The sequence below is a fragment of the Pelodiscus sinensis genome, chromosome 1 (assembly GCF_052426305.1).
Source record: "Pelodiscus sinensis isolate ZL-2025 chromosome 1, ASM5242630v1, whole genome shotgun sequence".
Taxonomy (NCBI): Eukaryota; Metazoa; Chordata; order Testudines; family Trionychidae; genus Pelodiscus; species Pelodiscus sinensis.
The window spans coordinates 359,042,372-359,112,479 of NC_143052.1; the positions used below are offsets into that span (position 1 = coordinate 359,042,372).

Consider the following 70,108-nt stretch of genomic DNA (forward strand, 5'->3'; position numbering starts at 1 on the left):
CATGATCTCTGTGTCTCATACGGATTGTTTCCCAATGCAGAAGAAAAAATATTTCTTGAGCACATCTACATTTTTAACACTCAGTTTCCCTCTCTCCCTCTAGTAACTGGGCTAATCCTCTTCCATTATTTCCTTTGATCTTCACATCCTGAATTACCTTCCTTTTTATCTACTCCCCTGCCACGCATGGGTTTTCCATGCTGCTCTAAATATTCTTTATCAATTTTTAAAACTTCTCAATACACATTATGTGCTGTGACTGCTGTCTATTTTCCCTTGGCCATTTTTACATGTTCCTTTCTCCTCCCTTGCCCCGATTGCTACCCTCACATTACCACACAAGGTTTTGTCCAAAGTTATCTACTCTCTTTTCCATGTGACTTTGGATTTGTAGCTACATAATAGAGTCACCTAAAATCACGTCCAATGGTCCTTCCGAGGTTTCTGTCGAAATATTTCCACCCAATTAGGTTTGCTGACAATTTTCCTCAGCTTGAAGGGAGTAGCTATTTTGAAACACTTATGAACATTTCTCTGGGTGCCTATTGGACTGCAGCCGGGTCGACGCCTTAATTTGTTCTTCTCTTGCATGAACTTTGTCTCTTCTTCAAACCAAACTGCCCCAGACAAAGGTTTGGGTTTGTTCAGCTCTCAGCTGTGGAGCAGCCGGACGGAGGGGGAATTCCCGACAGCGCCAATGGGCTGGTTTGGCTTTCAGTGCATGATGGGACAGTGAAGACCAGGCAGGATCCACATGCCTCTTTCCTGCTGGTGGCTATTGAGCTTTCTCACTGGAAAGATGTTGGGAACACTGACTCATGGAGCCCTCTTGGATTGGGATTGGCAGGAGGAGGGTCGGTTGTTTATCATTTGTTTCTCTAACTAAGTACATTGTTATTTTTCAAGGTGTGTAAGGAATGATCATCAGCTCCACCCATCAGAACAGCCTCCGGTAGCGCAGGTGGCGTCTCATATTAAGATTCAGAGGTGGACACCCTCTCCCCTACCCCATGTCTGATTCCAACACAACCAACTTCACCAACCCCTCCACCTTCATCTTGCTCGGAATCCCTGGCCTAGAGGCCTCCCATGTCTGGATCTCCATCCTCTTCTGCACTGTCTATGCCATCGCCATCATGGGGAACTTCATTATCCTCTTCATTGTGAAGACGGAGCCGAGCCTCCAAGAGCCCATGTACTATTTCCTCTGCATGCTGGCCGTCACCGACCTGGTCCTGTCTACGTCCATCCTGCCCAAAACACTGAGCATCTTCTGGTTCAATTCCAGGGAGATCGGTTTCAGTGCCTGCCTCACCCAGATGTACTTCGTTCACTCTCTGTCAGTGATGGAGTCGGGGATATGGGTGGCCATGGCGTTTGATCGCTACGTGGCCATCTGCGATCCCCTGAGACATTTCACCATCCTGACAAACTCCATGGTAACCAAGATTGGCCTGGCCGTGGTGTTGCGCGGCATCATACTCACATTGCCCTATCCCCTCCTGGCGAATCAGTGGCCGTATTGCAGAACAAACATCATCCCCCACACGCACTGTGAGTACATGTCTGTGGTGAGCCTGGCCTGTGTCGACATCCATGTTGGTAGCTACTACGGCCTCTTTTTGGCATTGTTTGTGACTGGTCTGGATGTGTTTCTTATTGGTCTATCCTACACCCAGATCCTCAGGGCCATCTTCCACCTCCCCACCAAGGACGCCCGGCTCAAGACTTTTGGGACCTGCAGTGCCCACCTCTGTGTTATTTTAACCTTTCACATCCCAGGTCTCTTCTCCTTCCTCACACAGCGCTTTGGCCACAATATGCCCATCCAGGTCCACATTCTCATGGCCAACGTGTACCTCCTGGTGCCCCCCATGCTCAACCCCATCATCTATGGGTTGAGAACCAAGCAGATACGAGACACCTTGGTTCGGCACTTTACTCACAGAAGTAATTAAAAGTTTTCTCCTGGTGCTTTGGCTTTCACGCTGAGCTCTGTGCAGGACTGGCTAGTGATGCAGTTCTGGGCCTCTTTTCCGAGTTGCCTAGAAGGCAGGCCAAAGGATATTAAACCTTCCCTGTGCCATGTCACTGGGACAAGCTGGGGGAACAATTTACCAATTGGCAGCATTCTCACCTGGTAACTGGACTCCTGAGTCCCCACCACCTTCCCCCTCTTCTCTCAAGGCTTCTCCCCGTTCTCCAACTCTTCCCAAAGACCCACCTCTACTCTGTCTCTTTGTCTCTTTCCCCCTGAGCTTCCTGTTACTCTCTGCATCCTGCCACCCATGATTCTCAGGTTTATCTCCACCACCAGCTGGGTTCGTTCTGCTCTGGGGCTGGGACAGGAACTGCTGACTCCTGCCAAGGAGCCTTCATTCAGTGCAGGGAGGACACAGCATGGGGCCAACAGACCAATCAGAAGCACCAAGGGAAGCCATGGGGTTGGGAGCAGGGTGGTGAGGCAGGCAGGAGAGATTGTGCATCCTAGAGCTTGTTGTGGGTAGGGCAAAGGATCCTCTTTTTAAAGTAGAAGTTCAAAAGGAAGGAAGGAAGGAAGGAAGGAAGGAAGGAAGGAAGGAAGGAAGGAAAGGAAAGGAAAGGAAAGGAAAGGAAAGGAAAGGAAAGGAAGAAGCTGAGTTCATCATTATCAGGGAAGGTGGGATGCTGGGTAAAGACTGAGGTGGCTACAGTAGCCCCTAGGGAGAGAGATAAGTGGCCCCTCTCCTATTAGCCAGCTATTTACACAGACATGGTGTCTTTCCTGAAACTCCTGGGCATCCATTGCCCAGGGGCTGGAGCTGAGCTGTGAGAACCAAATGCCAATGGCTCCGGACATGCAGCACCAGGTACTGTGCATGCTAGTGTCACGCCAACAGGGCCATGTGCACTGCCCAGCATGAATGGGCACGAGGGGTGAGACTGACAGAATTTGGCAGGAATGGGGCAGATGTTGCAGAAACAGTCAGGCTGAGGAGGCTCTAGGCCCAGGCTGTGAGCACATTGCAGAGGGCTCGTAACAGAACACCTGGTGAAGAACCAACACCCCCCACAGGTTCAGGACCGGGTCTAAATGGACACCATGTTCGATAGTGATTGTACCCCCATGGACAAGAGAATGGGTGGATCTCGGGAACATCAGAGCGTGGTCGGGAATGCTGTGTCACTTGTTTGTACCTGTGTATAAAAGTGTGCTGCAAAGAACTGCAAAGTGTGTCTTTTTCTGGCCGAGGGGGAGGTGGGTGCGGACGTCCATAGCAGTGACTGAGCTAGTCCATTGTCATGGGTACGTATGCATAGTGGCTCAGCAGTGAGTCTATTCACCGACAACTGTTACTGAGCTTGATGGTCGACACATCTGGTCTGGTGCTTTCAATCCTCATGTGGTTCTGTGGTCTCGGGGGGCTCTCCCGGAGTCTCTCTGTTAACCCCATGCGCAAGGTTAGCAGGGAGATCGGAGAGCTAAGCTTGGAGCCAGACGTGTATCAGGGCTGGAGCAGGAGAGCTGCCAGGAACCCATCGGGAACGCCTGACCGAGGACAGCAGAGAGCAGCAGCGAAATGCAAATGGCACGAGGGTGGATGCTTAGTAACAGATGCCCCTGAGTGCTAGGGAGCGTGATGCCTAAACCCAAATCTGGAGCAGCAGGGGGAGCTGCAGGGGCAACCTCAGCCCCTGCTTCCCCCCCTCTGATTGGCTGATGTGGGAGAACCTCTAGGAGGGGTTGGGGCTGCCATACCGGTTGATGCAGTGACATCACTTCCTGCCATGTTACATCTCGGGGGGCTGCACCTGCACCAATGAGATACACATTCCAGGGGCTGCCGTGGGTCACTCACACACTCCAGGCCAGAGCCAGGTTTTACGAGCTGCCCTCCAGCCCCAGTTTGAGATGAGCAAAATTGGGGCCTTCAGGCCTTGGAAATGCCCCAGAATCCTTTGCACTGGCTGGAACAATGCCTCATTGGAGGCACCGGCTGCAGCTGGTGCAAGGATTTGTGGGGCGTGTCGGAGCCATACAGGCTATGGTGCCTGACTGCAGAGGCAGGGACACAGCGGGGAGCCGGGGGAGGGGGTAACTGGAGTACTGACTGACCCAGGCAGGCTGCAGAGGGGTCGGAAGCAGCAACGCACGGGGACAAGGGAGCCAACCTCTTCTGCAGCCTGGAGCATCAGGCCCCGGCACCCGAGCCAAACACTTAGAAGATTTCAGGACCCAGCTTGACAAAGTTCCGGCTGGTGGCTCCATGGGACTGAAGTCATCCCTGACCTCACTCCAAGCGCGTCACTCAATGGAGGATGGGCCGGGGGGGGGGGGGGTCCTGTTTCTATGCAGCCACGTCCTGGCGAGCGATGCGGGCATCAGGGCCAGGCTGCCCAGCAAGCGGCATTGTTGTGGGCTGACTCCCGTGGGGTTTGTGAGGGAGAAAGCAGGGCCCGGGTCTCTACTTGCCGTAGAGCAGTTTAATTTCATCTGGCTGAATTCTCTGTGCCTGGGAACAGGCTCAGGGATGCTCTAATTTCCACCCCCACACGCCCTCAGCATCTGTCACTCGCCTCCAGCCCCGCGAATGCTACTCCGGGCGCACAAAGGCCCAATGGCTCCTCTGGCCGCCTGAGCAGTCTCAGCATGCGGAGGGGGAGTCAGGCCTGGCGGGTCGTCTGGGCTACAAAGCAACCCACAGGGCAGAACCACAGGCCTGCAGGCCTCAAAGCACAGAGTCCTGTGCCCACCCTCCCCACACACGCTCACAAGCCAGCCACAAACAATGGCCCCCCAATCCCTGCACACCTTCATTGTTTTCCCTCCCCTCCACACTCACACTGGCCCACCCCACCCCCTATAGGCCTCAACCATTCAGGTCTCTATACCCCACGATTCATCACAAACACTAATGGCCAAAAAAGGTGCTCTGCCCACAGCACACAGGCATTGGAACACTCCGTGTGGTACCCTGACACCCCTCAACACATACAGTTCTCTGCCCGCCCCTGCCCAAACTGACCCCCTCATCTCTCAGAACTCACAGGGCTCTCTCCCCCAGCACAGAGACTCCCCAAAATGTAGATACCTCAAAGCACACAGGCCTCTGACCTTCCCCCCCCCCCAGCCAGACCACTCACCACACAGTCCCCTCTGCCCCCTTAAAACCCAGAGTCTGCGGCAGGGACAGAATGTTGCGGCGACTCGAAAGCATGTGGGCCCAGTGTGCGGGATGCCAGCATGGCCACCTGAGGCGCGTCCAGCCTTAGGAGCTTGAGGGAGGCAGTGACAGGAAACCTGGAACAGCTACACAGATGCAGCCGTTCACAGACAGGACGTGTTGGTGTCGGTTGACATGGGGCTTTCCTGAGGTCCCAGCCTGTTGAGAGTCTTTGGGTTAAGACTAGAGGCAAGGAAAACAAGGGTGATGTCGTAGTGGTCATGGGCTGTAGACCACTAGAGTAGCAGGAGGAGCGAGATGAAGCACTTTTTGGAGAAGGTATTACAGGGGGAAAGGGGAAGGTGTTCAGGAGAGCTGGCTGTATTTTAAAGAAGCCTTATTTGGGGCACAGAAACAAGCCATCCTGATGGACAGAAAAAAAGTAGACAATATGTTTAAGTGACAACCTTGGGCACCAAGAGGAAGCTGACAAGTGGTGGAATCTTGCACAGATGACGAGGGATGACTCAGCCATGCAGATGATGTGGGAAAAGCTGAAGGACTCAATGCATTTGTCTGCCTCTGTCTGTGAAGTCAGGGTCAATTTCCAGACTCCTGCTCTGGGCAGCACAATATGGGGTGGAGATGAGCAGCCGAGAACAGATTAAGGGGTATTTAGAATCAGTAGCCATGCACAAGTGCAGGGGGCTGGAGGAAATTCACTCAAGGGAGCCGATGGAATGGGCTGAGGTGATTCCAGAGCCATTGGTCATTATCTGTGATAACTTGTGGTAATCGGGGGAGGATGCGGATGATTAGAAAAAGACAAATGTAGTGCCCAGCTTTTAAAAAAGTGATGAAGGAGAATCCAGGGAACTACAGCCCGGTCAGCTTCACCTTCGTCTGTGGAAAAGTGATGGCGCAAGTCCTCACGGAATCCATTTTGTAGCACTTGAAGAACAGGAAGTTGACCTGGAACATTCAACATGGATGTTTCAGAACTAATCTTCTATGATTTGATGTAAAAATTTCTTCTGGTCCCAGATGATCACACACAGCACCTTCCAATTCACTGAATGTTTCAGCTCTTACCTAAACACCCAAATACAGATGATTCCTATTAACTAATGCATAGAACATCAGACTCTATGAAAACCCAGGCATTATCCCTAATTTCTTTCCCAATCATCCCTAATTTTCAAACATACACAAATGCACAGAGCAGTCAATTCTTCCCTGACTCAGCCCAGGGCCCAAGAGTTTCCTCGCCCTTTGGGAAGGGCCTTAATGGTTGTTTGCTCCTGAATCTGGAGGAAGAGCACAGAAGTGCAGACGTGGTATCTCTGGTCTCCAGACATTTGACATTCAGATGCATCTTCTCCCCCAGAGGCTCAGTGAACCCCCCTGGGGCTGCACAGAGCTGTGTTATAACCAGTGCACGGCCCTGTGCCGGCTCTCGGTGCGGGATGCTGCTGCAGACGCTGGGCTGAGAGAGATGCGGGACGCGGCTGCCTGACGGGGGATCCCGGGGAAGACACGTCCCTCTCAGCTCTCACAGGTACCAGCTCTGGCTGGGGGCTCTCCTGCTCCACAGCCCCAAGGCACTGTGGGGATGGTGTGGTAGGAACAGTCTGTGATTCTCTCTGCTCTGCAAAGCCACTGAACACCTAAGGTCCTTATCCTTCAGGCTGAGCGGTGCGAGTAGATGTGCAATCCCAGGCCACGTTCTGAGCCCATGGCCCATAGTTTGCTCGGGCCCTGCGGAGGCAAAACTTCTGCAGTAAGAACTGAGGAAAGAGCTCAGGAGCTGGCCGTGTGTTAACGCACGGACAGTGCCAGTCCTTCCTCTTGCATTTTATTGTCCTTGCTGTTAACAAAAGGGTGGTTAATTGACTTTTATCTGCTACTTCTAACACCACCCCCTTGATCCACAAGACTCATTATCCGAACAAAGAAAGCGATCGGGTTAGTTACGTGATTTGTTCTTTACAAATCCATGCTGGGTGTTATCTATCACCTTATTATCTTCCTGATGTTTGCAAATGAATTCCTTAATTACCTGCTCCATTATCTTCCCTGGCACAGTAGTTAAACTGACTGTCTGTCGGTTCTTAGGTTATTCTTATTTATAGATGGGCACTCGGAGTGCATGTAGACAGCACCCTGCTGTCGCAATAAGCTACTCAATTTGCACTACACAAACTGTGTAGCTTATTCCGAGTCTAGGTCAAAATAGCTTATTTTGAAATTTGGTGCTGTAAAGAAAGTGCCAAATTTCAAAATAAGGCACTATTCTGACAAATCTCTTAATCTTTGTGGAACGAGGATTATAGGGTATGTCTACACTACCCCGCTAGTTCAAACTAGCGGGGTAATGTAGGCATACCGCACTTGCAAATGAAGCCCGGGATTTGAATTTCCCAGGCTTCATTTGCATAAGCAGGGAGCCGTCATTTTTAAAATCCCGCTGGTTTGAACCCCGTGCAGCGCGGCTACATGGGGCATGAACTAGGTAATTCGAACTAGGCTTCCTAGTTCGAACTACCGTTACTCCTCGTGGAATGAAAAAGCATCCATGCCAATCTAGACGCTCTTTTGCTGAAATACTTTTAACGGAAAAACTTTTCTGTTAAAAGTATTTCTGCAAAATCATGCCAGTCTAGACGTAGTTCAAGAGTTTTTTGAGGGGGTCGACAAACAGGTAGACAAGGGGGATCCAGTTGATATGGTGTACTTAGATTTCCAGGAAGCCTTTAACAAGATCCCTCACCAGAGGCTCGTAAGTTGTCATGGGATAAGAGGGAAGGTCCTTTCTTGGACTGATAATTGGTTAAAAGACAGGAAACAAAGGGTAGGAATAAATGGTCAGTTTTCTGAGTGGAGAGAGGTAACTAGTAGGGTCCCCCAAGAGTACATCCTGGGACACATTCTATTCAACTTAATTATAAAGGATCTAGAAGAAGGGGTAAATAGTGCGGTGGCAACATTTTCAGATGATCCCAAACTGCTCAAGATAGTTAAGACGAAAGCAGACTGTGAAGAGCTTCAAAAAGATCTCACCAAACTAAGGTGTGTCTAGACTACAGGGTTTTGTCAACAAAAGTGGACTTTTGTAAACAAAACTATACCTGCATCTACACTGCCACTGAATTCTGTTGACATAACGTTGACATAACTCAGCAGTTTTGTCGACATATGTAAACCTCATTCTACGAGGAATCACGCCTTTTGTTGATAGAGTTCTGTCAACAGAAGGAGTTATTGCATCTACACTGTTCTTTGCGTCTACACTGTCATGTCGACAAAGTGGCTTGCTTTGTCTACAGAACTGGATGTAGTCTAGACGCTCTTTGTCAACAGAAGCTTTGTCAACAGTATCTGTCGACAAACCCTCTGTTGACAAAAGCCTGTAGTCTAGACGTACCCCAAATGATTCGGCAACAAAATGGCAAATGAAATGTAATGTTGATAAATGTAAAGTAATGCACGTTGGAAAAAATAATCCCAAATATACGTACAAGATGATGGGGACTAATTTGGCTACAAGTACTCAAGAGAGAAATCTTGAAGTCATTGCGGATAGTTCTCTGAAAACATCCACTCACTATGCAGTGGCAGTCAAAAAAGCAAACAGAATGTTAGGAGTCATTTCAAAAGGGATAGAGAATAAGACAGAAAATATCTTATTGACTCTATATAAATCCATGGTAGTTCCGCTTCTTGAATACTGTGTAAAGATGTGGTCACCTCATCTCAAAAAAGATATGTTGGCATTGAAAAAGGTTCAGAAAAGGACAATAAAAATGATGAGGGGTTTGGAATGGGTCCCATATGAAGACAGATTAAAAGACGGGGACTTTTTATCGTAGAAAAGAGGGGATTAAAGGGGGATATGATAGAGGTCTCTAAAATCCTGACCGGTGTAGAAAAAATGAATAAGGAAATGTAATTTACTTATTCCCATAACATAAGAACTAGGAGTCACCAAATGAAATGAATAGGCAGCAGGTTTAAAACAAACAAAAGGAAGTTTTTCTTCACTCAGCGCACACTCAACCTGTGGAACTCCTTGCCAGAGGATGTGGAGAAGGCTAGGACTTTAACAGGGTTCAAAAAAGAGCTAGACAGATTCATGGAGGTTAGGTCCATCAATGGCTATTAGCCAGGCTAGGTAGGAATGGTAGCCTCTGTTTGTCTGGAGGTGGGTGACAGGGGAGGGATTACGTGAGGATTACCTGTTGTGTCCCCTCCCTCTGGGACAACTGGCATTGGTCACTGTGGACAGACAGGACACGGGGCTAGATGGGCCATTGGTCTGACCCAGTCTGGCCGCTCTTATGTTCTTATTTACATTTTTAACATTCACAATTTTCGGCTTTCCCTCTAGTAACCAGCTTAATCCTTTCCCATCATTTCCTTTGTTCTTCACATCCTCAATTACATTCCTTCACCCTCATTGCTACCCTCACTTTACCACACGATGGGGCTTAGTACCAAGCTGTCTACTTTCTTCTTTCTTGGACTGTGGCTTTTTAGCTGTTAAATAAAATCTTTTAAAATAGACGCCAATGTTTCTTCCCATTTAATAGCTAAATATTTCCTGTCAATTACGTTTGGTGACAATTGTGCTCAGCTTGACGGGATTATCTGCTTTGAAACACTAATTATGAACCGACATTCGACATTGTTCTGGGGACCTATTGGAAAGTCGTCAATTCTACCCTTCTCCAGAATGACCTTTGTGTGTCTCTTCTCCTAACCAAACAGCTCCAAACGTTACAGCCTCATTCCTACGTCAGCCCCTCACGTTCTCAGACCCTAGTGTGGAGCTCCCCTTTGCATTGGTAATGTCTTTGGTGACCAAACTGCCCACTTCTCCACATCAGGTTGTTCTCCAACCCATTTCCTAGGCAGCCGAACTCTATGTCTGCCGACTGCTGCGACTGAGCTGGTCTCTACATGACCTACCAGCTCTGATACCCAGGTCTTTCCCTGAGGCCTGTTCCCATGCGGGTGTCCCCCTAGCAAAGGCCTTTGTGAAGATTTGGGTTTGTTCTGCTCTTGGCTGTGGAGCAGCTGGACGAACGGGGAATTCCTGACAGCGCCAACAGTCCAGTTTGGCTTTCAGCACATGATGGGACAGTAAAGGCCAGGAAGGATCCACACTCCTCTTTCCTGCTGGTGACTGTTGAGCTTTCTCACTGGGAAGATGTTGGCAACAATAACCCATGGACCCCCTCAGATTGGGACTGGCAGGAGGAGGGTCGGTTGTTTATCATTTATTTCTCTGTATAACAAAACTGTCATTTTTCAAGGTGTGTAAAGAACAATCATCAGTCTCAACCATCGGAACAGCCGCCGGTAGCACATGTGGTGTCTCTTAATGACCTTCAGAGTTAGACACCTTCTTCTCTGCTCCATGTCATATCCAAACAGAACTGATTTCTCTAACCCCTCCACTTTCATTCTCCTGGGGATTCCTGGCCTGGAGGTGGCCCATGTCTGGATCTCCATCCCCTACTGTGCTGTATACGCCATCGCCCTCTTGGGGAACTTCACCATCCTCTTCATTGTGAAGACAGAGCAGAGCCTCCATGAGCCCATGTACTATTTCCTTTGCATACTGGCCATCACCGACCTGGTCCTGGCCACATCCATTCTGCCAAAAACGCTGAGCATCTTTTGGTTCAATTCCAGGGAGATCGGTTTCAGTGCCTGTCTCGCCCAGCTGTACTTCGTTCACTCTCTGTCAGTGATAGAGTCGGGCATATGTGTGGCCATGGCTTTCGATCGCTATGTGGCCATCTGTGATCCCCTGAGACATTCTTCCTTGCTGACAAATTCCATTATAGCCAAGATCGGCCTGGCTGTGGTGCTCCGTGGCATCATGCTCATACTTCCCTATCCCCTCCTGGCCAGGCAGTGGCCATATTGCAGAACCAACATCATCCCCTCCACGCACTGCGAGCACATCACCGTGGTGAAGCTGGCCTGTGCCGACATTCGCATCAGTAGTTACTACGGCCTCTTTGTGTTATTCTTTGTGACTGGTGTGGATCTTTTTCTTATTGCTGTGTCCTACACCCAGATCCTCAGGGCCATCTTTAAGCTCCCCACCAAGGACGCCCGGCTCAAGACTTTTGGGACCTGTAGCTCCCACCTCTGTGTCATTTTATCCTTTCACATTCCAGGTCTCTTCTCCTTCCTCACACAGCGCTTTGGCCACAATGTGCCCCTGCAGGTCCACATTCTCATGGCCAACGTCTACCTCCTGGTGCCCCCCATGCTCAACCCCATCATCTATGGGGTGAGGACCAAACAGATACGAGACAGTTTGGTTCGGCACTTTACTCCTAGGAAGAACTAAGCGTTTTCTCCTGGTGCTCTGGCTTTCCCCCTGAGCTCTGTGCAGGACTGGCTGGTGACGCAGTGCTGGGCCTCTTCCCTGAGTCACCTACAGGACAGGCTAAGGGACATTAAACCTTCCCTGTGATGTGTCACTTGGACAAACCACTCACTGACTCCCAGCACTGTGACTTTTCTTATTGCTGGTAACTGGACCCCTGCCCGCCTCTTCTCTCAAGGCTTTTCCCCATTCTCCAGTTCTTCCCAAAGACCCACCCCTGGTCTGTTTCTCCCCCCAGAACTTCCTGCATCAAGACACACATGCCCCATGACTCTCTGGTTTATCTCCTCCTCCCTCCACCACCAGCTGGGATCCCTCTGCTCTGATGCTAGGACAGGAGCTGCTGAAGCCTGCTAAGGAACCTCCATGGAGTGCAGAGAGGACACAGCATGGGGCCAACCAGACAATCAGCAGCACTGAGGGGAGCCATGGGGTTGGGAGCAGCGTGGTGAAGCAGGCAGAAGAGATTGAGCATCCTAGAACTTGTGGGCCCCACAGCTCAGCTACAGAGTCCTGAGGCCAGAGAGCTTTGGGTGGCTCATTTCCGCAGCTGTCAGCTGGAGCTGAGCTATGAAGACTACATGCCAATGGCTCTGGACACGCAGCACCAGGCACTGCACACACTGTTCCCACTCCGACCGGGCCATGTACACTGCCCAGAACTAATGGGCAGAAGGGGTTAGACAAGCAGCCTCAGAAGGGTGTGGCAGGTGGAGTAAGATGAGGCCTAAAATGAATACGTATCACAGGCCATGTGTGAGGCCTGAGACCACAATGGCTGAGACTTTGCTCAAATAAAGCAGCATTAAGCTATGTGGAAGAGGCAGGCCCTGCCCACAGAAGTTGGCAGAAATGGGACAGATGTTGCAGAAACAGTCGGGCCGAAGAGGCTCTAGGCCCAGGCTGTGAGCACATTGCAGGGGGCTCGTAACAGAACACCTGATGAAGACCCACCTTGGTCCCAACGCCCCAGGCAGAGCCAACAGGAACATAAAGACCCAGGTTCAGGTGTGGGGCTAACTGGACACCATGTTCGACAGTGATTGTACCCCCATGGACAAGACTGTACCCACATGGAGTGGGTAGATCTAGGGAACATCAGAGCATGGTCGGGAATGCTGTGTGGCGAGTTTGTACCTGTGTATTAAAGTGTGCTGCAAAGAACTGTCTTTGTCTGGCCGAAGGGGAGCGCGGACGTCCATAGCAGTGACTGAGCTAGTCCATTGTCATGGCTACATACGTGTAGTGGCTCAGCGGCAAGTCTGTTTGCTGAGAACTGTTACTGACCTCGATGGTCGATACATCTGGTCTGGTGCTTTCAATCCTCATGTGGTTCTGTGGTCTCGGGGGGCTCTCCCGGAGTCTCTCTGTTAACCCCTTGCGCAAGGTTAGCAGGGAGATCGGAGAGCTAAGCTTGGAGCCAGACGTGTATCAGGGCTGGAGCAGGAGAGCTGCCTGGAACCCATCGGGAACGCCTGACTGAGGACAGCAGAGAGCAGCAGCAAGATGCAAATGTCGCAAGGGTGGGTAGTTAGCAACAGATGTCCCTAAGTGCTAGGGAGCATGATGCTAAAAGCCAAATCTGGAGCAGCAGGGGGCGTTGCCAGCCCAGAGGGAGGGGCACCGACTGTGCAGCATGTAGCTCCAAGCAGGAACAGCAGGGGGCACTACAGAGGCAGAGCTGGGGAAGGGGAAGCAGGCTCAGCCCTGCCTCCCCTGTGCTGATTGGCTGTTGTGGGAGAATTGCTAGCAGGGGATGGGGCTGCTCTGCTGCCCATCCCGGTGGATGCAGTGACATCACTTCCTGCCGTGTTACATCTCGGGGGGCTACACCTGTGCCAACCAGATGCATGTTCCAGTGGCTGCCGTGGGACTCCCTCAGACACGCCGGGCCAGAGCCAGGCTTTACCAGCCACCCTCCAGCCCCAGTTTGAGACGAGCAAAGTTGGGGCTGAGAGGCCTTGGCTAGACCCCAGACTCCTTTGCACTAGCTGCCTCTTGGGACACAAAGGTTTAGCTGGTGCAAGGGTTTATGAGACATTCCAGAGCCACACAGGCTACGGCACCTGACTGCAGAGGCAGGGACACAGCGGGGGGCTGGGGTAGGGGGTAACTGCAGTACTGACTGACCCAGGCAGGCTGCAGAGGGGTCAGAAGCAGCAACGCACGGGGACAAGGGAGCCAACATCTGCTGCAGCCTGGAGCATCCGGCCCCAGCACCTGAGCCAAACACTTAGAAACTGTCAGGGCCCAGCTGGCTGGGGTGAGTTAATTGATGTTGCTCCTCCTTGGAACAGGGGGTTGGCTTGAGGACCTCCTGAGATCTGTTCCAGCCACAATCATCTCTGATCCTATGAACACCCCATGGCCGTCCTGCCCCTCATCCCTTCAGGCCTCCCTCGCTGTCGGGACAAGGAAACGCACTGCAGTGTCTGTCTGTTCAGGGTATGTGGGGCAGCCCAGTGCCCAGGGGAGCCCTGAGCTCTGAACATGTCGGTTTTGTTAAGTAGAAATTCATGCAAAATCCCCCGGAGGAACTGGCAACCTGCTAATTGACCACATGTGTTTATGTCTGGGCCCAGCCTCGGTTCTCCCGGCCAGTGCTCATCAACCCTGCTGTGACCTGGTGCTGTGATCACTGTCCATCTCGTTAGCGTTAATTGGGATCATACGCAGAGCAGGACCCCTGGGAAGGGAGCTGGCTGGGAAAAAAAACCTTTGGATGCTTTTAACTTGAACTTGTTTGTGGTTTAGGCCAGAGAAATTAGCCTGAGGCCTATCGATATATTGGCAGGGCTCCCGTTCCTTTCATGCCAGGCCAACTGGAGCCAAATTCTACCAAGGGGCTGTGCGTGTCTCACCCATAGATGTCCCTGTTCTGGGCCCATCCTCAGCGAGAGGGTTTGACTCACTGGGGGTATGTCTACACTAGCCCCCTAGTTCGAACTAGGGGGGGTAATGTAGTCATACGGAGTTGCAAATGAAGCCCGGGATTTGAATTTCCCGGGCTTCATTTGCATGAAGCCGGCCTGCGCCATTTTTAAATGCCGGCTAGTTCGGACCCCGTGCCGTGCGGCTACACGCGGCATGGACTAGCTAGTTCAGATTAGGCTTCCTATTCCGAACTAGCTGTACACCTCGTTCCACGCGGCACAGAGTCCGAACTAGCCGGCATTTAAAAATGGCGACGGCCGGCTTCATGCAAATGAAGCCCGGGAAATTCAAATCCTGGGCTTCATTTGCAACTCCGTATGACTACATTACCCCCCCTAGTTCAAACTAGGGGGTAGTGTAGACATACCCTGGATGATTTCGTTGTGGAGAGGGTCTCCTGTTTACGACTCAGCCACATCCAGAAGTGGGTCTCCATGACGACAAAGAGGATATGAGTCATTAAGGTGCCCTTGTAGCCAGGAAGGCTAATGGCATATTAGGGTGTATTAGGAGAAGCATTGACAGCAGATCCAGAGAAGTGATTATTCCCCTTTATTCGGCTCTGGTGAGGCCACATCTGGAGTATTGTGTCCAGTTCTGGGGCCCCCACTATAGAAAGGATTTGGATACATTGGAGAGGGTCCAGTGGAGGGTGACCAAAATGATGAGGGGGCTGGAGCACATGACCTGCGAGGAGAGGCTGAGGGATTTGGGTCTGTTTCGTCTGCAGAAGAGAAGAGTGAGGGGGGATTTGAGAGCAGCCTGCAACTTCCTGCAGGATGCTCTAAAGAGGCTGGAGAGAGGCTGTTCTCAGTAGTGACAGATGCAGAACAAGGAGCAATGGTCTCAAGTTGCAGTGGGGGAGGTCTAGGTTGGATATTAGCAAAAATGATTTCCCTAGGAGGGTGGGGAAGCACTGGGATGGGTTCCCTAGGGAGGTGGTGGGATCTGCATCCCTAGAGGTCTGTGTCTACATTGGCAACCTTTTCCGGAAAAGGGATGCTAATGAGACCAGTCGGAATTGCAAATGCCACGCGGGATTTAAATATCCCCTGCGGTATTTGCATGAACATGGCTGTCGCTTTTTTCCGGCCCGGGGCTTTGCCGGAGAAAAGCTCCAGTCTAGATGGGATCTTTTGGAAAATAAAGCCTTTTCTGGAAGATCCCTTAGGGTATGTCTACACTACAACGTTAATTCGAACTAACTTAGTTCGAATTAGTTAATTCGAACTAAGTTAATTCGAACTAACGGATCCAGACTAAAAAACTAGTTCGAATTAGTGTTTTGCTAATTCGAACTAGCATGTCCACATTAAGTGGACCCTGAAGCGGGGTTAAGGATGGCTGGAAGCAGTGCCGGCAGGGCATCAGAGGAGGACTTAGAGCGTGGAGATGCTGTCTCAGGCTAGCCGAGGGCTGTGCTTAAAGGGACCCGACCCCCACCCCGGACAGACAGTTCTAAGGGGTGCCCCGCTTGCAAAGCAGTCCTGGCTCGGATTGCCCAGACTACCCACACTGGGCACATCACACCACTCGGCCATCAGCCCAGTTGCACTTGCCGCAGGATGCCATCTGGGGAGAGGGGACAATTGGGGGGCTGCAGGAGAGCTTCCACCCGCAGAAGCCCACAGAGCCTGCCCAGTCCTCCCCATCGGGGGCTCGTGCCCCATTCCTCCCTCACCTCCTTCCACTTACCCTTCCCTAGCCCCTCTTCTTGATGTACAAAATAAAGATAATGTGTCTTCCAAAATGGAATCTGTCTTTATTGAACAAAACTGGGGGAGACTGGGAAAAGGAGGTGGGAGAGGGGAAGAGAGAGGCTGGGAGAGGGGAGGGCAACTACAATGATCAGGGGTTGGGAACAGGTCCCAGATGAAGAGAGGCTAAAGAGACTGGGACTTTTCAGCTTAGAAAAGAGGAGACGGAGGGGGGACAGGATAGAGGTCTCTAAAAGCAGGAGTTGGGTGGAGAGGGTACATACAGAATAGTTCTTCATTAGTTCCCATAAAGAGGGTATGTCTACACTACCCCATTAGTTCGAACTAGCGGGGTAATGTATGCATTCCGAACTTGCTAATGAAGCCCGGGATTTGAATTTCCCAGGCTTCATTAGCATAAAGCCGGCGCCACCATTTTTAAAAGCTGGCTAGTGCGAACCCCGTGCCGCGCGGCTACACGTGACACGGGCTAGCTAGTTTGAACTAGCTAGCCATTCCGAACTATCTGTACGCCTCGTGGAACGAGGCGTACAGATAGTTCGGAATGGCTAGCTAGTTCGAACTATCTAGCCTGTGCCGCGTGTAGCCACGCGCACGGGGTTCGAACAAGCCGGCTTTTAAAAATGGCGGCGCCAGCTTTATGCTAATGAAGCCCGGGAAATTCAAATCCTGGGCTTCATTAGCAAGTTCGGTATGCATACATTACCCCGCTAGTTCGAACTAGCGGGGTAGTGTAGACATACCCAGAAGGACTAGAGGACACCAAAGCAAAGGAATGGGTAGCAGGCTTCAAAAGTAGTAACAGAAAGTTGTTCTTCACAAAGCAAAGAGTCAACCTGTGGAACTCCTTGCTGCAGGAGGCTGTGAAGGCTACAACTAGAACAGAGTTTAAAGGGAAGTGAGATCAAGTCATGGAGGTTGGGTCCATGGAGTGGTCTTAGCCAGGGGGTAGGAGTGGTGTCCCTGCCCAAGGTTTGTGGAAGTCTGGAGAGGGATGGCACGAGACAAATGGCTTGGTCACTGTCTTCGGTCCATCCCCTCCAGGGTCCCTAGGGTTGGCCGCTGTCGGCAGACAGGCTACTGGGCTAGATGGACCTTTGGTCTGACCCAGGACGGCCATTGTAAGCTCAGGGCTCAGGGTCGGGGGTCTCAGTGGACCCCCTTGATTCTCTTGCACACCTGCTCCTGGGTGGCCAGGCTAGCAGCTCTCCTGCCCTAGCTGGCCACTTTCCTGTGCCTAGTGCGGAGATTGTGGACGAGGTCCACAATGTCCACACTAGCACAGGCGGGTGCTCGTCTCTTGCGGTCCCGGGCAAGCTCCCGGGAGCCGCCAGCCTGGTCCCGGGAAGAGGGGGAGGGCTGGGGGGCATCGGGTGGGTGGCTCTATCCGTGTCAGGTGCAGGGTCTGCTGGCTGGGTGCTGGCAGGCTTGCACCTGGCACGGGCACTGTAGCCAGCCCGTGGCCCTTTAAGGGGTCCGGGACCGGGAGGTGGGCATACGAGTTTCCCTGGTGTTGGCCAGAGTGGCCACCAGGGAAACCTGGGGAGGGCTAGCCTCCCACTAGTTCGAATTAAGGGTTACACACCCCTTAATTCGAACTAGCTAGTTCGAACTAGGCTTAATCCTCATGGAATGAGGTTTTCCTAGTTCGAACTAAGCGCTCCGCTAGTTCGAATTAAATTCGAACTAACGGAGCGCTAGTGTAGCGCCTATGAAAGTTAGTTCGAACTAATGTCTGTTAGTTCGAATTAACTTTGTAGTGTAGACATACCCCAATTCCTCTTAAATTCAGGAATAAGGGATCTTCTGGAAAAGGCTTTATTTTCCGAAAGATCCCGTCTGGACTGGTGCTTTTCTCCGGCAAAGCCCCAAGCCGGAAAAAAGCGGCAGCCATATTCATGCAAATACCGCGGGGGATATTTAAATCCCCTGCGGCATTTGCAATTCCGACTGGTCTCATTAGCATCCCTTTTCCGGAAAACGGTGCCAATATAGACACAGCCGAGGTGTTTAAGTCCTGGCTGGACAAAGCCCTAGCTGGGATGATTGTGTCGGGGTTGGTCCTGCTTTGGGCAAGGGTGGTTGAACTCTGTTACCTTATTTTATCTAAAGACCAACCTAGATTTACACATACATTGCTTGTATTAAATGCCACTATTGAGTTAATTGGAAAAGGGGTTGAACCTGATATGCAAACCAACCAGCCCCGTCTTGCTTTTGCTTAAAGTTACTAGTTTGTTGCTCACATTTACTCACTCGCCAGGTGAGTTAAATGCGAGGGGGAGGAGCTTCTCTTGAACTGGGCTGAAGCCCCAATCTTGACAAGATGCGACACAGAGATTCATGCAAGATGCCCCATTTATAGGACTTTTCTCCCATTCAGGTCTATACATTCTGCTGTGCTAGTCCTTAATCAATCACCATTTTAGCATCTGTTTATCTGGAAGTCATTCGTCTTTGCTAACTGACAGCAAAGGTGTTGGTCAGGGGGCCGGGAGAACCAATCGAGACAGAGGGATGAAATTTGAACTGGGTAAGATTCCTTTGTATGCGAAAGTTAAACCAGGAGTGGAGAGACACAGAATGATTGAATCCCAGGCAGGACAGCCACGCCTCCAAAGAATTCTGACACTCCAAGAGCAGAAGATGGGGGCCCACAAAGCTCAAAAGGAAAAAACAAACACACTTTGTTTCTACAGACACTGGTTACAAAAAAACTTCTTCCCAGAATCACAATCACAGAATTGCTGCCACCATCAAGTGCTTTTTTGATCCCTAAAAAGCAGGGGTGAACACTTGAACCCACCCCCAGGGGTAACCCAAGCTGTTTTGCTCCAAAAGAGCTTGAAAAACTAAAGGAGAAAACCAAGCTGTGGTCTGTGGTAGCTGACCCCTCAGTCAGAGGCCTGCAGACACACAGGGTGGCTACGTCTACACTGGCACCCTTTTCCGGAAATGCTTAAAACGGAACAGTTTTCCGTTATAAGTATTTCCGGAAAAAGCGCATCTACATTGGCAGGATGCTTTTCCGGAAAAGCACTTTTTCCGGAAAAGCATCCATGGCCAATGTAGACGCGCTTTTTCAAAAAAAGCCCCAATCGTCATTTTCGTGATCGGGCCTTTTTTGCGGAAAAGACTACTGTGCTGTCTACACTGGCTCTTTTCCGGAACAGTTTTCCCAGAAAAGGACTTTTGCCCGAACGGGAGCAGAATAGTTTTTTCAGAAAAACACTGACAATTTTACAGTAGATCGTCAGTGCTTTTCCGGAAAAGCAAGCGGCCAGTGTAGATAGCTGGCAAGTTATTCCGGAAAAGCAGCTGCTTTTCCGGAATAAGTGGCCCAGTGTAGACACAGCCATATGTCTAGACTACATGCCTCTGTTGGCAGAGATATGTAAATGAGGCTGTCCGACATAGTCAATGAAGCGGGGGTTTAAATATTCCCCACTTCATTAAAATAAAAATGGCCGCTGCGCTGTGCCAGCCCAACTGATCGTTGGCACAACGTGGCAATCAAGACGCAGATCGGTCAACAAGGAAAGCCTTTGCCGACCAATCCTGTAAACCTCGTTTCATACCTTGATACTTCATGATTGGCTATGACCATTTTTATCATTCTTGCTACACTATTGTACAATTGCAGGAAACCGTGTACAAGGCATGTCCTGTCCAGTGTCAAAGGGAATGTTACAATTTACTAAGTATCGTGCATCTGTCATCGTTGTGTCTGAAGTTCTGATTACAGGTGACATACTGGTGTCTTCTCTAGTTGCATTCCTAGGCAACACCCCTCAGACAGAATTTACACTGAGGCCAGGCAGCACGGTGTTGATGGCTCTTCAAGGACACACAATGAGGCCAGGGAAGACACATGACTCTGCAGGACTATGAGCAGTGCCTGCACTTGTGAGTCATCAAAGCCGGTCAGGACATGGGTTGTGCTCATGGGACCTGGGCACCAGCCTGGGCCAGGAACCTTCCATGGGCAGAGGCTGTGGGCTTGGCTCGGGAGAGTAACACTCCATGCCCAGGGCAGAGGAGACAGAAGGTCCCAGAGACACCCCCAGCTTGTTGTCATTGCTCTGGGCTGGGGATTGGCAGCAGCGTGATTGTTGGAAGGGCTGAGCTGGGGATTAACCTGGCTGAGTGGCTGTTCTCTCGGGACAAGGAGGTCCCCGTGTTTGGTGAAATTGACTGCTCTGTCTGCAGGACGCTCTAGAGAGAGGATCTCCCCAGGTTTCAGGGAGGCTGATTCCATCACCAGAGGGATTGGCCCAAGCCATTTAACTGGAAGGAAAGTGACCAGGGAGCTGGGGGGAGAAAGGCCCAGCGCTGCCAGGGGTTCACTGCCCAAAAGCACATACCACCCCTGGCACTAGGAGCCCAGAAGTCCCAGGGATGGTGCTGGGTGCGTGTGTGAAAAGCCAGCTAAGGGAAGAGGGGCCATTTATCTCTCTCCCTGGGAGCTAGAGTAGCCACCCCGGTCTCTGCCCAGCACCCCACCTTCCTCAGTAATGAAGGGCTCAGCTCCTTCCTTCCTTCCTTCTGACCTCCGAGTTTCACACACGAGTTTCAAAGCTGATCTCTTCTCTGCCCTGGAGGCCATGCTCAGACAAAGCCCACATCCACCGCAGGGACCCAGCCTGATCCGAGCCCCAGCTGGCAGGAAGCAAAGGGAGCTGAAAGCTTCAGCAGTGAGCCACCCAAAGGTCTCTGGCCTCAGGACTCTGTAGCTGAGCTGTGGGGACCACAAGCTCTAGGAAGCACAAATTCTGCTGCCTGCCTCACCACCCTGCTCGCAACCCCATGGCTCCCCTCAGTGCTGCTGATTGGCTGGTTGGCCCCATGCTGTGTCCTCCCTGCACTTCATGGAGCCTCCTTGGCAGGCTTCAGCAGCTCCTGTCCCAGTGCCAGAGCAGAGGGAGCCCAGCTGGAGGAGGAGGGAGCAGGAGATAAACCAGAGAGCCTTGGCAGTGGGCGGGGGATGCAGGGAGTAACAGAAATCTCAGACAGGATGACACAAACCAGAGGTGGGTCTATGAGAAGAGCTGGAGAAGGGGGCAAAGTGTTGGGACAAGAGGGGGTCAGCGTTGGGGCTCAGAGGTCCAGTTACCAGCAATTACAAAGGTGAGGTTGCTGGGAGTCAGTGAGTGGTTTCTCCCAGTTACACGGCACAGGGAAGGTTTAATGTCCCTTAGACTACCCTGTAGGCGACTCAGGGAAGAGGCCCAGCACTGCGTCACCAGCCAGTCCTGCACCGAGCTCAGTGTGAAAGCCGGAGCACTAGGAGAAAATGTTTAGTTCTTCCTAGGAGTAAAGAGCCAAACCAAACTGTCTCGTATCTGCTTGGTCCTCACCCCGTAGATGATGGGGTTGAGCATGGGGGGCACCAGGAGATAGACGTTGGCCATGAGAATGTGGACATGGAGGGGCATATTGTGGCCAAAGCGCTGCGTGAGGAAGGTGAAGATAGCTGGGATATTAAAAGTTAAGATGGCGCAGAAGTGGGAGCTGCAAGTCCCAAAAGTCTTGAGCCGGGCGTCCTTGGTGGGGAGGCGGAAGATGGCCCTGAGGATCTGGGTGTAGGACACAGCGATAACAAACACATCCAGACACAACACAGAGATTGCCACAAAGAAGCTGTAGTAGTTACTGATGCGGATGTCGGCACAGGCCAGGCTCACCACAGACATTAGCTTGCAGTGTGTGGAGGGGATGATGTTGGTTCTGCAATACGGCCACCGCCTGGCCAGCAGCGGATAGGGCAGTATGAACATGATACTACGCCACATCACGGCCAGGCCGATCTTGGCTATCACGGCATTTGTCAGGATGGTGGAATGTCTAAGTGGATCACAGATGGCCACGTAGCGATCGAAAGCCATGGCCGCACAATACCCAGACTCCATCACTGACAGAGAGTGAATGAAGAACATCTGGGTGAGGCAGCCACTGAAACTGATCTCCCTGGAATTGAACCAGAAGATGCTCAGTGTTTTGGGCAGGGTGGACGTGGACAGGACCAGGTCAGTGACGGCCAGCATGCAGAGGAAATAGTACATGGGCCCATGGAGGCTCGGCTCCCTCTTCACAATGAACAGGATGGTGAAGTTCCCCAAAAGGGCTACAGCGTATATAGCGCAGAAGGGGATGGAGATCCAGACATGGGCAGACTCCAGGCCGGGGATGCCGAGCAGGATGAAGGTGGAGGGGTTGATGAAGTTGGTTCTGTTGGAATCTGACATGGAGCAGGCAAGAAGTTGTCCAACTCCGAATGTTACTATGAGACATCACATGCACTTCCGGAGGCTGTTCCAATGGTCGAAACTGATGATCGTTCTTTCCACACCTTGAAAAATGACAATTTAATTATGCAGAGAAATAAATGATAAACAACTGAGCTTAATCCTGCCAGTCCCAATCCGAGGGGGCCCATGGGTCAGTGTTTCCAACACCTTCCCTGTGAGAAAGCTCAACAGGTGCCAGCAGGAAAGAGGAGTGTGGATCCTGCCTGGCCTGTATTGTCCTGTTATGCGCTGAAAGTCTACCTGGCCCATCGGTGCTGTCAGGAATTCCCCGTTTGTCCAGCTGCTCCACAGCCGAGAGCAGATCGAACCTAAATCTTTGCCAAGGCTTTTGCTGGGGGGACATCGCCATTGGAACAGCCCTCAGGGAAAGTCTCGGGTGTCAGAGTTGGTAGGTCATACAGACACCAGCTCCGTCACAGCAGTCGGCAGACACAGACAGTGTCCGGAGCCTAGGGAATGGGCCAGAGAATGACCTGCTGTGGAGTGGTGGGCAGTTCAGTCCCCCAAGGCCAGTGTGATGGAAAGGGGAGTGGGGGCTGCCGTAAGAAGGAGACTATAAAGTTTGGGGCTGTTTGGTTTGTAGAAGAGACAAAGTTCATGCTGGAGAAGACCAAATGAATGAGCAGAACTGAAAACATTCCAAAGGGCAATGTCGAATGTCTGTTCATAATTAGTGTTTCGAAATGGCTAATCCCGTCGAGCTGAGGAAAATTGTTGCGAAACGTAACTGACAGGAAATATTTAGCCATTAAATGGGAAGAAACATTGGCGTCAATTTTAAATAACTTTATTTAATAGCTAAAAAGCCAAGGTCCAAGAAAAAAGAAAGAAGACAGCTTGGTACAAAGCCCAGTCCTGCGGTACAGTGAGGGTAGCAATGAGAGTGAAGGAGTAGGCAGGAACATATAATAAATGGTAAAAAGGAAAACAGATAGCATCGAATGTGCATTGGAAATTATGAGAATTGATAAGGAACATTTACAACATCAGGAAAAACCCAGGCTTGGCAGGAGAAAAGATGAAAAGGAAGGTAATTCAGGATGTGAAGAGCAAAGGAAGTAATGGGAAAGGGTTAGGCTGGTTACTAGAGGGAGACCCGAAAACTGTGAATGTTAAAATGTAAATGTGCTCAAGAACTATTTTTTCTTCTGTAAGCAAGCAGTATGAGACACACAGATCCTCTGAGGGGATGAGATATTTCCAGCCCATTAGCAGTCCAGGAGGGGGTTAATCATCCCCCACAGTGAACCTTACAGGAATGAAGACGATGCTTAGGAAGTCAGATACCCTTTGGAACCAGAACATTGAATGTCTGTTCATAATTAAATTTAAAAACCACCAAATGGTCTGGCAGCACTTTATAGACTAACAAAACATGTCGATGGGATCACGAGCCTTCGTGGGCACAGCCCACTTCTTCAGATGACTGGAGTGTTGAGTTTAGGATGTGCAGACCCAAAATCATTAGGGTAGAAGGGAGAGCAGGGGCCGTGGGGGGGGGGAAGAAAAACAGAAGGGGCAGGAAACAGGGAGCAGAGGGAATGAAAATATCAAAGGGGAAAACAAGCAGGCAGAGCTGGTGCCTATAAGCACCTGACGATTGGATAGTGAAAAAGAAGCAGCTAAGGATCAAAGGGAACTGACACAAGAATCCACATGGAGATCTGTTGGCACCTTCATTGAATAATGGACCAGCCAGCCATTGTCCCGATTGAGGAGATGGTGATCAGAGTGAGAACAGAATTTGTGGGTGACTTGTAATTCCTACACCTCCCTGTGTGTTTGTGACAAGACAGCCACCCGGAGATCTTTTAAAGAGAGCTAGGAAGTGCTACCAGACCTTGTTTGTTTTTTAAATTTATCCTGTACAGACTAACTCAGCTACCACTTGAAGCTTCTTTTCCTCAATAGTGCTTCAAAATGGCTACTTCCTTCAAGCTGAGGACAATTGTCTGCAAAGGTGATTGGGTGGAAACATTTCGACAGAACGGCGGAGGAATGTTGGGAGCTAGTTTAGAAGACATTATGAAATAGCTACAAATCCAAGGTCACGTGGAAAAGGAAGTAGACAGCTTTGGATAAAATCTTGCTAACTGAGGACAGCAGTGAAGGTGAAGGGAGGAGAAGGGAACATGTAAAAATGGCCCAAGCAAAAATAGATAGCACATAGGCTGCGTCTAGACTGGCAGGATTTTCCGCAAATGCTTTTAAAAGAAACGTTTTTCCGTTAAAAGCATTTGCGGAAAAGAGCATCTAGATTGGCACGGACGCTTTTCCGCAAAAAGTGCTTTTGCGGAAAAGCGTCCGTGCCAATCTAGATGTGGTTTTGCGCATGAAAGCCCCGATCGCCATTTTCGCCATTGGGGCTTTTTTGAGCAAAACAGTTTTCAAGTCTCTACACTGGCCCTTTTGCGCAAAAGCATTTCCGGAAAAGGGCTTTTGCCTGAACGGGAGCAGCATAGTATTTGTGCAAGAAGCACTGATTTCAGACAGTAGAAAGTCAGTGCTTTTGTGCAAAATCAAGCGGCCAGTCTAGACAGCTGGCAAGTTTTTCCGCAAAAGCACCTGCTTTTGCAGAAAAACTTGCCAGTCTAGACACAGCCATAATGTATATTGAGAAGTATGAAAATAGATAGGGAATCTTTAAAGCAGCATGGAAAATCCATGCTTGCCCGGGCTAAGGATGAAATTCAATACATGAAGGACAAAGGAAATAATGGGAAAGGATTAGCCCAATTTCTAGAGGGAGAGAGGGAAACTGAGTGTTAAAAGTGTAGATTTGCTCAAGAAATATTTTTTCTTCTGCATTGGGAAACAAGCTGTATAAGACACACAGATCATCTGAGGGGATGAGATACTGCCCAGCCCATTAGTTGCCAAGGAGAGGGTTAAACAGCGTCGACAATAGAACCTTAGAGGCATGAACACACTACTTCAGAAGTCACAGATTTCACCTGGAGCTGGAAGTGTGCAATCGAGCAGCAGAAGAGCTAAAAATAAGTGCAAATATAGGATAGGACTGTGTAAATGTTGACGGTGATTGCATGACTAACAGAGTGAATGCCAGAGGAAAGGGGATACAATTTAAAATCTAAAATAGTAAAAGAAACAAGTTAAAAATGACTTAGAGAATATAAATGTCTTCAAATCACCAGGGCCTGCTGCAATGCATCCTAGAATACTCAAGGAGCTGATAGAGGAGGTATCTGAGCCTTTAGCTATCATCTTTGAAAAGTCATGGAGGTCCGGATACATTCCTGTGACGGGGTGGAGCAACCCCGCCACTCGAGCGAGGCAGACGGGGCCGCCGCGGAGCCGGAAATCAGCGCGGCAGGCCCGAGCGGGGGCAGAGGGACACGTCATCACGCGGCGCCGGGGCGCGCCGGTGATGACGTCGGAAGAGCGACGCCAGGGACGGCAAGGGGAGGGGGGATAAAAGGAGCCGGGGAGGCCAGGGGAAGGGGGGTGGAACCGGCGGGACGGGCGGAACCGGCGGGACCAGCGGACCCGACTGGGCAGGAGCCAGCGGCGGCGGTGCAGGAGCCGGCGGCGGCGGAGCAGGAGCCAGCGGCGGCGGGGGTGAGACCTGCGGCAGCCGAGCCAGCCGGAGGAGGGGCCCGAGCGAGGGAGGAACGAGCCACGAGAGCCAGGCAAGGAGACAGTCAAGGCAGTGGGGAGCCCGCAGAGACAAGCGGGTACCCGGAGCAGTGAGGGTCGGCGGAGTGGAGCAAGACCCAGGGCGGGCCGTGTAACCCGAGAGCAGGGGCGTTTTGGGGTGTCGGCCCCCCCTGCTACCACTGAGAGGGCACCTCCCAGTGTCAGGGCCCTGGGTCGGGGTCCGGAGAGAGGGCGGGCCCGGACCCCCCACTCCGCCCGGTGACCCGGAGTCACGAGGTATACCGAGCGCGACCTAGGGGCCAACAGGAGAGGCGGCGGCCCGGGCGGGCGGCCTCTTGACACGTGGTGGAGAATGTGGGCACCGGCGGCCCTGTAACGGAGGGCACAGGAGGAGAGGGGCCTCGTTTTTCTGTCGGTTTTGGTCCCTTCCCCCTCTTCCATTTCCATTGCCACCCCGAATAGGTTGAGGCACCATGGATGGGGACAAAATCGTGGAGTGGCTGGTGGATAGCCAGCGTCAATTACAGAGGCAACAGACAGAGGCATTGCGGCAACTGACAGCCGAATTTAGGGAGCAGCAGAAACAGCTAGTTCGGGAGCTGAGGGATGGAACAAGGCCGGCGGGACCCACCGACGAGGGGGAGGAGGACCTGACGGGCCCAGTACGACTACCCATCAGGCTCGCCAAATTGGGGGAGGAGGACGATACCGAAGCGTTTCTAGTGACGTTCGAGCGGGTGGCCATAGCAGCCCGCTGGCCCCAGGAGCACTGGGCTACGATACTCGCCCCCTACCTGTCCGGCCCGGCGCAGCTTGCCTACCGAAGCTTATCGGACCGCGACGCGTTGTGCTATTACAAGGTCAAGGAGGCGATCCTCGACCAGATGGGCATTTCCCCAGAGACGTACAGGCAGCGGTTTCGAGCAGCAAAGTACGGAGCGGGGGAGCGCCCCCGAGCGGTCGCCCAGCGGATCCGGGAAGCCGGGCTGCGGTGGCTGGAGCCATCTAATAAGACAGCAGCCCAGGTGGCGGACCTGGTGGTACTTGAGCAGTACTTGCAGGTGCTTCCCGCAGAGGGCCAGCAATGGGTACGCCGACACCTGCCCGGGACTATGGAAGAAGCCGTGACGCTCATGGAGCACTTCATGGCGGCCGAGGCACCAGTAGGACACGGCAAGATAGGGTCCGTGACCAACCCGGCGGGTCGGGGAGACCCCAGCCCCAGAGGGAAGGAAGGGCGGGGCAACACAGGGCCCAGGGCCAGAAGCCCCCCAACCCGAGGGCCGGAACGGCGATTAGCCCCAGTATGGCGCGGGGCCGAGCACCGCGAGAGAGTGGAAACACGGACCGGGGCCGAAAGGGGCACGGAAGAAGCGCCGGGCCCCCAAGTAAAACCGACGTGCTTCCAGTGCGGCCAGGAGGGCCACTTCCGCCGGGAATGCCCCATGATGGACTGCACGTTCGGACAGCCCAAACCCCAGAGAGGGCCGCGAGCGGAGGTAAGCCGGGCCCGTATAACGGGGCAGGTACGCCTAAATGGGGAGGCAGTGGAAGCCGTACTGGACTCGGGGTGCGGGCAGACGCTAGTGCGGCGAGACGCGCTAGGGAAAGGGGTGCGCACCCGAACCCCGGTGTGGATTAAATGCGTGCATGGGGACACTAGGTCGTACCCCACGACCTGGGTGAAGATACACGACGGGCAACAGGGCGGGGATCTGCGAGTAGCAATAACACCCCGGCTACCCTGCCCCGTGTTACTGGGCAGAGACTGGCCCGGACTGCGGCGGCTCCTGGGGGAATGGGACCCCCGCGACCAGGGGGGCACGCACGAGGCATGGGCCACCCAGGAGGAGGACGCGGGGCCGCCGCCCCCGCCGGAACCGGGGAGGGGAGAGTCATTGGCAGCCCTAGAGATCGATAAGGGCGATTTCCTAGTCCTGCAGCGGGAAGACCCGACGCTACAGCACGCATGGGAGAACGCACTGAGCACCCCGGGGGAGGGCGAGGAGGCCGAGCAGAGGCCCGAGCAAGGCCCATATTTCAAGATCCAGGGGGATCGGCTGTATCGGGTCCCGGGGCTAGGAGATGGGGCAACCCAATTGGTCGTGCCGAAGGCGTATCGGTGGCGGGTGATGGAGATGGCCCATAACAACCATTGGGCAGGGCACCTGGGGACCGAGAAAACGCAGCAGCGGGTGCTCCAGAGGTTTTATTGGCCAGGGGTGTACCAGAACATTAAGGATTTCTGCCGGTCATGCCCGCAATGTCAACGGACCTCTGGGGCCCGGGTACCCCGAGCCGCCCTAGTGCCCATGCCGCTGGTATCGGAACCCTTCGAGAGAATAGGCATGGACCTGATAGGACCCCTGGAGCGCACCCGGAGGGGGCATCAGTACATTTTGGTTGTAGTCGATTACGCGACGCGCTACCCGGAGGCCGTGCCCCTACGCAAAACCACTGCAGCCGCGATAGCCGACGAGCTCGTAAAGATGTTTGCCCGTGTTGGACTCCCAAAGGAGATTTTGACCGACCAGGGCACGAATCTGGTGTCGCGGCTAATGAAGGAGCTATGCAACTGGCTGCAGGTAAAGAAGATCCGCACCGCGGCCTACCACCCCCAGACGGACGGCCTCGTCGAGCGATTTAATCAAACTTTGAAGGCGATGCTACGGCGACTGGTGGAGGATGATCCACACGATTGGGACAAGCTGCTTCCGCCCCTGCTCTTCGCGGTACGGGAGGTACCACAGTCATCGGTGGGGTTCTCGCCGTTTGAACTATTGTACGGCCGGCGGCCGCGAGGTATACTAGACTTAGTGCGGGAAGGGTGGGAGGAGCAGACGTCCTCCGCACTGGGGGCCGTCCAATACGTAATAAAGCTACGGGACCGTATGAGGACCATAGGGAGGTGGGCACGGGAAAACCTGGAGAAAGCTCAAGAAACCCAAGCCCGCCACTACGATAGGGGGACACGGCCGAGGACCCTCAGTCCGGGCGACCCGGTCTTGGTGCTGCTGCCAACAGGGGAGTCCAAGCTGTTAGCCAAGTGGCAAGGGCCGTACCGGGTCATTAAAAAGATCGGAGAGGTAGACTATGAAGTCCAAGTGGGGGGTAGGCACCGTCAAAGCCAGGTGTACCACATCAACCTATTAAAACGGTGGGTACCACGGGAAGAGCCCCTAGCAGAGGCCTTGAGTACAGAGATCGAGTTTGGGCCCTGGGGCGAGGAAGAAGTCACCTGGGCAGCTAGCCCTGTGGGGAAAGAGCTAAATCAGGTTCAGCAGGGCCAACTCCGGGCAGTGTTGCAACGGGCAGCGGCCAGCCTAACGAGCCGACCTGGGAGGACGACCCTAGTACAACACGAAATCACCACGGAGCCGGGAAAAAAGGTTCGAGACCCAGTGCGCCCCATCCCCCGGAAGTTGTGGGACACAGTCCAAAGGGAACTGCAGGACATGACACGGTGGGGAGTAGTGGAGAAATCGCGGAGTGAGTGGCGGAGCCCCATCGTGTTAGTGCCAAAAAAGGACGGAGCAACACGTTTCTGCATTGACTTCCGTAAGCTGAACGCCGTGTCTAAGTTTGACGCGTACCCCATGCCCAGAGTAGACGAGCTGCTGGAACGGTTGGGGCAGGCAGAATACTTGTCGACAATCGACCTCACAAAGGGGTATTGGCAAATACCCTTAGCACCGGCAGCCCGAGAGAAGACAGCGTTCGCTACCCCGTTTGGGCTTTTCCAATTCGTCACCATGCCATTCGGGCTGCACGGCGCGGCAGCTACATTCCAGCGGATGATGGACGAGATATTAGAAGACCACCGCGAATACGCCACGGCATATATAGACGACATTGTCGTCTTTAGTAGGACTTGGGAGGACCATCTGCAACAGCTGGAAGCTGTCCTGCGGGCGCTCCAACGAGCAGGACTCACGGCAAACCCCAAGAAGTGCCAATTCGGAAACAGGGAAGTATCGTACCTGGGATACACGGTGGGGAGGGGGCGGTTAAAACCATTGCTGGACAAGGTACAAGCCATTAGAGACTACCCTCGGCCCCACACCAAGCGACAAGTCCGACAGTTTTTAGGCCTCGCGGGGTATTACCGGCGGTTTATAAACCACTTTGCCTCACTGGCGGCCCCGCTAACAGACCTTACAAAGAAAGATCGCCCCCAAAGGGTGGTGTGGACGCCCCAAGGGGTGCGGGCCTTTGAGGCACTCCGCCAGTGCCTGATGTCAGGGCCAGTATTACGGCCACCTGATTTCGAAAAACCATTCATATTACAAACCGATGCCTCCGAAGTGGGGCTCGGAGCGGTTCTCGCGCAGGAGGAAGAGGGCACGGAGTACCCCGTAGCCTACCTGAGCCGCAAGCTGTTCCCTAGGGAAAAAAACTACGCAGTGATTGAAAAGGAAGCGTTAGCCGTCAAATGGGCCATAGACTCTCTGCGCTATTTCCTTACAGGCAATGCCTTCACGCTGGTGACGGACCACGAGCCCCTGAAGTGGATGCAGACCATGAAGGACAATAACGCGCGGATAATGCGGTGGTATTTAAGTTTACAACCTTTTCGTTTCGAAGTCAAACACAGACCCGGCAAGGACAATGGGAATGCAGACTGCCTCTCACGGTTGCCGGGTGACGAGCAACCGGGGGGTGTAGGAACTTTGCAAAGGGGGGAGGTGTGTGACGGGGTGGAGCAACCCCGCCACTCGAGCGAGGCAGACGGGGCCGCCGCGGAGCCGGAAATCAGCGCGGCAGGCCCGAGCGGGGGCAGAGGGACACGTCATCACGCGGCGCCGGGGCGCGCCGGTGATGACGTCGGAAGAGCGACGCCAGGGACGGCAAGGGGAGGGGGGATAAAAGGAGCCGGGGAGGCCAGGGGAAGGGGGGTGGAACCGGCGGGACGGGCGGAACCGGCGGGACCAGTGGACCCGACTGGGCAGGAGCCAGCGGCGGCGGTGCAGGAGCCGGCAGCGGCGGAGCAGGAGCCAGCGGCGGCGGGGGTGAGACCTGCGGCAGCCGAGCCAGCCGGAGGAGGGGCCCGAGCGAGGGAGGAACGAGCCACGGGAGCCAGGCAAGGAGACAGTCAAGGCAGTGGGGAGCCCGCAGAGACAAGCGGGTACCCGGAGCAGTGAGGGTCGGCGGAGTGGAGCAAGACCCAGGGCGGGCCGTGTAACCCGAGAGCAGGGGCGTTTTGGGGTGTCGGCCCCCCCTGCTACCACTGAGAGGGCACCTCCCAGTGTCAGGGCCCTGGGTCGGGGTCCGGAGAGAGGGCGGGCCCGGACCCCCCACTCCGCCCGGTGACCCGGAGTCACGGGGTATACCGAGCGCGACCTAGGGGCCAACAGGAGAGGCGGCGGCCCGGGCGGGCGGCCTCTTGACAATTCCACAAGAATGGAAAAGGGCAAATCAAGTGCCCACCTATAAAAGGGAGATAAAAACAACCCAGGAAACAACAGGCCAGGCAATTTAACTTCTGTGCCAGGAAAGATAATGGAGCAAGTAATTAAGGAATTCATCTACAGCCATCTGGAAGATGATAAGGTGATACGTAACAGCCAGCTTGGATTTGTAAAGAACGAATCATGCCAAACCAATCTGGTAGCTTGATAAGAAGCCTTGTGAGGAGGGAGAAGCAGTGACCATAGTATATCTAGACTTTAGTAAGACTTCCTACAATCTCGCATGACCTTCTTCTCAATAAACAAGGGAAATGCAATTTAGATAGGGCTACTTTCCGGTGGGAGCATAACTGGCAGGATAACTCAGAAAGTAGTTATTAATGGTTCACAAACCTGTTAGAAGGGCATAAAAAGTGGGCTTCTGCAGGGGTCTGTTTTGGGATCAGTTCTGTTCAATATCTTCATCAACGATTTAGATATCGGCATAAAGAGTACGCCTATTAAGTTTGCAGATGATACCAAGCTGAGAGGAGTTGCAAGTGCTATGGAGACTCATAATTCAGACTGAGCTGGAAAAACTAGAGAAATGGTCTGAGGTCAATAGAACAAAATTTAATAAGGACAAATGGAAAGTACTGCACATAGGAAGGAACAATCAGTTTCACACACACAGAATGGGAAGCGACTGTCCAGGAAGGAGTACGGTAGAAAGGGATCTAGGGGTTATAGTGGACCACAAGCTAAATATGAGTCAGCAGTGTGATGCTGCTGCAAAAAAAGCAAACATGACTCGGGGATGCATTAACAGGAATGCTGTGAAGAAGACACAAGAAGTCATTCTACCGCTCTACTCTGCGCTGGTTAGGCCTCAATTGGAGTATTGTGTCCAGTTCTGGGCACCGCGTTTCAAGAAAGACGTGGAGAGGTCCAGAGAGGAGCAACAAGAATGATGAAAGGTTAGAAAACATTGACCTGTGAGTGAAGACTAAAGTGGAGGGAATTTGTTCTCCCTTGCCCCAGGGCACAGGAGATGGGTCCATGGTTGAAACAGAAACATGGCGGTTAGGTGAAATTTCAGAAACAAACCCAACCAACCAACCAACCAACCAACCAAAACCTTCCTATCGGTAAGAACAGGAGGACGATGGGACACTCACCTAAATTGGTTGTGGAAGCTACATCCCTGGAGTTTTTCCAAAAGACTCTGGACATCTATCAACCTGGAAGGATTTAGACAGAACGAATCCTGCATCTTGGCAGGGAGTCACATTAGCCAACCCTTGTGGTCTTTGCTAGTCCAATGGCTCCATGATTCTACCACATAAAGACCTAGTGGGGAGCAGGCCTGAGTGAAATACAAGTTGTGGACCTCTGGTAAAATTGTCCTTGGTGAAATCAAATGGTCTGGATTATACAAGAAATGAGGGTGGATGATGCATGGGTCTCCTCTGATGCATGAAGGAATTAGATCAGGAATTGATATTTACTGTGTCTCATAGCACAGAAATGAGGGACCGTTCCAGCATATGGAAAGTCTGACCCTATAACACAAACTGTTTATAAAATCAGTTCTGCAGCAAGAGCTGGTACCTGTGAGTGCTGAGAGGGAAGTGTCTTCCCTGGGAACTCTGTGGAACTCCTCACCACTGACATCACTGGAGGAAAGTACTTAGCTCAGCAGCATTCATAGAATCATAGAATCATAGGACTGGAAGGGACCTCGAGAGGTCATCGAGTCCAGCCCCCCGCCCTCAAGGCAGGATCAAGCTCCGTCTACACCATCCCTGACAGATGTCTATCTAACCTGTTCTTAAATATCTCCAGAGAGGGAGATTCCACCACCTCCCTTGGCAATTTATTCCAATATTTGACCACCCTGACAGTTAGGAATTTTTTCCTAATGTCCAATCTAAACCTCCCCTGCTGCACTTTAAGCCCATTACTCCTTGTCCTGTCCTCAGAAACCAAGAGGAACAAATTTTCTCCTTCCTCCTTGTGACACCCTTTTAGATATTTGAAAACCGCTATCATGTCCCCCCTTAATCTTCTTTTTTCCAAACTAAACAAGCCCAGTTCATGAAGCCTGGCTTCATAGGTCATGTTCTCTAGACCTTTCATCATTCTTGTCGCTCTTCTCTGCACCCTTTCCAATTTCTCCACATCTTTCTTGAAATGTGGCGCCCAGAACTGGACACAGTACTCCAGCTGAGGCCTAACTAGTGCAGAGTAGAGCGGCAGAATGACTTCACGAGTTTTGCTTACAACACACCTGTTGATACAACCTAGAATCATATTTGCTTTTTTTGCAACAGCATCACACTGTTGACTCATATTCAACTTGTGCTCCACTATGACCCCTAGATCCCTTTCCGCCATGCTCCTTCCTAGACAGTCGCTTCCCATCTTGTATGTATGGAACTGATTGTTCCTTCCTAAGTGGAGCACTTTGCATTTCTCTTTATTAAACCTCATCCTGTTTACCTCTGACCATTTCTCTAACTTGCTAAGGTCATTTTGAATTATGTCCCTATCCTCCAAAGAAGTCGCAACCCCACCCAGTTTGGTATCATCTGCAAACTTAATAAGCGTACTCTCTATCCCAATATCTACATCATTGATGAAGATATTGAACAGTACAGGTCCCAAAACAGACCCTTGCGGAACTCCACTTGCTATCCCTTTCCAGCAGTATTTAGAACCGTTAACAACAACTCTCTGACTACGGTTATCCAGCCAATTATGCACCCACCTTATCGTGGCCCTATCTAAGTTATATTTGCCTAGTTTATCAATAAGAATATTATGCGAGACCGTATCAAATGCCTTACTAAAGTCTAGGTATATGACATCCACCGCTTCTCCCTTATCCACAAGGCTCGTTATTTTATCAAAGAAAGCTATCAGATTAGTTTGGCATGACTTGTTCTTCATAAACCCATGCTGGCTATTCCCTATCACTTTATTACCTTCCAAGTGTTTGCATATGATTTCCTTAATTACCTGCTCCATTATCTTCCCTGGGACAGACGTTAAACTGACCGGTCTGTAGTTTCCTGGGTTGTTCTTATTCCCCTTTTTATAGATGGGTACAATATTTGCCCTTTTCCAGTCTTCTGGAATCTCCCCTGTCTGCCATGATTTTTCAAAGATCATAGCTAAAGGCTCAGATACCTCCTCTATCAGCTCCTTGAGTATCCTGGGATGCATTTCATCAGGACCTGGTGACTTGCTGACCTCTAACTTTCCTAAGTGATTTTTAACTTGTTCTTTGTGTATCCTATCTTCTAATGAACGGGCAGTTGTGTCTGGTGCCGGTGACCCCTCATGTCGCTGACGCCATCTGACACCTGCAATTAGAATGCCTCAGTTCTAGGTTGTGATACATTTGCCAAATGTTCAGCTTTTGATTGGAAATTTCTGACACTGGGTGTCTGATTCCAGTCCAATTGATTGTTTCAGGCATAACCAAGTTCAGCCGACTTCTGGAATCAAGCTGGGAGAAAAGAGGTCCTGCCTGTGTAGAACAATATTCATAATTGTTCCAGAGAGAAGGAATCATGCTCCCATGCCTTCTTGCAGATCATAGAAGCATAGAAGCATAGAACACTAGAAGTGGAAGGGACCTCGAGAGCCATCGAGTCCAGTCCTCTGCTGTCACGGCAGGACCAAGCACCATCTAGACCATCCCTGACAGATTTCTGTCCAACCTGCTCTTAAATATCTCCAGGGATGGAAATAAAAGTCAATTACCAACCCTTTTTTTAACAGCCAGAGCTCTGTAATTCAGAGCAGGGGGCGACAGTGTCTGTGTGTTAACACACAGCTGGCTCCTGAGATCTTTCCTCAGTCCTTATTCCACAAGGAGTTTTGCCTCAGTGGTACCTGAACAAACGACAGGACCAGGCTTTAGAAAGTGGCCTCGCATCGCTCATCTACTCACCCCTCTCAGCCTCACGGATCTGCCGTGCCACTGACATGGCCCAGCGAGGTCCTGAGCTGGGATGCGGGCAGGGGAGGGGCACAGAGAAGAAGAAAATTTTGGCCAGTGTACGGGAATGAACTCGTACCCCGTGGCCAGGGCCCCGAGATATTTGGTGACTCTGCAGAGCAGAGAGTATCACAGACTGACCCTCTCCCCCACCATCCCCACATTGCGCCGTGTCTGTGAAGCAGGGGAGTTCTGCAGCTAGAGCTGGTACCTGTGAGTGCTGAGAGGGACGTGTCTTCCCTGGAACCCCCCTCAGGCAGCCGCGTCCCGCACCTCTCTCAGCCCAGCGTCTGCAGCAGCGTCCCGTGCGGCAAGTCAACATGGACGTTTGCTCTGTTTATAACTCAGCCCTGGACAGTCCCTGTGGGGTTCGCTCAGCCTCTGAGGGAGAAAATGCATCTGGATGCCAAATGTCTGGAGATCAGAGACTCTCTAGCCCATGTCTCTGTCTCCATGTCTGCACTTCTGTGTCCTTCCTCCAGCTGTAGGCGTAAACAGCCATTAAGGCCCTTCCCACAGGGAGAGGAGAACTCCTGGGCCGGGGCTGAGTCAGGGAGGAATTGGCTGCTCTAATTTGTGGCTTTGTACGTGTTTGAAAATTATTCATGATTTGGAAGAAAATGTTCAGAGCTCAGGGTTCCTCTGGGTGCTGGGCTGCCCCACAGAACTCTGCACAGACAGTGCGTTTCCTTCTGCCGACAGCGAGGGAGGCCTGGGGGCCCGGCGGCTGTGGGTGCTGAGAGGCAGGACAGCCAGGGCGTTTTCATAGAATCAGAGATGAGCTGAGTAGGAAGAGATCTCACGAGATCTAGCCCCCTGCCCAAAGCAGGACCAACCCCAACTCAACCAGCCCAGCCTGGGCTTGGTCAAGCTGGGCCCTGAAAGTTTGGCTCAAGTACCTGGACCTGCTGTTCCAGGCTGCAGCAGAGGTTGGCTCTCTTGTCCCTGGGCCTTGATGCCTGTCTGGCCCACCAAGGCTGAATTTCCTGCCTTGGGGCAGCTGTTACTTATTATCCATTTTTGCGCCATTTGCATCTTAGAATACTAGGACTGGAAGGGACCTCGAGAGGTCATTGAGTCCAGTCCCCTGCCCTCATGGCAGGACCAAATACTGTCTAGACCATCCCTGATAGACATTTATCTAACCTGCTCTTAAATATCTCCACAGATGGAGATTCCACAACCTCCCTGGGCAATTTATTCCAGTGTCTGACCACCCTGACAGTTAGGAACGTTTTTCTAATGTCCAACCTAAACCTCCCTTGCTGCAGTTTAAGCCCATTGCTTCTTGTCCTGTCCTCAGAGGCCAAGATGAACAAGTTTTCTCCCTCCTCCTTGTGACACCCTTTTAGATACCTGAAAACAGCTCTCACGTCCCCCCTCAATCTTCTCTTTTCTAAACTCAACAAACCCATCAGGCTGTTGCTTTCTGCTGTGGCCAGTCCGGTGCAGGTCTCCGGCTCAAGCCAGGGTGCACGTTCATCTCCATGCTTTGGCTCACCTGTCTCTCTGCAGACCCTGCGTGAGACTCCGCAAGAGCCCCAATGACCACAGAGTCACAAGGATCGAAAGCACCCGGCCACATTTGAAGTGCAAGTGAAGTGCAGAAATAGCTGTCAGCTAACAGACTTACTGCTCAGCCACTCTACATCTGTACCCTGTCACGTTATTGGATTTTAGGGGGAGCAGCCAGATCGCTGCTGTACTCATGGCGGGAGGGATGTTTGCCCCAAAGTCTGTACTAAGCAGGCCATATGAAGTGTCAAATGAAAGCTTATGTCCTACTGATTCTATGTCTGCTACTCATGTACTTGTGTAATGTCTGTATGTGGAGTTGTGTATATGAACTCTGTGCTGGTACTGGCCTGCACTGCCTGTTGTAAAGGAGGATTGTCCAAATGAATGACCATGCTAATTAGCACAGTCCCAGGGACAATGGCTCTCAAGGTGGCCAATATACATCTGAGGAATGCATCTAGGAACATGAAAATCAGCAAATGGCTGCCGGCATGTGAAATAGAGACAGGTCACTCGACCATGTGACCTGCTCTGGCTAGGGGGCATCAGGAGAGATATATAAGTGCCATGAGGTGGACTCCATCTTGTCTTCAACCCTGCTACTGATCCCAGATGCAGCCTTGCGAGGAACAGCGAGCTGGGAAGAAGCGTTGGCCCATCCTGACATAGGATGTACACCAGAGACTCTTAAGATGGCAGTTTATAACTGAGAGCCTGCATTGAGACCTGGGAGATTGGTGCGTGTGACGTATTCTCCTTAACAACCTCAATCTCCACCTTTTCTTTCTTCTGTTAATAAACCTTTAGATTTTAAATTCTAAAGGATTGGCCCAGCGTGATCTTGTAGGTAAGATCCAAAGTGTAAACAGACCGGGGATCTGTGGTTGGTTCTTTGGGTCCGGAAGAACCAGTTCAGGGTAGGTGAGATTGGGTTCTATAACCCCTCACCTGTTTGTAGGCCCAGGGATGATTGTGGCACAAGGAAGGGCGGGAGTGTCTAAGGGGTTTTGCTCGTGAGGTTCCTGCTGGCCGGATTGGCAGCTAAAGCGCTTGGTGTGACTGGTGTGTGGCCTGTTTGGGAAAGGTCTCCAGTCAGGGGCTGTAAGGAGCCCTGGTTTTGATCAACTTGCCCTGAGCGGACGCCCTCAGTGGTGCCCAGACCTGGCCCGGTCCGTCACACACCCTGTGACAATGGACTAGCTCAGTCAATGGTATGGATGTCCGCACTGCCCCCTCGGCTAGACAGACCGTTCTGTGAGGTGCACTTTTAGACACAGGTACAAACATGTGACATCACCCTGGAGGTATCAGCATGCCACCCTCTGACGTTACCTACTTCCATGACCTTGTACAAGGGGCTTCGATTCCTATAATTCGTGCTGTCAGTTTAGATCCAGCCCTGAACCTTGGTCTTTAGGTGCTTTTTCTCTGCGGGGTTGTATTGGTACCAAGACATGTCTCTTAGGTCTGAGTGTTTCTGCAATATCAGCCCTGTTCTTGCCAAGTTCCGGCTTGCAGCTTCCCTCTGCTTTGGATGAACAAAATCGTGGCCACAAACTCTGCCATGGGGGTGGGGGTGTCTCCCCCATAGAAGTCCCTGGTCCTGGCCCAATCCACAAGCTAGGGCAGCAGGGCAGAGCCACAGCTGGGAACTGCATGGGACCAAAGTGACTCTTCCATATGCATCATTTAATGGAGGACTGAGGGTGGGCTCCTGTTCACTACTCAGCCAAGTGGGTCTCCAGCTGTGACAAAGGACACAGATGGCAGAACAAGGAGCAATGGGCTCAAGTTGCAGTGGGGGAGGTCTAGGTGGGATATTAGGAAAAACTATTTCCCTAGGAGGGTGGTGAAGCGCTGGGCTGGGTTCCCTAGGAAAGGGTGGAATCTCCATCCCTAGAGGTGTTTATGTGCAGGATTGACCAAGCCATGGCTGGGATGGTTGAGTTCGGGTTGGTCCTGTTTTGGGTAGGGGGCTGTAGCCAGACAGGAACCCCCCTTGTAACATTCATTTTTGATTGCCTGGATATGCAGGCTCAGTGACCGTGAATGGCTGTAAACGGAGATACGCCAATTGCTGACCAAGAGGCTGCCGAGGAGTGTCCTTGACTAAAACCCATATTGATATGAACACACAGCCACCCATATCTCTCGCCCAGTAAAAAAGTCACAATTTAGTTATCTCTCTTGCAAGTGTAAATTAAGCTGAAACTTGCTTGTAAGAACTGGCGCCACAAAACGGACCAGTACAATTCGGCATCTTAGATAAGAAAGAGGATACGGGCCCCCAGGGGTATAAAGATGGGTCCAGCAGCACATTTACTCTGAGTATCAATCTACCATCTACCTGCTGGTCGGGTTAGGTGTTTGACCTCCCGAGGTTCCACGGAGACGCCCACCTCGTATTCGTCTTTCCTAGGAATTGAGGGACCGGCCCTGGCTTGACCCGCTGGAGATGAGAGGCACAGAAGGGGGTAAAAATTGTACCTGGATGTGGTCCTTTGTCTTAAGTGTACACAGAGATGTAGAGCTCTTTAAAGATTAAGCTGTCACTTGGTACCATTATTTCTATTTTCTATCTTTATTTTCTTTGTATCCATTTTTAAGATCTATATTTGCTAGCAGTTAAGAAATAGAGCAATAGCCATTGTAACCATATGCTTTTTATAAGTCTTTTTAATAAACCTGTAACTGTTTAAGTTTTAACCTGACTCCTTCAGTTGCTGTAACAGAACCAAGTACAATTTAAAAGAACTTTAGCCGGTCGTAAGGGACAGGTATAGGAAGAGCTTGGGCGTTTTGGATCGTGTCACTCCCAGGTGACAGATCCGTTGGGGCATCTCTCAGTCTTCCTTAAACTGCCTGCTGCGGAGGGATCTTGTGTCCTAGCAGCTGAAATCTGAGATGTAATAAGCTCTTCCTATAAACTCTGGGGCGTCTGTCAGCCTGTTGGCTACCCTCTGCGACGGGACCCCGGTCCTAGCGGTAAAGACATGGACGTTAAACCTTTTCTCAGTAACACACACACACACAAACACACACACACTGCCCTGACTGTCGGCTGACAGGGGCTGGACTCGATGACTCCTGGGGGCTTTTCCAACCCTGGGATTCTAGGAATCTAGATGGGTTGGCAGGTATACAGGAGCTATTGGAAAAGGCTTTCTTTAGAGAAAGATCAGCCTCTAGACTGCCGCTTTTCTCCGACAAAGCTCCGTGCTGGAAAAAAGCGGTGGCCATTTTTATGCTAATGAAGCACAGGATATTTAAATCCCCACTTCATTAGCAATTTTGATACGTCTAATTTACATCCCTTTTCCGAAAAAGGGGTGTAATGTATATGTACCCCGGCTGACTCAGGGAAGATGCCCGGCACTGCGTCACCAGCCAGTGACGGATATCACAGAGCTCAGAGGGAAAGCTGAAGCACCACGACAAAATGTTTATTTCTTCCTAGGAGTAAAGAGCTGAACCAAATTGTCTCGTATCTGCTTGGTCCTCACCCCGTAGATGATGGGGTTCAGCATGGGGGGCACCAGGAGATAGACATTGGCCACGATAATGTGGACATGATGGGGCATATTCTGTCCAAAATATTGTGTGAGGAAGGTGAAGAGAGCTGGGATATTAAAGGCTAAAATGGCAAGGAGGTGGGAGCTGCAGGTCCCAAAAGTCTTGACCCGGGCGTCCTTGGTGGGGAGGCGGAAGATGGCCCTGAGGATCTGGGTGTAGGACACAGCGATAAGAAACAGATCCAGAAACATCACAGCTAATGCCACAAAGAGGCCATAGTAGCTACTGATGCGGATGTCACCGCATGCCAGGCTCACCACAGACATATACTTACAGTGTGTGGAGAAGATGATATTTGTTCTGCAATATGGCCACCAAATGGCTAGGAGAGGAAAGGGCAGAATGAGAATGATGCCACGCAGTGCCACGGCCAGGCCAATCTTGACCATCATGGAGTTTGTCAGGATGGTGGAATGTCTCAGTGGATCACAGATGGCCACGTAGCGATCGAAAGCCATGGCCACACAATACCCGGACTCCATCACCGTCAGAGAGTGAATGAAGAACATCTGGGTGAAGCAGCCACTGAAACTGATCTCCCTGGAATTGAACCAGAAGATGCTCAGCGTTTTGGGCAAGGTGGACGTGCACAGGACCAGGTCAGTGACGGTCAGCATGCAGAGGAAATAGTACATGGGCTCATGGAGTCTTGGTTCCATCTTGATGATGAACAGGATGGCTAAGTTCCCCAAGAGGGCGATGGCGTATAGACCACAGAAGGGGATGGAGATCCAGACATGGGCCCCCTCCAGTCCAGGGACTCCCAGCAATATGAAGGTGGAGGGGTTGGTGAAGACACTTCTGTTGGAATCTGACATGGAGCAGAGGACACTGTGTCCACCTCTGAATGTTAGGATCAGACACCAATGGAGGCTGTTCCGATGGTTGAAACTGATGATTATTCTTTCCACACCTTGAAAAATGACAATTTTATGATAGAGAGAAAATTAATGATAAAGAACCAACCCTCCGCCTGCCAGTCCCAATCCGAGGGGGCTCCGCGGGTCTGTGTTCCCAACACCTTCCCTGGGAGAAAGCTCAATAGGCACTGTCAGGAAAGAGGAATATGGATCCTGCCTGGCCTTTAGTGTCCCGTCATACACTGAAAGTCTAACTAGCCCTTCAGCATTGTCAGGAAATCCCCGTTCATCCAGTTGCCCAGAAAAAAACCATCAAACAAAACAAACCCCTTCCTGTCTGTACGAACGGGCGGACAAAGGGACAGTCACATAGGAAGGCTGGGGAAACCCCTTCCGCAGAGGTTTCTAAAGGAGGCTTGATACCCATCATCCTGGCAGGGTTAAGACAGAATCAATCCTGCATCCTGGCAGGGTTCAAAGTAGAGAACCCTCCAGTTTCTGCTAACTCAGGTCTCTGACTGAGCTGATTAGGAAAACTGATGAGGAACTTTTAAAGCAGCATTGAAAATCTGTGCTTGGCAGGGCGAAGGATAAACAAGAAGGCCATTCAGTATGCTAAGAACAAAAGAAATAATGGGAAAGGATTAGGCCAGTTACTAGAAGGAGAGCGGAAAATTGTGAATGTTAAAAATATAAATGTAGCCAAGAAACATTTTTGTTTCTGCGTTGCGGAACAAGCCTTACGAGGTGCTCAGAACATCTGAGGGGAGGAGATACCACCCAGCCCATTAGCCATCAAGGAGGGGGTTGAACAGCATCTACAATAGAACCGGTAGAGGTATGAACACCATGTTTAGGAAATGACTGATTTCATTTGGATCCCTAAGTGTGTCACCAGGCAGCAGAGCTGAAAAGGGGAGTGCATATAGGAAGAGAGAGAGGGGGTATAGGACAGGACTGAGTTCAAATGAAACAACAGATAAAGGAAAAGTTTAAAAAGAAGAGTTGACAAAATACTGATGGAAAATTCGGAACAGAAGTAGCTTCAAACAGTGGAGGGGTACAATTAATGCCAGCCCATAGCATAGAATCACAGCAGATCAGGCTTGGAAGAGATGTGAAGAGATAATCGAACCCACCCCCTGCCCGATACAGGACCAACCCCAACTAAATCATCGCAGCCAGGGCTTGGTCAAGTGGGACTAAAAACCTCCTTTTAATGAGGATACGAGATTGTTTCACCAGGGGAACGGCACCGATCCTTCAGACTTTGATTTCTTTGAGTCATTTGACTGTGTGTGGAAAAGATTTCGATTACATAAGGAACCCTGTGCAGAATCACCAGAGCACACTGGGAATGGATTAGAAGCTGGCAGACAGGTCTCAGAAATAGCCAGGGGCGCTGTTAGTGATCACGGGTATTCCCACAGGGGTGCTACGTGGATACGTCTAGGTCTGTTGTTGGTCACTATTTTGATTATCGATCTGCGGCAAATCAAAATGATTTCAGATCCACGCTGCAAGTGTTCCAAAGATCGGCAGAGTTTTTTTTTTCTGGCCAGGCATCCTAAATAATCTGGAGTATTTGGTGAGCAGGGCTCATAGAAACACAGTGGCTGTGTCTAGACTGGCATGATTTTCCAGAAATGCTTTTAACGGAAACGTTTTTCTAGATTGGCACGGATGCTTTTGCGCAAAACCACTTTTTGCGGAAAAGCGTCCGTGCCAATCTAGACGCGGTTTTGCGCAAGAAAGCCCCGATTGCCATTTTCACCATCGGGGCTTTTTTGCGCCAGACAGTTTTGAGTTGTTTACACTGGCCCTCTTGCGCAAATACATTTTCGCAAGAGGGCTTTTTCCCGAACGGGAGCAGCATAGCATTTCCGCAAGAACACTGATAATCTTACATGAGATCGTCAGTGTTTTTGCGGAAATTCAAGCGGCCAGAGTAGACAGCTGGCAAGTTTTTCCGCAAAAGCACTTGCCAGTCTAGACGCAGCCAGTGTTTTATTGGGTTTTAATACAAAAGTGCCCTCTGGGGCCAGGGAATGCAGCCCTTGCCCTTAGAGGAGGGCTTTGTAGCATGGGCCGCAGGGAAGGCTTCCATTCAAATAGTGGAAGAAATGGGTTCTCTCTAGGCAAAGAGCACAGGAGAAGAGACCCTGGTTCAAACTCAAGCCTGGCAGATTGAGATAAAACCTCAGAAACGAAAGAAACCCCGAAAACAAAACAAACCCCTTCCTGTCTGTAGGAACGGGCGGACAACGGGACAGTCGCATGGGGAGGCTGGGGAAACCCCTTCCGCAGAGGTTTGCCAAAGGAGGTAGATGATACCTGTCAGCCTGGGAGGGTTTAGACAGAACCAATCCTGCATCCTGGCTGGGGTTCAGACTAGAGAACCCTCCAGTCTCTGCTAACTCTGGTCTCTGATCGAGTTGGGGTTGGTCCTTCTTTGGGCAGAGGGCTGGACTCAATGAGTCCTGAGGTCTCTTTCAGCCCTGGGAGTCTATGAATCTCTGCTAACCCCATGACTCCATGATTCTGCGTTGCAAAGTCCTGGAGTAGAGCAGGTCTTAGTTCAATACAAGTTGTGGAGCTCAGTACAGGGGTAACTTGGTGAAATCAAATGGCCTGGATTAGACAGGAGGATGGACGATCTAACGGTCCCTTCTGACCCACAACACTGCAAATTTGGCATAAAACCATGAGATCAGGCATGGGTATTCACTGCCTCTCTCTGCACACAGACAAGGGGCCATCACATCGCGGGATGGAAAGTCCAGCTGTAGAACACTGGTCAAGGAAATGTGTTTATAGAATCGATATTTCTCCTGTGGAACTCCTCGCCACTGGCATCACTGGAGGGAAGTGCTTAGCTCAGCGGGATTCACAAATGAACGGGCAGTTGTGGCTGGTGCCGGTGGGCCCCCATGTCGCTAACGGCACCTGACACCTGCCAGTAGAGTGCCTCAGGTTTTGATACATTTGCCAAATGTTCTGCCTTTGATGGGAATTTTCCGTACTGGGTGTCTGCTTCCAAATGAATTGTTTGTTTAAAGTTTCAGGCAAAACCAACCTCGGCTGACTTCTTTAATCAAGCTGGGAGAAAAGAGGTCCCACCTGTTCAGAGCAATTCTTCTAATTGTTCCAGAGGGGGCCCTAGCATCCCCAGGCTTTCTATCAGATAAAAGCCAATTACCAGCCCTCTCGTTAACAGCCAGAGCCCTGTAATTCAGAGCAGGAGGTGCCAGTGTCTGAGCATTCACACACAGCTGGCTCCTGAGATCTTTCCTCAGTCCTTATTCCACGAGGGAGTTTTTCCATGGGACCTGATCACACGACAGGCCCTGGTCTCAGAATGTGGCCTTGTATCGCTCATCTACTCACCCCGCTCAGACTCACAGATCTGCCGTGCCACTCACATGGCCCAGCCTGGCTGCTGGAGGTCCCTAGCTGGGATGGGGGCAGGAGAGGGACACAGAGGAGAAGAACATTTTGGCCAGTGTACGGGAATGAACTCGTGCCCCGTGGCCAGGGTCCCGAGATGTTCAGTGTCTCTGCAGAGCAGAGAGAATCACAGACTGACCCTCTCCCGCACCATCCCCACATTGCGCTGTTTCTGTGGAGCAGGGGAGACCCTGAGCAAGAGCTGGTACCTGTGAGTGCTGAGAGGGACGTGTCTTCCCTGGGAATCCCCCTCAGGCAGCCGCGTCCCGCACCTCTCTCAGCCCAATGTCTGCAGCAGCGTCCCGCGCCGAGAGCCAAGACAGGCGTTTGTACCATTTCTAATATAGCTCAGTGTAGTCCCAGTGGGGATCGCTAAGCCTCTCCCAGAGAAAATGCATCTGGATGCCAAATGTCTGGAGATCACAGTCACTTTAGTTAATGTCTCTGTTTCCATGTCTGCACTTCTGTGTTCCTCCTCCAGCTGCAGGAGTAAACAGCCACTAAGGCCCTTCCCAAAGGGAGAGAAGAACTCCTGGGCCCTGAGTTGGTTCAGGCAGAAATTGGCTGCACCGTGCTTTTGTGTGTTTGAAAATTATTGACAATTGAGAAGAAAATTTGAGATAATGCCCAGGTCTCCGTAGGGTCTGATACCCTGTAAATGACTTAATAGGAAATAGGAATGGATTGAATTCTGTATCTACCTAAGAGCTGAAATATACAGTCAATTGGCAGGTGATCTGTGTGATCATCTGGAATTGGCAGAAATTTGTAAATAAAGTCAAAGAAGATTAGTTTTGGAAGTGACTTCAGGAGTCAGCGAGTCCAACCCCCTGCTCAAAACAGGACCAGCCCCAACTAACCCATCCAAGACAGGGCTTGGTCAAGCTGGGATTCAAATAACTGGAAGGTTGAAGATTTCACCACCTCCCCAGGGAACTCATCCCAGCACTTCCCCGTCCTCCTAGGAAAAGTTTTTCCTAAGATCCAACCTAGACCTCGCCCACTGCAACTTGAGCCCATTGCTCCTTGTTCTGCCACCTGCCACCACTGAGAACAGCCTCTCTCCAGCCTCCAACTCAATCATCCCAGCCAGGCCTTGGTCAAGCTAGGTCTTAAAACCTGTAGGGATGGAGATTCTACCCCCTCCCTAGGGAACCATCCCAGGGCTTCCCCACCCACCTAGGGAAACAGATTTTCCTAAACTCCAACCTAGACCTCCCCCACTGTCATCTCAGCTCCTTGTTCTGCCATCTGTCACCACTGAGAACAGCCTCTCTCCAGCCTCTTCTGAACCCCCATCCTGTGTTTCAGGGAGTTGCAAGCTGCTCTCGAATCCCCCCTCACTCTTCTCTTCTGCAGACTAAACAAACCCAAATCCCTCAGGGTATGTCTACACTACCCTCCTAATTCGAACTAGGAGGGTAATGTAGGCATACCGCACTTGCAAATGAAGCCTGAGATTTGAATTTCCCGGGCTTCATTTGCATGAAGCCGGCCGGCGCCATTTTTAAATGCCGGCAGTTCGAACACTGTGCTGCGCGGCTACACGCGGCACAGAGTAGCTAGTTCGGATTAGGCTTCCTAATCCGAACTAGCTGTAGTCCTCATTCCACGAGGGGTACAGCTAGTTCGGATTAGGAAGCCTAATCCGAACTAGCTACTCCATGCCGCGTGTAGCCGCACGGCACGGGGTTCGAACTGCCGGCATTTAAAAATGGCGCCGGCGGGCTTCATTTGCAAGTGCGGTATGCCTACATTACCCTCCTAGTTCGAATTAGGAGGGTAGTGTAGACATACCCTGAGTCTCTCCTCATAGGTCATGTGCTCCAGCCCCCAAATCATTTTGCTCACCCTCCTCTGGACCCTCTCCAATGTGTCCACATCCTTTCTATAGGGAGGGGCCCAGAACTGGATGCAGTACTGCAGATATGGCCTCACCAGAGCCGAATAAAGAGGAATAATCACTTCTCTAGATCTGCTGGCAATGCTCCTCCTAATGCAACCTAATATGCCATTAGCCCTCTTGGCTACAAGGGCGCCCTGTTGACTCATTTCCACCTTCTCATCTACTGTCATCTCCAGATCCTTTTCTGCAGAACTGCTACCTACCTACCCAATCAGTCCACAACCTGTAACAATGCTTGGGATTCTTCCCTCCCAAGTCAGATCTGTGCACTTGCACTTGTCCTTATAAAACCTCATCAGATTTCTTTGGGCCCAACCATTTTTTTAATTCCCTCTGGAGCCGATCCCTGCCCTCCAGCATATCGACCTCTCTCCCTAGCTTAGAGTCTTCTGTGCATACATGGAGGGAGCCTGTCAGGATGGCTTGTTTCTCTGCCATCAGTAAGTTTTCTTTATCACACAGCCATTCTCCTGGACACCTTCCCCCTCGTGTTACTCTCTCCAAAACGTGCATCGTCTACCCAGTGCCAGTCTAGTGCACCAGCCTGCCTGGTCTGGTGGCCTGCAGCCGATAACCCCCGTGACATCCCCTTTGTCATTCTCCCCTCCAGTCTGAACCCAAAGACTCTCCACAGACTTTTGTCTCTACGTGCTGGAGCTCTGGGCGATACTACTGCTCCCTGACCTACAGGGCAACTCCTCCTCCTCTTCTCCCCCATGAAATTATATCAAGGGTGGGCAATAATTTTTAATGGGGGGGTGACTCCAAGATTTCGGCAAGTGGTCAAGGTAGGCATTTCTAGCAAGGGTGTTTGGGAGCTGGGATAGAGGCTGGGTGCAGAAGGGAGCTAGAGGTAGGGTCATGAGGTGCAGGAAGGGGCATGGAGTCTGAGAGGGAGTTTGGGTAAAGGAGGGGGTTGTGATCTGGAGCGGATCTCTGTGCAGAATCCAGGAGGGGTTATGGGTGCAGGAGAGGATTCTAGTTGGGGGAGGGGATGTACGGTCTGAGAGGGAGCTGTGACCTGGAGGAAGTGGGGAGAGGGGATACAGAGGGTTTGGATGGTGGCCAGGGGCAGGTAGTTGGGGGGGGTGAGAGAGTGTGGGGTGCCTGAAGCATGCTCAGGCTTGGAGGTGCTTACCTAGGTGACTCCCAGCCAGCAGCCTTGAGGACCCTGAAGGCTGCAGTCACAAGCCGCTCCATGTGGCTCTCCTCCTGGCGGAGGGGGGGGGGAAATAGTAAGGAAAGAGACTTCATTTGCTGCCCCAGCCTCCAGCAAAATTTCTCAGCTCCTATTGGCCGGAAATGGGACAATGGGAGCTGAGAGATTTTGCAGGGAGGTGGGACAGAGCACAGAGCCTCCCTCCTTGCTCCCAGTATAGAGCAGCAACATTTCTAATCATAGAATCTTAGAACACTAGAACTGGAAGGGGCCTTGAGAGTCATCAAGTCCAGTCCCCTGCTCCCATGGCAGGACCCAGCACTGTCTTGACCATCCCTGAAGCGGCTGCAGCTGCACTGAGCTTAAGGGTCATAGTGAGGCAGCTGTGGGCTGGATCCGGTGGATTGGCAGGGCAGATCGACCTGGTAGCTGCCTCTTGCCCCCCGCCATATCCCCCGAATTACATCGTAGACCTTTCTGTGCTGTAGAAGCCGGATTATTTGCTCCGACCACATTAACATCTTTCCATTCAACTGGCAACTACAGAGGATGGCAAATATCACCCACTAGGGACTGACACTTTTAAATAAGCAGCACCGGTTAGTTTGCACCCAAAGAAGCCACAGAGAGTTGTTTGATGAGATCTCTGCCCTACTGATGTTCAAGCTTTAATACACAGTGGAACACTCAGAAAACTGAGCGCACGTGAATGCTACACCGGTATGCAACAGGGATGAGTTGGGAATTAATTGCAGGTTTGATTGATATCCGTCCTGGGTATAACAATGGGTAGGGGCTTTGGTCAGGCCTTTTAGGTGATAACAAATGTAGTTGATAAAATGCTTTCCTGTGACACACCCAAATGAAATGTGGGAGACTCAGATCCAAACTCTCTGCTATAGTTGATTTGGAGCACGGACTTAAACAAGTCTCCCGCATCCCAGGGATTTGAATCCTGGACACCTTTAGTCACGGTGACGGTTCTACCTCATAGGATATGGGATATTCTGGAGGAGAACACACACACACCTAGATGTCCATGTACACACATGGACAAACGTGCACATGAGCATGGACACACATGCACAAGTTAAGATTGTTCAAAAGCTGGTGAGGCTTGGAGCAAAGAGGTCTATGGGTGGCCACCACTCACTTTTAAAGAATTCTTTTCTCTGTTCTTTGTACACAGTACAGCTGCCAGAAAACACAACTGTATCTGCTCTTCCCATCCTGCAGTGTCCCAGCTGCTTGCCTGGCTAAAACTCGGGCCATGCCCCTTTTTTAAGTGGCTAACAGCTGTATCGCCAGCATGGGAGGAGAACAGTTTGATGCTGTATGATTGGCTGTGCCCATTTAGCACTGTTGCTACCACTATTGTATAATTGCACCAACCCTTGCACAAGGCATGTCCTGTCCGGTGTCAATGGGAACATAACGATTTGCTAAGTATCATTGTCCGATTTACATGCACATGTCATTGTTGTGTCTTAAGTTCTGATTACTGGTGATGTACGGGGATCTTCACACAATCAGGCCAGGGAAGAAACATGACTCTGCAGGACTAAGGGCAGCGCCTGCCCTTCTGACTCACCAAAGCCTGTGAGGACATGGGATGTGATCATGTGACCTGGATTCCAGCCATGACCAGGAACCTTCCATGGGCAGAGGCTGTGGGCTTGGCTTGGGAGAGTAACACTCCATGCCCAGGGCAGAGGAGACAGAAGGCCCCAGAGACACTCCCAGCTTGTTGTCATTGCTCTGGGCCAGGGATTGGCGGCAGCGTGATTGTTGGAAGGGCTGAGCTTGGTATTAACCTGGCAAAGTGGCTGTTCTCTTGGGACAAGGAGGTCCCCGTGTTTGGTGCAATTGACTTTCACTCGCAACTTGACATGGTGTCCAGAGTCCGGATGGTGAATCCAGGCCTGGGAGGACTCAGAAAACTGCACTTTGGGCTGCTAGTCAACCAGTGCGGCAGGAGTGCCTGGGGACAGTTGCCCCAGTTCTCACCAGTTTACTCTGAATTTGGCATCCTCAGCTGTGTCCCACTGAGACGCAGTGACACATGGACACGGTGACAGGGGCCTCTCAGACTATCGCTCACAACTCTCCGGTGGTGAAACCTTTCACTATGGGGAGACAGAAGGAAGGTGTCTTGAACCAGGACATGACCCACTAGTTGCTAACTATCAGAGCATCACTTCATCTCTCTCTGACTCTCCTTGTACGACCCATGCAGCAGCACCGAGGGCTGACAATCTCTGTCCACTGGATTCATCAGTGAGGGGATCTCCCCTGTTGTCAGTGGGGCTGCCCCAATTACACCAGCTGAGGGTTTGATCCAAGTCACTGAATGAGACACAAAGTGCCAGCAGAGACCATGGAGTGGGAGGAGAAAGGCCCAGCTCCGCCAGCGGTTCCCATGCTGACCTTGGCCAAGTCATGTCCTGACTCAGAGCCACAGCCTGTCCACATGCTACAGGCAGGCAATTATTTATTATTTCTAATGGGCTTCTATGGAAAGGCCCTAATCTGGGCCTCTGATTCTCACATGCTGCCCTGATTCTGTTCTTTGCAGCACCTTGTGGGGCCTCTCTGCCTCGGCACCATCACACCTCGCTCACCTCAGAGCTATCTCCCTGACCCAGGCTGTGGCCTCCCTGCACTCAATGGAGGTGCCTTGGCAGGGTTCAGCAGCGCCTGTCCCAGGCCCGGAGCAGAGGGAGCCCAGCTGGTGAGGAAAGAGGAGGAGATGATCCAGAGAGTCATGGGAGCTGACTGGAGAGAATAACAGGGAAGCCTTGAGGGAAGAGACAGAACCAGTCTCAGTCTTTGCGAAGAGCCGGAGAATGGGGTTAAGCCGTGAGAGGGGTTGGGGGATCAGAGGTCCGATTACCAGCAATTAGAAAGTTAGGTTGCTCGAGTCAGTATTTGGTTCGTCACAGTGACCCGGCACAGGGAAGGTTTAATGTCCCTTATCCTGTCCTGTAGGTGACTCAAGGAAGAGGCCCAGCACTGCGTCACCAGCCAGACCTGCACAGAGCTCAGGGTGAAATAGAGAGCACCAGGAGAAAACTTTTAGTTCTTCCTAGGAGTAAAGAGCTGAACCAAACTGCGGCGTATCTGTTTGGTCCTCACCCCGTAGATGATGGGGTTCAGCATGGGGGGCACCAGGAGATAGACGTTGGCCATGAGAATGTGGACATGGAGGGGCATATTGTGGCCAAAGTATTGTGAGAGAAAGGTGAAGAGAGCTGGGATATTAAAGGCTAAAATGGCAAGGAGGTGGGAGCTGCAAGTCCCAAAAGTCTTGAGCCGGGCGTCCTTGGTGGGGAGGCGGAAGATGGCCCTAAGGATCTGAGTGTAGGACACAGCGATAAGAAACAGATCCAGAAACATCACAGCTAATGCCACAAAGAGGCCGTAGTAGCTACTGATGCTGATGTTGGAACAGGCCAGACTCACCACAGACATGTGCTTGCAGTGCGTGGAGGGGATGATGTTGGTTCTGCAATATGGCCACTGCCTGGCCAGGATGGGATAGGGCAGAATGAGAATGACTCCCCGCAGCACTACGGCCAGGCCGATCTTGGCCATCATGGAGTTTGTCAGGATGGTGGAATGTCTCAGTGGATCACAAATGGCCACGTAGCGATCGAAAGCCATGGCCACACAATAGCCAGATTCCATCACTGTCAGAGAGTGAATGAAGAACATCTGGGTGAGGCAGCCACTGAAACTGATCTCCCTGGAATTAAACCAGAAGATGCTCAGCGTTTTGGGAATGGTGGATGTGCACAGGACGAGATCGGTGACAGTCAGCATGCAGAGGAAATAGTACATGGGGCCCTGGAGGCTCCGCTCCGTCTTCACAATGAAGAGGATGGCAAAGTTCCCCAAGAGAGCTACGACATATAAACTGCAGAAGGGGATGGAGATCCAGATATGGGAGGCCTCCAGGCCAGGAACTCCCAGGAGGATGAAGGTGGAGGGGTTGATGAAGTTGGTTCTGTTGGAATCTGACATGGAGCAGGCGAGAAAGTGTCGACCTCAGAATGATAATCGGAGACGCCACGTGCGCTACGCGAGGCTGTTTCGATGGTTGAAACTGATGATTATTCTTTACACATCTGGAAAAATGACAATTTAATTATACAGAGAAATAAATGGTAAAGAACCAACCCTCCTCCTGTCAGTCCCAATCCGAGGGGGCTCTGTGGATCAGTGTTCCCAACATCTTCCCCGTGAGAATGCTCAACAGGCACCAGCAGGAAAGAGGAGTGCGGATCCTGCCTGGCCTTGACTGTCCCATCATGCACTGAAAGCCAAACCGGCCCATCAGCACTGTCGGAATTCCCCGTTCATCAAGCTGCTCCACAGCTGAGAGCTGAACAAACCCAAATCTTTGCCAAGGGGGAACATTCCCATTATCATGGAATCCTTATCATTATCATTCCCAATATCAGGGAATGGAAGAGACACCGACACTGTTTGGCTGCCTAATCAATCGGCTGCAGAGTGACCTGATGCGGAGAGACCGGCAGTTTGGTCACCCAAAGACGCTGCAGTGCAAAGGGGAGCTCCACAGTAGGGTCTGAGACCATGGGAGGCTACTGTGGGAAGAAGACTATGGCTACGTCTACATTGGCCCCTTCTCCGGAAGAGGCATGTTAATTTCCAACTTCAGAATAGGGAAATCCGTGAGGGATTTAAATATCCCCCACGGGATTTAAATAAACATGGCCACCGCTTTTTTTCCGGCTTGGGGAAAAGCCAGAAAAAAGCGTCTAGACTGGCACGATCCTCCGGAATAAAGCCCTTTTCCGGAGGATCTCTTATTCCTACTTCAAAGGCACCAGCAGGAATAAGAGATCCTCCAGAAAAGGGCTTTATTCCGGAGGATCGTGCCAGTCTAGACGCTTTTTTCCGGCTTTTCCCCAAGCCGGGAAAAAAAGCGGCGGCCATGTTTATTTAAATCCCGCGGGGGATATTTAAATCCCTCACGGATTTCCCTATTCTGAAGTTGGAAATTAACATGCCTCTTCCGGAGAAGGGGCCAATGTAGACGTAGCCTATAAGTTTAGGGTTGTTTGGTTCGGAGGAGAGAGAAAGGTCATGCTTGAGAAGAACAAGTCAATGAGTAGAACTGAGGAGATTCCAAAGGAAAAACTTAAAAAACAACAACTGGTCTGGTAGCCCTTCTCTGTATATTTGGCATGTGGAATTGGTCTGTAACAAAACAGCAACTTGGAGATCCTTTAATGTGTGTCCAGGGAGGTTAAAGTGTTCCCTAATGGGTTTCTGTATGTTCCTTTTTCCAGATATCTGGTCTGTGTCCATTGATTCTTTCCCATAGGGACCGTCCAGGTTGTCCAATATATATTACAGTGGGGAATTGCTGGCATTTGCTGGCATAGATCACATACGTGCCTGTGCAGTTAAATGAGTCTCTGATTTGGTGGCTGGTGTGGTTTGCTCCGGTGATGAATTTGTTTGTACAGATATGTTCTTATGTTCTTATATGTGGACAGACTTGGCACCGGGGCTGATTGCAGGGCTGGGTTCCTGGATGTTTATGATGTTGCTGTGTAGTGTGGTTACCGGGAGGAATTTGTGTCACGTTGGGGGGAGAATAGGCCTTTCCCCCAGAGCCTTAGAGGAGGGCTCTGTAGCATGGGCCTCAGAGAGCCCAGAACGCTTCCATTAAAATAGTGGAAGAAATGGGTTCTCTCTTGCCACAGAGCACAGGAGAAGACACCCTGGTTCAAAGTGAAACCAGGCAGATTGTGATAAAACCTCAGAAACAAACCAAACCCATCCTGTCTGTACGAACGGGCGGACAACGGGACAGTCAGATGGGGAGGCTGGGGACACCCCTTCATCAGAGGTTTGCCAAAGGAGGTCTATGATACCTATCAGCCTGGGAGAGTTCAGTCAGAACGAATCCTGCATCCTGGCAGGGGTTCAGACTAGACAACCTTCCCGTCTCTGCTAACCCCCTGGCTCCATGATTCTACGTTGTAAAGTCCTGGAGTAGAGCAGGTCTTAGTTCAATACAGGTTGTGGAGCTCAGTAGAGGGGTAACCTGGTGAAATCAAATGGCCTGGATTAGACAGGAGGCTGGACAGTCTAATGGTCCATCCGACCCGCAACTCTGCAAATTTCACATAAAGCCATGAGATCAGGCATGGGTATTCACTGCCTCTCTCTGCACACAGACAAGGGGCCGTTCCATTGTGGGATGGAAAGTCCGACATTAGAACACTGGTCAAGGAAAGGTGTTTAGCTAATCGATATTTCTCCTGTGGAACTCCTCGCCACTGACATCACTGGAGGGAAGTGCTTAGCTCAGCGGGATTCAGAAATGGATGGGCAGCTGTGGGTGGTGCCGGTGGGCCCTCGTGTCACTAACGCCATCTGACACCTGCCATTAGAGTTCCTCCTTTTCAAGTTCGATACATTTGCCAAATGTCCCTCCCTTGATTGGGAATTTCCCACCCTGAGTGTCTTCTTCCAGCTGAACTGATTGTTCAAAGTTTCAGGTACAACCGACCTTGGCTGACTTCTGGAATCAAGGTGGGAGAAAAGAGGTCTTGCCTGTGTAGAGCAATTCTTATAATTGTTCTAGAGGGGGCCCTAGCAAGCCCAGGGTTTCTATCCGATAAAAGCCAATTACCAGCCCTCTTGGTAATGGCCCAGGCCCTGAGAGGCAGGAGGAGAAGGTGCCAGTGTCTGTGCATAACCGACGGCTGGTTCCCGAGATCTTTCCTCAGTTCTTATTCCACGAGGAGTTTTCCCTCCTTGGGACCTGATCAAACGACAGGCCCTGGCCTCAGAACGTGGCCTTGTATCGCTCATCTATTCACCCCGCTCAGCCTCACGGATCTGCCGTGCCACTCACATGGCCCAGCCTGGCCACTGGAGGTCACTAGCTGGGATGGGGGCACGGGAGGGGCACAGAGAAGAAGGACGTTTTGGCCAGTGTACGGGAATGAACTGGTGCCCCTTGGCCAGGACCCCGAGATGTTCGGTGTCTCTGCAGAGCAGAGAGAATCACAGACTGACCCTCTCCTCCACCATCCCCACATTGCGCCCTGTCTGTGGGGCAGGGGAGCCCCTGAGCAAGAGATGGTACCTGTGAGTGCTGAGAAGACGGTGTCTTCCATAGGACTCCACTTCAGGCAGCCACATCCCGCACCTCTCTCAGCCCAGCGTCTGCAACAGCGTCCCGCTCTGCAAGTCAATATAAGCGTTTGCTCTGTTTATAACACAGCCCTGTGCAGCCCCAGCGGGGTTCACTCAGCCTCTAAGGGAGAAGACTCTTCTGGATGCCAAATGCCTGGAGACCAGAGATACTCGGGCCCAGGTCTCTGTTTCCATGTCTGCGTTCCTGTGCTCCTCCTCCAGCCGCAGGAGTAAACAGCCATTCAGGCCCTTCCCACAGGGAGAGGAGAACTCTTGGCCCCGGGCTGCTCCGTGCTTTTGTGCGCGTGTGAAAATTAGAGATGATTGGGAAGGAAATTAGCGATAATGCCTGGCTTTGCACAGAGTATGATACTCTATCAATGAGTTAATAGGAATCTTCTGAAACTGTGGGTTTAGGTAAGAGCTGAAACATTCCGTCGATTGGCAGGTGCTGTGTGTGATCCTCTGGGACAAGTAGAAATTTGTACATCAAATCATAGAAGGTTAGTGTTGGAAGAGACCTCAGCCGTCATTGAGTCCAACCCAGGCTTAAAACAGGACCAGCCCCGGCTAATCTAGGGGAAGGTTATGGAGTGATGGATCTCTTAAGGGGCACTAACAGCTGGCAGGCAAAAGTCTGGCCACGTCAGTGGCTGTGCTATGCTTAAACGAAGCACTCAAGATCTTTTATAGGGGCAACGGCAGTACTCCGCATTTATTGAGAATACAACAGTTGCATGTGCTTTTCAATCACACACACACAAAACATGATGCCTACACAGTCCTGCCAGACTATGTCATAATTACCAGTCCAGAGGCTGTGTCAATCTAGTGGCCAGCTGGATCGAACACAGGTGGGAGCAGGGCCTTTGTCAGTCACGATCTGATGCTCTTCTGGGCTAGGTGGCAGATGAACCTAAAGTTCCATAGCAAAGCACCCTGCTTTTATAATCCTTTTCTCTGTTAAAATCCACGGATCCCGCTCTGCCAGCTTGTGTCCGGAATGTTATCTTGTCGATGTCAGTCATTCCCAAACATTTCTTGAAGGCTCATCCTGTAATCAATCATCTTTTGGGGGTGTCTTCTCCACTTCAAGGCTCGTTAATCTGCCACTCTGCCAATAGTCCCATCACTTCTTATTACAGGTACGCCGGGTCATCTGGTCTTCTGGCCTTCACCCACGCTCGCTCAGCCCCCTTCTTTGGCCACCTGGCAACTTTTGCACCTTTATCTCAACACAGTCATACTCCTCTCACACACATGAGGAATGTTACAAGGACTCTCGAGGTTACATAGATCTGCACTGGGCAGAGAGGAGTTGTAAATCAAGCAATTAAGGCTTCGGCCTTCAACATTTTTCTAATCTTATGAACAGAGACACAATACCCAGGACTGTCTTTCCACTTATGCCCATCTACTAAACTCACTTTTAGGGCAAAGGAATCGACATTTAATTGAAAGGTCTTAATTCAATGCAATATTAAATGTACATTGCTATATTATTGCTACATTATTATATTGCTAAACCTAAAGCACAAATATAAAAAAAAATAAAGCCTTCAGTGCTAACAGCTGGGGACTGAAGGCAGAGAAACCACAACTAGATACAGTGCAAACTGTTCACACTGAGGCGAACGACTATTGGAACGATTTTGCAGGGATCCTGGTGTGTCCCCCTCCCTGGGCACACTGCAGTGAAGATGGGACATTTTTCACACAGAGCTGCTTTGGTCGAAAGAGGAGTTAATCCAGATTAGTCCTGGGGCCTTTGTCATGCAGGGGGTCAGAGCAGATGATCGCAATGGCCCCCTTTTTCCCTATGACCATGGGGTCTCCTGACGGGAGGCTTGTGTGAGCTTCATTCTGGGTCCTTCTCACACCCTGGGGGCCATGTTTTGGATCTGAACCATGTGACAAGGATACATTTGACAGGAACACAAGCAAATCGGTGCTCAATGACCATAGCTACCCAGTGGTGCTGGTAGCGGGGTGGAGCCCACGGTTTCTGCATAGGCAAGTCCTTTCTCAAAACTTTCCCAAGTGCCAAATAAATCTGAACCCTTCCCCCTTCCACAGCCTCTCATCCCCCCTGCAGAGGGAGCAGGCATCAGACGTGGAGTGAGCTCCCCAAGCAATGCACACGGTCGGTTCCCAGTGAAGGCCCTTGGCCAAGTTCATTGCTAACCAGTTATGGTGGTAGTGCCCTGGTGGAACGGCTACAGCTTCACTATCACATCTCTGCTCGTGACAATGGAGGAGGCTCAGGAAGTGACTTTCCATTCTCCCCTCGGCTGGCCAAAGACCCCCCCTCTGGGATACCTTTCGTATGGCTCCACACAGCAGGGTGCCACCATCTGACATATCTGTCTGGCTAGGAAGGAGCACGGCAGAAAGGGATCTAGGGGTCATAGTGGACCACAAGTTAAATCTGAGTCAACAGTGTGATGCTGTTGCAAAAAAAGTAAACATGATTCTGGGATGCATTAACAGGTGTGTTGTGAGCAAGCCACCAGAAGTCATTCTTCCGCTCTACTCTGCACTGGTTAGGCCTCAGTTGGAGTATTGTGTCCAGTTCTGGGCACCACATTTCAAGAAAGATGTGGAGAAATTGGAGAAGGTCCAGAAAAGAGCAACAAGAATGATTAAAGGTCTAGAGAACATGAGCTATGAAGCCAGGCTTCATGAACTGGGCTTGTTTAGTTTGGAAAAAAGAAGATTAAGGGGGGACATGAGAGCGGTTTTCAAATATCTAAAAGGGTGTCACAAGGAGGAAGGAGAAAATTTGTTCCTCTTGGTTTCTGAGGACAGGACAAGGAGTAATGGGCTTAAAGTGCAGCAGGGGAGGTTTAGATTGGACATTAGGAAAAAATTCCTAACCGTCAGGGTGGTCAAATATTGGAATAAATTGCCAAGGGAGGTGGCGGAATCTCCCTCTCTGGAGATATTTAAGAACAGGTTGGATAGACATCTGTCAGGGATGGTGTAGACGGAGCTTGGTCCTGCCTTGAGGGCGGGGGGCTGGACTCGATGACCTCTCGAGGTCCCTTCTAGTCCTATGATTCTATGATTCTATGATTCCATGAAAGGTCTAGAGAACATGAGCTATGAGGGAAGACTGAAAGAATTGGGCTTGTTAAGTTTGGAAAGGAGAAGACTGTGAGGGGACATGATAGCAGTTTTCAGGTATTTAAAAGGGTGTCACAAGGAAGAGGGAGAAAACTTGTTCATCTTGGCCTCTGAGGACAGAACAAGAAGCAATGGGCTTAAACTGCAGCAAGGGAGGTTTAGGTTGGACATTAGGAAAAAGTCCCCAACTGTCAGGGTGGTTAAACACTGGAATAAGTTGCCTAGGGAGGTTGTGGAATCTCCATCTCTGGAGATATTTAAGAACAGATTAGATAGGCACCAATCAGGGATGGTCTAGACAGAACTGGGTCCTGCCATGAGGGCAGAGGACTGGACTTGATAATTTCTCGAAGTCCCTTCCCATCCTAGGCTACGTCTAGACTGGCATGATTTAGCGCAAATGCTTTTAACGAAAAAGTTTTTCCACTAAAAGCATTTGCGCAAAAGAGCGTCTAGATTGGCATGGATGCTTTTGCACAAAAAGTGCTTTTGTGAAAAAGCATCCATGGCCAGTCTAGACGTGATTTTGTGCAAGACAGCCCCGATCGCCATTTTGTGTATCGGGGCTTTCTTACGCAAAAAATTCCTTCCCTGTCTACACTGGCCCTCTTGCACAAGAGGGCTTATCCCTGAGCGGGAGCATCATAGTATTTGCGCAAGAACACTGACAATCTTACATGAGATCATTAGTGTTCTTCCACAAATTCAAGCGGCCAGTGAAGACAGCTGACAAGTTTTTACGCAAAATCTTTCCAGTCTAGACACAGCCCTAGTGCTCTATGATTCTATGATATTCAGGGGCTGCCCATGCCTTGGGCCGAGCTGACTTTGTCCTTGAGATAGGCAAGCGTAATCCTGTTCTCCTTGGGGAATGCTTGCTATCGAGGTGTTCTGGTGCCGCCTGTGACAGGGGGTGGTCACAGAAGACCCCTTGGACGGGCTTCCCAGGATGCTGCCAAGGCCACTGCCACTCACCTTCCTGCTCTCTGGGGCTTTTCACCACCTGGTCCTGGTGGGCCAGCTCCATGGTCGCCCCCCAGCCAAGGCCCCGAGCTGAGATCAACCCCCCACCCAAGGAGCGGGACAGAATCTCTTCAGGTCTAAGGAAAATGCAACTTTGAGCCCAACGTCCTGGATACCCCTCCCCAAATGGGATGAGAACCCGCAAAGAATGATTTGGCCAAGCCCCCTTGAGCAATGAACGGGGGAACGTCGTTGCCCCACCAGGTTTCAATTATTTACACTGGGCTTGACAGGAAATAAAAGTGATTTTATTAAATACGAGCGGTAGGACTTCAGAGGCTCTAACCGGCCAAGCAAAGTAGGTTACAAATTTAAAATGAGAGAAAACGCTTTGCTAATTCTGACACTGAAACTTCTGTACAAACTCACCCTAAAACGGTTCCCTTTCCAGCTAAGCCTTCAAAGTTCCCTCTCCCTGGGGTCTTTAGCTCCTTCCCCTGGGTGGGCCTTGCCAGCCAGTCAAAGACAACGACCCGGCTAAGCTTCCCATTGTTTTATGGATTCCCTGTTCCATGGGAAGTTACCTGGTCAGTCCCTACCTGTCAGGGAGGTCATGTGACTTCCTACGACCAATCACTGCTAAGACTGAAAGGACAAAAGTGGGTGCTTACATCTGATTGCCCAGACACCGAGGTGTCCCAGCATTGGAAACACCCTGGATGTCTTTCCTTTTGCACAGTTAGAACCCTAAAGCATCCCACACCCCATATCTCTAACTTTACACACAACAACGACACACACCCCACAATAAGATACACAGATCCAGCAGATTATGACATGACAATCGATAGCTTGCATGAGGCAACTTGTCCCAAGCATCTTCGAGTGGTGTATATTTGTGTCCATACGTTTCTGGAGCGTGTCCCCGCCTGTATTCCTGACCCTGAAACAACTTAGGAACTTGAGTTTCTGCAACATCTGCCCAGTTCTTGCCAGATTCTGCCTGGCTTCACGTGGGCAGGACATGACTTCCACGCAGCTTCCTTGCTTTATACTAGCAAAGCTTGGAAACAATGTTAGTTCAAGCCTCAGGCCTTGCACCAGGCCTTGGATACAAAGGCATATGTTTCAGGTCCGTTTCCTACTATACCTGATTTGAGGCAGGGGCATACACAGTGGTCTTCCAGGTCCCACAGGGGTACCCCAAGCACCAGGCAAAGGGCTATTCTGGGTGGGGCTCTCAGTGTGTCTGGTTCAGGCTGTTCCACTTTTTACAAATAAGCATTCGGTGGAGCAGGGATTTGACTACACTGCTGGGCTAGGGGGTGTTCTAATGGTGCAGACACACACATGCACATGCAAACACACATAGGGTCCCACTTAAATACACACACACACAACAGCACACACACTCGCACGTGCCAAACCTGGAATGTCCCAGACATGTATTGTATTCTCGGGTGACACCCTCCGGTGGAGAACACACGAAGGCCAGAGAGCTCTGTGTGAGTGGCCCTTCAAGGACATGGAGATCTCACTAGGGCCACAGAAGAAATGCGCCTCTGCAGGAATACGGGTACTGGCTGTCCCCCACTCACCAAAACCTGTCAGGACATGTGACGTGCTCATGTGACCTGGACTCCAGCTTGGTCAAGGAACTTTCCCCCAACAGGGCTGTGGGCTTTGCTCGGGAGAGGAAAATTCCATGCGTACGGCAGAGGATATGAAAGGACCCCTGAGACACCCCCATTCCACTTGTCTCCACGTCTCTGGATGGGATTCCAAGCAGAACACGCTAAAGAAAACCTGATGTCCCCCAACCGGCTTGGGTAATTTCCAGAGAGTAATGCAGCTAGCCAATGGACCTCATCACTGAACACTAAGGCCACATCTTCACTACGAGTCTTCTTAGCAAAAAATATGCTAATTAGGGACTAATTTGCATAAATCATGATCTCATTTGTATATTTTCTGACGATTTGTTTTTGTGCTAGGTGTTTTTGTGCAGAATCAGTGTGGATTTTTTCTTGTGGCGCAAGAACCCCTTTTTCCACAAGATTGGTATATCTCCTCTTTTGTCCCAGGCCCAGAGCAGAGGGAGCCCAGCTAGTGTGGAGAGAGGAAGAGATGAGCCAGAGAGTCGTGGGATGTGAATGGAGAGAGCAACAGGGAAGCCCTGAGGGAGGAGACAGATCAGTGGGCAGTCTTCGGGGAAGACCTGGAGAAGGGGCGTAGCCTAGAGAGTGGGTGAGAGCTTGAGGAGGTCCAATTACCAGCAATTAGAAAGGTGAAGTTGCTGGGAGTCAGTGACTCGTCTGTCCCAGGGAATTGTGAAAGGTCAGTGTCCCTTAGCCTGTCCTGTAGGTGACTCAGGGAAGAGGCCCAGCACTGCGTCACCAGCCAGTCCTGCACCGAGCTCAGGGAGAAAGCCAGAGCACAAGGAGAAAATGTTTAGTTCTTCCTAGGAGTAAAGAGCCGAACCAAATTGACACGTATCTGCTTGGTCCTCACCCCATAGATGATGGGGTTCAGCGTGGGGGGCACCAGGAGGTACATGTTGGCCATGAGAATGTGGACATGGAGGGGCATATTGGGAACAAAGTTCTGTGTGAGGGAGGTGAAGAGAGCTGGGATATTAAAGGTTAAGATGGCGCAGAGGTGGGAGCTGCAGGTCCGAAAAGTCTTAAGCCGGGCGTCCTTTGTGGGGAGGCGGAAGATGGCCCTGAGGATCTGGGTGTAGGACACAGCGATAAGAAACAGATCCAGATACAACAGACAGAATGCCACAAAGAGGCCGTAGTAGCTACTGATGCGGATGTTGGCACAGGCCAGACTCACCACAGACATGTGCTTGCAGTGCGTGGAGGGGATGATGTTGGTTCTGCAATATGGCCACTGACTGGCCAGGAGGGGATAGGGCAGAATGAGCATGACTCCCCGCAGCATCACAGCCAGGCTGATCTTGGTTACCATGGAGTTTGTGAGGATGGTGGAATGTCTAAGTGGATCACAGATGGCCACGTAGCGATCGAAAGCCATGGCCACACAATAGCCAGATTCCATCACTGTCAGAGAGTGAAGGAAGAACATCTGGGTGAGGCAGCCACTGAAACTGATCTCCCTGGAATTGAACCAGAAGATGCTCAGTGTTTTGGGCATGGTGGATGTGCACAGGACCATGTCGGTGGCAGCCAGCATGCAGAGAAAATAGTACACGGGCTCATGGAGACTTGGTTCCATCTTCACGATGAACAGGATGGTGAAGTTCCCCAAGAGGGCTATGGCGTACATGATGCAGAAGGGGATGGAGATCCAGACATGGGCCCACTCCAGTCCTGGGATGCCCAGCAGGATGAAGGTGGAGGGGTTGGTAAAGTTGGTTGTGTTGGAATCTGACATGGAGCAGAGGAAACGGTGTCCACCTCTGAAGGTTATTAAGAGACAACGCTACTGGAGGTTGTTCCGATGGTCAAAACTGATGATCGTTCTTTACACACCTTGAAAAATGGTAATATTGTTATGCAGAGAAATAAATGGTAAACAAGCATCCCTCCTCCTGCCAATCCCAATCCGAGGGGGCTCTGCGGGTCAGTGTTCCAACGAACATCCCTGTGAAAAAGCTCAATAGCCACCAGCAGGAAAGAGGAGTGTGGATCGGATCCTGCCTGGCCTTTACTGTCCCATCATGCGCTGAAAGCCAAACCGGCCCACCAGCGCTGTCAGGACTTCCCCGTTTGTCCAGCTGCTCCACATCTGAGAGCTGAACAAACTCAAACTTTTGCCAACACCTGTGCCGGGGGGACACCCCCATTGGAACGGCCCTCAAGAAAGACCCGGGTGTCAGAGCTGGCAGGTCATGGAACCACCGGCTCAGTTGTAGCAGTTGGCAGACACAAAGAGAGTTTGGCTGCCTAGGGAAGGGGCTGGAGAGTGACCTGCTGTGGAGAGGTCAGCAGTTTGGTTTCTCAAAGACATAGCGATGCATTAGGGTCTGAGAACGTCGGGGGCTGCTGTAGGAAGGAGACTGTAAAGTTTGGGGCTGTTTGGTTTGGAGAAGAGACAAACAAAGGTCATGCTAAGGAAGAAGGAATTAAGGAGTAGAACTGACAATATTCCAAAGGACGCTCATAAGAACGGTCAGACCTACCAGTCCGATGGACTGATGGCCCTAGCCTCCATGGATTAATCTAGTTCTTATTTGAACACTGTTAAAGTCCTAATCTGCACAACATCCTCTGGAAAGGAGTCCCCTTCCTTTAGTTTGTTTGAAAACTGCTACCTACTAGTTTCACTTGGTGACCCCTAGACAAGTATAATAATATAGTATAGGGGAGATTGCCTATCTCCTAGAACTGGAAAGGACCTTGAAAGATCATCAACTCCAGTCCCCTGCCTTCACAGCAGGACCAAGTACCATCCCTGACAGATTTTTGCTCCCAATCCCTCAATGGCCTCCACAAGAATTGAACTCACAACCCTGGGTTTAGCAGGCCAATGCGCAAACCACTGAGCTATCCCTCCCCCCAATGTCTAGTCACAATCAGTGGTTGAAAATGGCTCGTTCCCTAAAATTGGGGGAAATTGTCAATCAAACTGATTGGATGGGAATATTTAGACAGAGAAATGGGAAAGAGCATTGGGGACTATTTTAGAAGTTTTTTATTAAAGTGCTAAAGAGCCAAGTAGCCAGTTTTAGACAAACCCAGTTCTGTAGTGAAGCGAGTGCAGCATTAGGGGGAAAAGGGGCGGGAAGGAACGTGTAACTAACTGTCGAAAGGAAAACACACAGCGTATTGGACACATTGGAAATTAGGGAAACTGATAAGGAACTTTGAAAACAGCATTGAAAATCTGTGCTTGGCAGGGCCAAGGATAAACAAGAAGGCAATTCAGAATGCTAAGAACCAATGAAATAATGGGAAAGGATTAGGCTGGTTACTAGAGGGAAAGTGGAAAATTCTGAGTGTTAAAAATGTAAATGTGCTCAAGAAACATCTTTTCTTCTGCATTGGGGGACAAGCCGTGTGAGGTTCTCAGAACATCTGAGGGGATGAAAAACTTCCCAGCCCATTAGCCGTCAAGGAGGGGGTTGAACAGCATCTAAAAGAGAACCCATAGAGGTATGAACACCATGTTTAGGAACCGACTGGTTTCATTTGGAACTAGAATTGTGCCACTAGGCAGCAGCAGAGCCAAAAACGGTAGAGGAAGGGGAGGGTATAGGACAAAGACTGAGTTAAAATGAAACTATTAATGAATAAAGGGAAAGTTTACCAAGAAGAGCTGACAAAGAAATGACGGAAAAGTTGGTCTGGAACTAGCTTAAAACAGCCGAGGGGTATGATTAACGCCAGTCCACAACATGGAATCACAGCAGAGCAGGGTTGGAAGAGACATGAAGAGGTCATCTCATCCACCCCCTGCCTGACGCAGGACCAATCCCAACTAAATCATCCCAGCCAGGGCTTTGTCAAGTGGGACTAAAAACCTCCTTTTAATGAGGCTACGAGATTGTTTCACCAGGGGAAGGGCACCGATCCTTCAGTCTTTGATTTCTCTGAGTCATTTGATTGAGCAGGGAAAAGATTTCGATTACATAAGGAACCTTGTGCCGTCTCAGCAGAGCACACTGGGAATGGATTAGAAGCTGGCAGCCAGGTCTCAGAAATAGCCAGGGGAGCTGTGGGTGACCAAAGGTATTTCCACAAGGGTGCTACGCGGATACGTCTAGGTCTGTTGTTAGTCACTAGTTGGATTATCGATCTGCAGCAAATCAAAATGGTTTCAGATCCACGCTGCAAGTGTCCCAAAGATCGGCAGAGAGATTTTTTCTGGACATTTTGGCCAACGTACGGGAATGAACTTACACCCCCTGGTCAGGGCCCCGAGATGCCCGGTGGCTCTGCAGCCCACAGAGAATCACAGACTGACCTTCTCCCCCACCATCCCCACATTGCGCCGTGTCCGTGGAGCAGGGGGGCCCCTCAGCCAGAGCTGGTACCTGTGAGTGCTGAGAGGGACGTGTCTTCCCTGGAACCCCCCTCAGGCAGCTGCGTCCCGCACCTCTCTCAGCCCAGCGTCTGCAGCAGCGTCCGGCGCTGAGAGCCGGCACAGGGCCATGCACTGGTTATAACCCACGCTGGAAGTCTGTACGGGCGCTTGCTCCATTTCTAATATAGCTCAGTGCAGCCCCAGTGGGGATCGCTGAGCCTCTGATGGAAAAAACCGTCTGGATGCCAAATGTCTAGAGATCGGGGACTCTCGAGCCCATGTCTCTGTTTCCATGTCTGCCCTTCTGTGTCCTTCCTGCAGCTGCAGGAGTAAACAGCCATCAACGGCCTTCCCAAAGGGCGAGGAGACTCGTGGGCCCTGGGCTGAGTCAGGGAGGAATTGGCTGCTCCGTGCTTTGTGTATGTCTGAAAAGAATTGAGGATTGGGAAGAAACTTTGAGATAATGCCCCGGTCCCCCTAGAGGCTGATGCTCTGTAAACATTCCGTCAATGGGCAGGTGCTGAGTGTGAGACTCTGGGACTGGTAGGAATTTGTACATCAAATCGTAGAAGATTCGTTTTGGAAGTGACCTCAGCCGTCATCGAGTCCAACCCTTGCTCAAAGCAGGACCAGCCCCAACTAACCCGTCCCAGACAGGGCTTTGTCAAGCTGGGATTTAAATAACTGGGGAGCTGGAGATTCCACCCCCTCCCTAGGGAACCCATCCCAGAGCTTCCCCACCCTCCTCGGGAAATAGTTTTTCCTAATGTCCAACCTGGACCTCCCCCACTGCAACTTGAGGCCATTGCTCCTTGTTCTGCCATCTGCCCCCACTGAGAACAGCCTCTCTCCATCCTCTTTGGAACCTCCCCTCAGGAAGTTGAAGGCTCCTCTCCAATACTCTCTCACTCTGCTCTTCTGCAGAGTAAATAAGCCCAAATCCCTCAGCCTCTCCTCGTAGGTCAAATTTCCAGCCCCCTCATCATTTTGGTTGTTCTCTGCTGGACCCTCTCCAATGTGTCCATGTCCTTTCTATGGGGTGGGGGGGGGAGGGGCAGAACTGGACACAATACTCCAGATGTGGCCTCACCAGAGCTGAATAAAGGGGAATAATCACTTCTCTGGATCTGCTGGCAATGCTCCTCCTAATGCAGCCTAATATGCCATTCGACTTCTTGGCTACAAGGGCACCCTTTTGACTTATAACAAAAAACAGGACTATGTAGCACTTTAAAGACTAACAAGATGGTTTATTAGGTGATGAGTTTTTGTGGGCCAGACCCACTTCCTCAGATCAAATAGTGGAATAAAATTGTCACAACAATATATACCAAAGGATACAATCAAAAAAATGAACAAATATGAAAAGGACAAATCAAATTTCAGAACAGAAGGGGGATGGAGAAGGGGGGAGGTAAATGTCTGTAAGCTAATGATATTAGAGGTGATAATTGGGGAAGCTATCTTTGTAATGGGTAAGAAAATTAGAGTCTTTATTCAAACTGAAGTATAAAGTGTCGAATTTAAGCATAAATGACAGTTCAGAGGATTCTCTTTCACGTGTAGTCTTAAAAGGCCTTTGAAGCAGGATGCCGGTAATGAAGTCATTGAGACAATGTCCTTTCTGGTTGAAATGGCAAGAAACTGTTTTTTCTTTGTGATCCTGTCTAATATCTGTTTTGTGGGCATTGATCCTTTGGCGAAGTGTTTGAGACGTTTGTCCAATGTACATAGCAGACGGACACTTTCGGCACATGATAGCATAAATTATATTTCTGGATGCGCAGGAATATGTATTCTTGATCTTATAACTCACTTGGTTAGGCCCAATAATGGTGTCAGCAGAGTGAATATGTGGACAAAGCTGGCAACGGGGTTTGTTGCAAGGGAAGGTACCAGGGTTGGTATTAGTGTGGTATGTCCTGTGGTTGTTGGTAAGAATCATCTTGAGGTTAGGAGGTTGTCTATAGGAGACTATGGGTCTGTCTCCCAGAGCCTCTTGGAGTGTAGTATTCTGTTCCAGTATAGGTTATAGTTTATTGATAATGTGTTGGACAGGTTTAAGTTGGGGGCTGTAGGTGATGACAAGTGGTGTTCTATTGTTGGTTTTCTTGGGTCTGTCTTGAAGTAGATGGTTTCTAGGTATTCGTCTGGCTCTTTCAAGTTGCTTTTTTATTTCTCTGGGTGGGTAGTTGAGGTTTATAAATGCTTGGTAGAGATCCTGAAGTTTCTGGTCTCTGTCAGTGGGATTAGAGCAGATGTGGTTGTATCAAAGGGCTTGGCTATTGATGATGGATCGTATGGTGTGTTCTGGATGGGAGCTGGAAGCATATAGGTAACTGTATGAGTCAGTAGGTTTTCTGTAGAGAGTGGTGTCTAATTTTCCATTGTTGATTTGTACTGTGGTGTCCAGGAAATGGATCTCTTGTGTAGAATGGTCCAGGCTGAGGTTGATGGTGGGGTGTAGCTTGTTGAAATGTCTGTGGAATGTCTCCAGTGTTACTTGGCCATGCGTCCAGATGATAAAGATGTCATCGATGTAGCGTAAGTAGAGAAGGGATAAAAGGGGACAGGAGTTGAGGAAACATTGTTCTAGGACAGCCATAAAGATATTAGCATACTGTGGGGCCATGCGGGTACCCATGGCTGTGCCGCTGATCTGGAAGTATAAGTTGTTCTCAAACTGGAAATGATTGTGGGTGAGAACAAAGGTACATAGGTCTGCTATCAGATTGGCAGTGGTGTCCTCTGTTGACTTGTATGCACCTTCTCATCTACTGCAATCCCCAGGATGTCTACACTACAATGTTAGTTCAAACTAACGGACGTTAGTTCGAACTAACATTCATAGCCGCCACACTAGCGCTCCGCTAGTTCAAATTTGAATCGAACTAGCGGAGCGCTTAGTTCGAACTAGGAAAACCTCATTTTACGAGGATTAAGCCTAGTTCGAACTAGCTAGTTCAAATTAAGGGGTGTATAGCCCTTTAATTCGAACTAGTGGGAGGCTAAGGCTTCCCAGGTTTCCCTGGTGGCCACTCTGGCCAACACCAGGGAAACTCTATTGCCCCCCTCCCGGCCCCGGAGCCCTTAAAGGGCCACGGGCTGGCTACACAGTTTGTGCCAGTTGCAAGGCTGCAAGCACCCGTGCCAGCAGACCCTGCACCTGCCACAACATGAGCCAGCCATCCGAGGGCTCCCAGTCCCCCACTGCTCCCCAGGACCAGCCTGGCAGCTCCCAGGAGCCTGCCCAGGGGCGCAAAAGGCGGGCGCCCGCCTGGTCAAGTGCGGAGATCGTGGACCTCATCGAGGTTTGGGGGGAAGCCTCCAATGTCCACGATCTCCGCACTAGCCACCAGAACGCGGCCGTCTATGGCCGCATGGCTGCCAGCCTGGCCGCCAGGGGCCACCAGCGCAGCCGGGAGCAGGTCCGCTGCAAAATTAAGGACCTGCGGCAGTCCTACTCCCGGGCCTGCCAGCCAGGGGCCGACCCGGAGGCCTGCCCCCACTTCCACGCCCTGGACCGCCTCCTGGGGGCTCAGGCCGTCCCTGCCCCCCGGGACGTGATTGACCCCGGGGCAGAGGGACCGCTCCTGGAGACGGAGGAGGAGGAAGAGGGCTCTGAGAGCCAGGAGCCTGCCGCCAGCCTGCCCGGGACCCGGGACCCCCGAGGCACCCCACAGAGCCACTCGCCTATGTCGTCTGAGGGCGGGGAGGTGTCCACCTGTGAGTACCCTCGTGTTCCCCTTATGTGTACGGGGGGCTGGGGCGAGAGGGAGCCCCGGGACCGTGCGCCTGGGCCTTGCCCACCACGGAGCAGCAGCTGGGGATCCTGCAGGGGCCCTGGCCTTGCAGAGGGGAGCTGGGTTTCACACACCTGGGCCCCTGGGGTAATTGACCGCTGGTCCTGTTGCACCACAGCCGCAGCACCTGGGACTGCAGGGCACACCACCCCGCCTGCAGCAGCCGCCCGCGCCCGGGCAAGCAGGAGAGCCAGGAATGAGGAGGAGTACCAGAGGCAGCACCTCCGGTTCCTGGATCAACAGCTCCGTCTCCAGGACCACTGGGTCCAGGAGGACCTGAGGCAGTGCCGGAGGAGTCTGGAGGCCCTGGAGGAGCAGGGCCGTGCCCTGCGAGGCCACCTCCAGAGCCTGCTTGACCGCTTCCCATTTCCTCCTCCTGCTGCTCCCTCTGCTCCCCCTGCTCCCCCTCCTGCTCCTGCTCCCAGTCCTGCTCCCGCTCCCCCTCCTGCTCCCGCTCCTGCTTCCGCTCCTGCTTCCTCCACACCCCCTGTCTCTCCAGCCCCCCCCCTCCACAACCATTTCCGACCGACGCCCCCGGACCCGCAGTGTGTTGAGACGGGAGAGGCAGCCGGACTCCCACCCCTGAGCTTTCCTTTCCCTTCCTCCCTTCCCTCCCCTTCCAGCTCCCTCGTCCCAGGTTTCCCCCTCCCCTCTCCAACCCTCATTCCTCCCTTCCCGCACCCAGTTATGTTAAATAAACAGACGTTTTTCTTTCAAAAACAGGTGTCTTTATTTTACAGTAGATAGGGAGGGGAAAGGGGAAGGGGAGGTAGGGTGGAAGAAGGCCCCAGTGGGGCATGCAGGGAGAGGTCAGTCCTCCTCCTCCTCCACCTGGAAGCTCTCCCGCAGGGCTTCCCGGATGGCGGCGGTGCGGGGCTGACCGTAGTGTCCAGCCATGCGGTCAGCCTCAGCCATGCAGGCTGGCAGGAAAGCCTCACCCTTTCGCTCACACAAATTGTGGAGCACACAACATGCCGCCACCACGGGAGGGATGTTGTTCTCAGCCAGGTCCAGACGGGTGAGGAGGCATCGAAAGTGGGCTTTCAGTCGCCCGAA

General features: G+C 51.3%; 6 protein-coding genes across 6 annotated transcripts; 2 read left to right on the forward strand and 4 right to left on the reverse strand.

Annotated features, from left to right (window-relative positions):
- The first annotated feature begins 1,010 nt into the window (after window positions 1-1,010).
- Window positions 1,011-1,958, forward strand: LOC106732294 (olfactory receptor 52R1-like). The gene has a single exon (XM_075903630.2). The coding sequence runs from the start codon at window positions 1,011-1,013 to the stop codon at window positions 1,956-1,958; it is 948 nt and encodes a 315-aa protein (XP_075759745.2).
- An 8,605-nt stretch (window positions 1,959-10,563) lies between these two features.
- LOC102454066 (olfactory receptor 52R1-like) lies at window positions 10,564-11,511 on the forward strand. Its single transcript, XM_006127149.4, has one exon. The coding sequence runs from the start codon at window positions 10,564-10,566 to the stop codon at window positions 11,509-11,511; it is 948 nt and encodes a 315-aa protein (XP_006127211.4).
- A 9,988-nt stretch (window positions 11,512-21,499) lies between these two features.
- LOC142827773 (olfactory receptor 52E2-like) lies at window positions 21,500-22,447 on the reverse strand. The gene has a single exon (XM_075923520.2). The coding sequence runs from the start codon at window positions 22,445-22,447 to the stop codon at window positions 21,500-21,502; it is 948 nt and encodes a 315-aa protein (XP_075779635.2).
- An 18,038-nt stretch (window positions 22,448-40,485) lies between these two features.
- Window positions 40,486-41,433, reverse strand: LOC142827853 (olfactory receptor 52E4-like). The gene has a single exon (XM_075923985.2). The coding sequence runs from the start codon at window positions 41,431-41,433 to the stop codon at window positions 40,486-40,488; it is 948 nt and encodes a 315-aa protein (XP_075780100.2).
- Window positions 41,434-51,062: 9,629 nt separating this feature from the next.
- Window positions 51,063-52,010, reverse strand: LOC149526138 (olfactory receptor 52N4-like). The gene has a single exon (XM_089775293.1). The coding sequence runs from the start codon at window positions 52,008-52,010 to the stop codon at window positions 51,063-51,065; it is 948 nt and encodes a 315-aa protein (XP_089631419.1).
- A 9,699-nt stretch (window positions 52,011-61,709) lies between these two features.
- LOC149526139 (olfactory receptor 52E4-like) lies at window positions 61,710-62,657 on the reverse strand. The gene has a single exon (XM_089775337.1). It carries the CDS (start codon window positions 62,655-62,657, stop codon window positions 61,710-61,712), a length of 948 nt encoding a protein of 315 aa, XP_089631463.1.
- Window positions 62,658-70,108: the final 7,451 nt, after the last annotated feature.

Excerpts from the sequence above, each read along its gene's own strand:
- LOC102454066 (XM_006127149.4), top strand. The coding sequence starts at position 10,564 with ATGTCATATCCAAACAGAACTGATTTCTCTAACCCCTCCACTTTCATT.
- LOC149526139 (XM_089775337.1), bottom strand. The coding sequence starts at position 62,657 with ATGTCAGATTCCAACACAACCAACTTTACCAACCCCTCCACCTTCATC.
- LOC149526138 (XM_089775293.1), bottom strand. The coding sequence starts at position 52,010 with ATGTCAGATTCCAACAGAACCAACTTCATCAACCCCTCCACCTTCATC.
- LOC142827853 (XM_075923985.2), bottom strand. The coding sequence starts at position 41,433 with ATGTCAGATTCCAACAGAAGTGTCTTCACCAACCCCTCCACCTTCATA.
- LOC106732294 (XM_075903630.2), top strand. The coding sequence starts at position 1,011 with ATGTCTGATTCCAACACAACCAACTTCACCAACCCCTCCACCTTCATC.
- LOC142827773 (XM_075923520.2), bottom strand. The coding sequence starts at position 22,447 with ATGTCAGATTCCAACAGAACCAACTTCATCAACCCCTCCACCTTCATC.